Source organism: Aethalodelphis obliquidens, unplaced genomic scaffold (genome assembly GCF_003676395.1).
Source record: "Aethalodelphis obliquidens isolate GAN/ISIS:26980383/991018 unplaced genomic scaffold, ASM367639v1 scaffold1, whole genome shotgun sequence".
Taxonomy (NCBI): Eukaryota; Metazoa; Chordata; class Mammalia; order Artiodactyla; family Delphinidae; genus Aethalodelphis; species Aethalodelphis obliquidens.
The window spans coordinates 82,757,989-82,812,690 of NW_020837945.1; the positions used below are offsets into that span (position 1 = coordinate 82,757,989).

Genomic DNA, 54,702 nt, shown 5'->3' on the forward strand with positions numbered 1-54,702 from the left:
CCAGTTGCATGCACCAGCGGAGGGCCGTAGCAAACGCTTCCAGCTATAGAACAGCCAGTGATGGAACATGGCCACCAGTGAGCGGAGGATGTACTCCACTTGCCAGACTCAATTTCATGCCATTCCTCCATCCTGCCTCTTTGTCTTCTTGGGACTTCAAATTTCAGTCCCCTGTGCCTGGTGCGTGAGTAAATGCGTGCCTATAAGAGTACCTGGCATACAGCAGGTACTCAATAAATACTGGTGGAATGAGTAAATGAAAACAGGACTGAAGGAAGAGACAGGCTGACTGATGCGTGTCTGTTTATTGGCACAGGGTCCTACAGGGCCAAGACCATTCCTTCCCCACCCTCTTTCCTGTAAAAATAAACTCTATCCTTCCCTCTCCCTGCTCTGTCTGCTTTCCTGCTTGGTCCAGGGAGAATCAGTCATCCCCTAAGTCTTGCATGCCGAGACACGGGGACTAGCATCCCCTACATGTACACTCTTCCCCTCTGAGCCTAGGGAACCTGGGAGGCGGCAGGAAGGTTCGTAAAGGCTTCCACTAAGCACTGAGCACAGGTGGTTTGTCAGCGAGGGCTGGCAGCAGTATTAGGAGCAGCAGCAGGAAGAACACGGGGTGGGGGCCACCCCGAGGGTGGGGCTGAAAGGAGCTCTGTCTACTCCCGAGGGAGCACTGAGTGAGCCTTGGGGAGAAGTGTGGGAGGCACACCAGCAGGGCCCTGCGTGGTCAGCATGTGGCAGTCACAGCAGGCCCCGTGGCCACCAAGCCCAGGGAGCTTGGGACCGGAAGAGGTGGACTCCTTCCTGTGGGAACTGGTGCCCTCTGCCCAGGCATCCTCCAGGCAGGGTGACGCGGAAGAATGTCACAGTGAATGGTGGGGACTCTGCTGGAGGCAGGGACACCCCCAAAGCCTTGGCACGATGTGGTGGTCGAGGAGGGACTAGGACTCATGTCATCCGTGGTGTGGAGGGGCCGGACCCAGCCCAGCTGGCATTTGCCTTCTCCAAACCGCAGAGCAGACAGCCTCGCTGGGCAAACTGCCCCAGGCCCTGGCAACAGCTGGCCATTTCTCCCCAACCCAAGTCTACCACACCTCACAAAGCAGCCCTGAGTTCATGGGGGAGCCGACAGGGCAGCCGAAGTGCCGCAGGAAGTCACGGGAGTTGGCGAGCGTGCCCAGCACGCGGAAGCGGGCAGGGCTGTGGGGGTCCGTCACCAGCCCCTCGTGAGAGCTCTCGGGTGTGCGGACCGAGCACCACACCTGCAGGCCAGGACAGACATGGGGACACAGGGTGTCTAGTGCGGGCAAGGCCACTGCCCCAGTTGCAGCAGAGCCATCCTGGGGACACACGGCACCACTGCACCAGGCCCTGGGCTCCGGGAGCCTCAGGGATGTAGGAGAGGCCTTAGCCGGGCTGTCTCAGCCCTGACCCCTTGCCATCGGCACCAAGGGAGGAGAAAGCGCCCTCCCTCCCAAGTTCCTTAAGGGCCTTTCAAAGCTGCCTGGACAATGGGCTGCCTAGATGGATGTGTCCGAGGGGAAGAAACCCAGCCCCCAGAGGCTGCCTGCTGTAGTGCAAAGTACCTGGAGGAGACCCTGCTGAGTCTGCCACTTACTTTATTCCTGGGTCGCCCTGGAGAGCCACTTGGCCCCCCGCTTCCTCCTCCACAGCCACCTCACGGGAGCATCATGGAGATCAGTCCCGCTCCCCACCCCTTGCCCCATCAGGCAGGGCAGCCCTGCCCTTTGAGATCTGCAAAAGCCTCCTGAAGCCTTCTCCCTCCTCAGCCCTCCTCACGTGCTTTTGTGGACCCCGCCAAAAGGCTTCACGAGGCCTTCCCAAACCACTTTCCACACTCCAACTTCGGCCCCATTTCCCAGTCCCTTCTGCGTGCCCCAGACTTCTAATGACGTGCCCAGGAGGTTGTAGGAGAAGGGCAGACCCCCGGCCTCCCAGGAGGGCAATACCTGGGCAAATCCCACAAAGAAGAGCTGGTGGTTGGTGAGCCCCACGGCTGGTAGCTGCTGCTCCTCCCCATGCTTTCTTAGCCATGCTTTGTAAGCCTGGGGTTGGGAACGGATGGCAAGTCTGTTGGGGCCTGCCCACCAGCTCCACCCAGTGCCCTGCCCCCCCAGGGCAGGTGAGCCTCAGCTACCAGGGGGCCACTCACGTTGTAGGCAGCCTTAAGCCCTCCGTTGTCAGCAATGTTCTCCCCCAGCGTCTGGCGGCCGTTGAGCTTCTCCCCGTTGACCTGGTACTGGCTATACTGCTCCTCCATGCAGGCCGTGTGATTCCGGAAGGCTGCCAGCGACTCATTCTGCCACCATGGCCGCAGGTTCCCTTCCTTGTCATACTCGCGCCCTGAGGAGAACTAACCTTTGCACCCCACCGAGAGTAGAACTCAACCCTTGGGGGCACAAGTGCCCCCACCAGCCCTAGTCCACAGACCCCGGGGTCCACGGGGCCTGCTTCCAACATCCCAAGGTTTTGCAGGAGCCACTAGGAATTCTAGGCTGGAGGAGACAACTACATGGACCTCTACCTTGGTCATCAAAGGCATGTGTCAACTCGTGGCCCATCACCACGCCGATGCCACCAAAGTTCAGGGCCCTGGTAGGTGAGGAATGTTGAGTGAGGACATGGTGGGGGGACTTCTAGATCCCACCTCCAGCCCTGCTCCCAGCTCACCCGCAGGCCCAGGCCCCAGCACCCAGCCCCTCCTGCCTCAGACACACTTGGGGTGGTTGCGGGCGTAGAAGGGGGCCTGCAGGATGCCGGCGGGGAAGACGATTTCATTCTTGGTTGGAAGGTAGTAGGCATTCACTGTCTGGGGGGTCATGCTCCACCTGGGGGAGGGAGAAGCTGAGGCGGAGCCTGACTCTCTCGATGCCCAGCAGCCCTGACCTACATTCTAGAAGAACCTCGTGCCTCATTTGGGATCCATCTTGCCATCCCCTTCCCTCAGCCCTGGAAACCTCCCCTACGTCTCCTGCTGCCCCAAGTGTCTGCAGCCCCCATTCTTACTGGTCCCGGCTGGGAGGCTTGCGGAGCTGGTCAGCCATCACCTTAGCAGAGAAGTTGTACAAATTCAACATGTTCTGGAAGAAGGAATCTTCAGACACTTCATACTGTGGGAATGGGAGGAAGTAGAAAGCCAGTGAGAGAACACGTTGGAGAAGATAATAGTCCCAGTTTGGCTACTAATTAGCACCCTTCTGAGCCTCAGTTTCTTCAACTGTAAAATGGGTGTAAAATAGCTAATAAATAATAATTGCCAATATTATGCTGCAGCTGCTTTATTTTTTTTTAATACTATCTCCTTTTATTTTCACAACAATCCTATCAGGTAAGTGCTAATAGGACTCCCTTTTACAGATGAAGAAACTGAGGCCCAGAGAGGTTATACAACTTGTCCAAGGTTACGGTTAGGTAAAAACAGGTTTGACTACAAATCCCTGCTTGTGAACACTGCATTCTACTGCTGTCTGGCCTGCAGCCTGGCACACAGCCAGCACTTGAGCAATGCTGGCTGCCTGCACTTGCCTCTGAAAGGCACCAACAAGTATCTCCTTCCCTCTCAGTGCTTGAGCTCCCATTCCTGAGCCCTGTGCCCCCCACAGGGCTAAGGTTCAGTACTGATGGGCAGGGTACTCACCCCATCATAAACATCATCCAGCTCTTTGGGCTCCAGGATGAAGTCTGGGAAACCAATCATATCATAGATGGCATCTGCCTAAAGAGACCAGGTTAAGGGTTTCCCTCCCCAGGCTCCCCCCAGCACCAAAACTGTATTCTCCATCCTCACCTCAAGATGGCACCCCAACCCTGGCCACTGCTCACTTTCTCCTTGGCTGCCTGGCGGGTCTTCTCATCCATCCAAACCAACTGTCCCAGGGCCTCCTCAAAGGCAGTCCGGATCTCGCTGATCATCCCCTCTGCCTGGGAGGGAGGGTGCACAAGTCTGCCTCCCACTCGCATTAAAGCATCCTTTCTCCCCATCCCCCCCTAGTGCCCCATCCCCCCTAGTGCCCCATCCCTGTCCTTCCAGGGGAGCACATGGGAGTACCCAGACTCTTGAAATAAGGCTGAGCATCTGGGCAGGATGAGAAGGAAACATGATTTGTGAAGGTACTGGGACTGTGGTGGCTTTTTTTCTAATTAATCAAAAAACTGACAATAAGTTAACTGAATTAACATTATAATTTAATGTAGTGCATTGATTTTTATCCAATTATGAAAAGAAGGCACTAATAGCAGAAAATGTGGAAAATTGAGAAGAGCTGAAGAAGAAAATAGACCATTTAAAATCTTATCCCTCACAGATAACTCCTTTCAACATTTTGACTACCTATGTCTAGTGTCTTCCCCTGCTGAGATATTCATATATATATATACATTTTTTTACACACATATACGTATAATATGGAATTATGTTGTACAACATATATACATTTCATAACCTACTTTCTTTTCACTTAACAATCATCAGTTTTAAGGCTGCCTCATAATCCAGCCTAACCACAATTTGTTTTTCCAGTCCCCTATGCTGGACATTTAAGCTGTTGTCATTTTCACCTATTACAAACAACACTGCCATTTACATCCTTATAGGTAATATTTTAAGTACAAACATCATTTCCTAAAAAATAAACATTATTTTTCTAATTATATAGGTAACATAAACTCATTGTAGAAAACCTGGAAAACACAGAAAACTTTAAAAGAAAAAAAAAAACTCATAATCCCAACCACCCAAAGTAATCACTGTTAATTTGTCGATGAATTTCCTCTACATTTTTTCCCTGTAGGTACATACAAATATGAATGGTGAATTTTAACTAAAACAAGGGGCAGTGTTGGAAGGACCTTGAAGACTCACAATTTCCTTACTCTGCCGGTCAAACGTGGCCTTCACAAAGAGGGAACCCAGAGCGAAGCCAAGGGCGTCGTCCGTGTTGGAGATGCAGGTCTGCCACCTTGGTGTGCAGGACTGGAAGGGGTAAAGAGCCAGGCCTCCTGGAGATCGCTCTGCCCTCCAGTCTGAGGGCCTTTCTCTGTCTCTAGGGCCAACCCCTCTCGCTCTGCACATAGGAGGCCTGGGTTTGGGGTGCCATCTCTCCTTCAGACTCCAGGGAAAATGAAGGGCAATATCGCAAAGTATGCCAACCCCAGCAACGTAACCTCAGGAGGGACATGTGTGCTGCCCACTCTATGTGCAGCACTCTCCTCCTCTTATGTTTCTCAGAGGCCCACTGGGGTCCAGATGTTTCTTTGCTCAGCTGCACTTCTCAGTCTTATATCCAGTCAGTCCCCCATGCCAGAAACCTGGGAGTCACCAGCTTCCTCCATCTCCCTACCCTCACGTTCAATCTATCACCAGATTCTAATACTAACTCTGCTTCTTAATCGTCTCCTCCGTCCACGCCGTTGTCACTTCCCTGTCCTGTAACACTGTTATCTCTTGCCTGAAGATTGCAGTGGCCTCCTAACTAGACACTCGACTCCATTCTCATCCCCCTCCCGTCACCCTCTCCATCCATCTTCCATTTAGCTGCAGAAAGATGATCTAATACATAAATCCAACCAGGTTACACCTCTGCTTAAAACCATCCCAGGTTCTCTATCCCTGAATCAAGGCCAGGCTTCCTAGGCACAGCGTTCAGGTCCCTCCAAGGATTGCCCCAGGCCCGCCTCACCACCCTCGGCCTCTCCGGTGCCCTGTCCTCAAAGTCATGCCAGAACACATGCAAAACTACCACGCTCCTTCTGGCCTCTGGGAATTTACACATCGTATTCCTTCAGCCTGGAATCCCTTTTCCCTGGCTTTCTTGATGAACTCATTCTTCAAATGTCACCTCTTCAGAGAAGACTTTCCTAATGCCCCCCATCCCCCAGGTAAAATGTGCTGTCTCCACCTCTGTCCTACAACACAAAGAAGGTTCGTCACTCAGTGTGAGCACTTATCACCCCAAAATATAATGTTTGTTTACACATCTCCTTCCCCCACTTAACAGGGCTTCTTGAAACTAAGAACTGCATTTATTCATTCTCTCCTTCACCCTCATCATCAAAGTTGAGTGCCTACACAAAGCATGCACTGGGTAGGTGCTTCACTTACGTGAACTCAGTCCTCATAACAACCCCACAAGAAATTCCTGTTTTACAGACCAAGAAATGGAGAGTCAGAGAGGTGGGGGGGATATGCTCAAGGTCCCATAGGCCAAGAAATAGAGGAGTTAGGAATGGAACCCAAGTCAGCCTGATTCCTAATCCTATGCTCCATGTGCAAATGGTGCCTGACACACAGTGGGTGTGAAGTGTCAGCCTGACTGGATTGGAAGGTGGGAGCAGAGTCAGAAAGCCCACCTTCTTGGTGCCATAGAGGGTCTCCAGCAGCTTCTCTTGTGCAGACTCAAAGCGGCGGTCCAGGCTTGATGTTGTCTTCTGCACCAGGTTCCAGATCAGGTAATTGTTCAGGACACTGGCATTCAGGTAGCCAGAACATAAGGTAAAGGCAGGTAACATTTCCACCCCAAACCAGCTCTACCAGCATGCAGACAGCAGGAGTCCCGAGAGGCACATGTGGGAGCTGTCCCATAATCCCTCTCTCTTACCCTGGGACCACACACCTGCCTGTAAAAGTCAGGTTGGAGCTAGGTGTGGAAATAGAGACCACAAGTGGGTCCCCCGAAGCCCTGGCCTAGGGGAAGAGCCTGCACAGAGCCCTGAGCCCCACCCCTGACACCTTGGGCTCCACCCCCCACCTTGGCTCTGTGCGGTTGATGAGCTCTGACACCTGCTGCAAATAATCCGTCCCATACACCACCACAGGCTCAGAATCACCCAGCTCCAGCGGCGACAGCAAGAAGGACAGGAACTCCAGCCAGTCCATGGAGGGCGCCAGGGCCTGTGAGCAAAAAAATCGCAAGCGTCCCTGCCCCCTTGGCTTTCAGCAGACCACTCCCCCACTGATACACTCAAGCTGGGAGCCCTTTCCATTGTCATAGCAACAGCTACTAGCTGCTCGGAGGCCCCTTCCTATCATAAGCCCGTTTTCAGGCCTAAGTGCTCTTCAATCAGGTAACCCAATCACATATCGTACAAGGAAAACCACCATGTGTGATATTTAGTTGGACTGCAGATATTCAAATATCTTTCAGACAGTTAACAAACTCCCCAGATACCACCCAGGGTCCCTACATACCTGGCCTCTCCTCCAGAACTCCCCCTTACCCAACTTTTCCATAATCCAACGACTAAGAGGCTGATGCCTGGCACAGTAAGGGCCCTCCAGGAGATGCTTCCATTGCTCTTTTGATTGTTTTGTGGACATCTTGTACAAGTTGTCATGGATTTTTAACATAATCCCTCTATGCATCCCCAGGCAATACAAAAGGGACCAAGGGATGGCCCAGTGGGGGTGCCCTAAAATGGACACCACTTTTCCTTCCAGGATAGCAACAGTTCAGCTGGGAAGCTCAGAGGAAATAAGGAAATGAGGAGAGGCTTGGCTGCTTCAGACAGATGGCATGAAGGGAAGCTGCGTGGCCTGTGCTGGGGCTGGCCCCCACCCCAGCTGTCTCTATTCCCTGCCTGCCCCACCTGCAGCTCTGCGATGCTCATCTTGTGGTAGATCTTCTCCTCATCCCGCCGCTGGTCCTGGGGCACCGTGATGTTGGCCAGTTGTATCTCCAGCTCCAGCACCTGCTGCATCTGCTCCCGCGTGGAGGCTGGATGTCCTCCTAGCAGCATCCCCAGCTCCTCCATGTAGTCCAGGTAGGCGGTAAGCACCTGTCAAGGCCCCAAGTCATCCTCAGAGCCCAGCAACAAGTCCTGCCCAAGGCTAAGACGACTATTCTGGCTGCTACCCCTGCTCACCATCTCTTCTGCAGACCCTCCTCACTGTCTCGTCTGCAGACCCTCCTCGTAGAAGCTTTCCTGGATGACCCTCATCATTTCTGTCATACTGCTTATCACCATCTGCTAGGATCTTTTTTTATTTATTTGTGCAACTGTTCATCATCTGTTTCCCCAAGGAGAAGGTAAGTTCCAGGAGAGCACTGTTCCAAGTTACAGCGGCTTATTCACCACTGTATCCCAAGGGTCTGGAATAGGGCCTAGCACAGGAGCCCTGTAAATATTTGTCCAGTGGATGGATCCGCTTCCCATACTGCTCTGCCTTCTCATTTCCTAAAGCCCTTCTACTTTTCCCAGCCCATCAGTGACCATGTGCCCTCACTTAACAGCTGAGTGGACCCCAGTGGGGAATTTGGTCCACAGTGGCTTCAATTTCCTTCTACCTCCCATCCTGCCAGGCCTCAAACTTGCTGCCTTCCCCTCTGGTCTCCAAGGGGGAGAAAAGCACAGAAAAGAAATATTTAGTGACTACATGTACGTACATGTATCAAATTCTCTGCTCGCGTTCTACATGTAATATATCTGCCCCGACCCCGCGCCCACCACAGCAACTCCATATAGTTCCATCTTACAGATGAAGCTTGCCAAGATTACATGATTTGACTCATACTACAAACTAGCAGATGGCAGAGTTGTGGCCTAGGCCTGATGACTCCAGGGCCACAATCCCAGCACTGCCTGGGCTCAGAACAAACCCATGTCGCCTCAGAGCCTGCTGGCACTTTAGCTGCATGGGGGCAGAGGCTGTTTGTTCTGTTCTGCACTGTAGTCTCAGGCTCTAGCACAGCATCTGGCACATAGTAGGTGCTCAATAAATATTTGTTGACTGATGGATGAAAACCCATGCACAGACCCTCAGCCCTGCTCAGCACTGACTTCCTGTGGCCCTCCTCCCAGGGACCACTGTCACTCTTGCCCTGAAGCCCCACCCGGGGCTCCTTTCATTGCCAAAGGCCATCTCCTCTTCCACTTTACTGAGAAGTTTTAGATCCCTTAATATCCATTCTCTGCAAAATATTCAAATATCAAGATATTCAAAATAACTCCTTTTTCCCACCTCCCCTCTTTCTTGCTGCTGCTGTCAGAAGAAGAGGTTTGCATACCAATTCCAGTCATCCCAGCTCCTAAAGTGGATGGTTGGTTCAACCAGTGATCTTGCCCCACCCCCCAGCTCACTTACCCCTCTCTCCCTACTTCCTTACTTTCAGCTTAAGACTTGCCTTTTTTTTTAATGTGTTTTTTTGTTGTTGTTGTCGTTGTTTTTGGCCGTGACACTCGGCTTGCGGGATCTTAGTTTCCTGACCAGGGATCGAACCCAGGCCCCTGGCATTGGAAGTGCAGAGTCCTAACCACTGGACCGCCAGAGAATTCCCAAGACTTCCTTTGGCACTACAGCTTCCCCTAGATGCTGGCACAGGAGACTTCCTACCCAAGACAACTGGTGACACACTGAGAGGTAAATCGAGGCTTCTCCTGCCCTTTCCTGGGGGTCAGACCCTGTGGTTCTCTCCTGAATTCTCAAAATTCCTCCCCTGACTCAGGTGATATCAAAACCACACATCTGTTCATAACACTCTCCACTTTTGAGTTTCCTATTCCATTTCTTTTGGGATAAATGCTCAACTTGACCCATAGTGTTTATGTATACCATGACTCCACCTACCTGTCCAGAAGGACTTGGCCCACTCTCCCCTCCCACTCCCCTCTCTGATCTGTCAACAAGTCACACCCCTTCCCACCTCAGAGCCTTTGCATCAGCTGTTCCCTTTGCCTAGAACCCTCGCCCTTCCCACAGCCTACCCTCACCCTAGGACCAGGATGGCTCCCTGTTACTGCACTCTCAGAATGCCATGCTCCTCCTCTTACAACAGTCCCAGCAACTGTACAAAGGATAACTGCACTTGGCCATTTCATGCCTTCTCTCCCACTGAGTGGCAGTGACTTGTTCACCACATGGTAGCAGAGGATCTGGCTGAGGGATGCTTGGTAAGTGTTTGGGAGCGAATGGGAGAAGGACAAACCCCCCCTCTTGGTTGTCCTTCCCCACAGAAGTCTCTCTTTCTCCCGCTGCCCTTGAAATACAAGGATCTCCTCCTTCTTTTTTTAAAAAAAGTATTTATTTATTCATTTGGTTGCGCCGGGTCTTACTTGCAGCACACGGGCTCCTTAGTTGTGGCATGCAAACTCTTAGTTGCGGCATGCATGTGGGATCCAGTTCCCGGACCAGGGATCAAACCTGGGCCCCCTGCGTTGGGAGCACAGAGTCTTATCCACTGCGCCACCAGGGAAGTCCCAAGGATCTCCTTGTTTTCCTTCTCTAGTCTTGCCCTTTCTCTCACTTCTCCTAAGCCTTTGTCTAGGCTTTTAAGGAGATGCCCTTCAAGCCTTCAGCTCCCTCCAGGCCCGTGCTCTCTCCAGGATCCCACCCAGCTTTCACAGCTGTCTGCTGACCTCTGTACAGAGATGGTACCCAGTTCCCTCACACTCACACGTCTGAAACGAGCAGCTCCCACTCCCTAAGGGTCTGCCACGTGCAGAAGCGTAAACTTCCATCCTCCTCCTGCCTCCAAGCACTATATGAGGTAGATGCTGTGATCCCCGTTTTTCAGATGAAGAAACAGCCTCAGAGAGCTTAATCAACTTGCACCAAGCTGCCAAGCTGGGATTAAAATCAAGGTCTGACTTCAAAGTCTGCCTTTTTCCTGTGATATCACCACCTCCCCAATGTGCTTGAAGCTGGTTCTCCCTGTAGGCATCCCGAATGCTCTAAGGACCCCTCCACTCCACCATCACTCAGGTGCACAGCCTCAACTATCTTTACCTGTTCCTCCTTCTACTCCTCTCTTCTAACATCCAGGCATCAACAATTCATGATTTGGCCTTGATTATGTCTCTTGCATCCTCCCCTTCCTGACTTTCCTTCTGCCACTTCCGCCATTTGGGTCCTCACAGACTCAGAGCCTGGAGTACTGCAGACACTCTTAACTGATCTCCAGGCTCCCCCTCTTGCATCTACTTTTCACACCCAGCCATACTGCCTTCCCAAACTAGTTCCTACCCACCTTTCCACCCTCTCATCTGCTTTGAGCTCTACACTTTGCCAAACTGGACCCCTTCCTGTGATCCAAACACGCCTTAGCTTTTCCTTCTTCAACACTTTTGTTTAAAATCTGAGCATGCCCTCACCCAGTCCTAGATATTCTACAGGGCCTGGCTCAAATGCAACCTTCTTAGGAAAACTTCTCTGGCTGCCAGGTCTCTCCTGAGTCCCAGAGGCCCTCTTTTGAGCCGTGTTCTCGGCTGTCTAGGTCTGTGAACCCATCTACACTGAAAGCTTCCTATGACAGTGGCTCTGAAATGTACGTCTCACAGCAGGTGCCTGTAAAACGTTTTCCTGGAAGAGTAAGAGAAAGGAAGGAAGGAAAGAAGGGAAGAGGAAGGGAGAAAGGAAAAGGAAGGGAAGAAAGGAGGGAGGGAAGAATGCAGGGAGGGGAGAACGAAGAGAGAAAGAAGGAATGGTAGTCGGCTCACTAGGTGACAGGATAGGCTCACCTTCGCCACTCTGACCCTGGGTAAAGGGAAAAGTAAACAGGGATCAGCCCAGCTCAACAGGGGGGTCAGGGTGGATATTCTGAGGATGCTCCTTACTTTCTCATTGGCAGTCCTGTTTAGGTAGTAATCTCGAGAGGGCAGAAAGAGCCCAGACTGGTCCACCTGCAATAGCAAGGTGAGGGGTGAGTCCTCCCCCCATGAAATCTGGACTCTTGTGCGGGGGGAGCCACCCCAGCCAGCCCAGCACAGGGGAGGGGAGTCTGGTCTCAGCAAATAGTCTGTAAGTCCCTCCCCACCCTTCCCCAGCCCAGTACCTGGATAACATTGCTGTTGGAACTCTTAGAGTCGGCACTGATGTAGACAGTGAAGAAGGGGGTGGCCCTGTAGGTCCCTGCTACTGCCTTCAGCACCTCCATGAAGTTGTCCTGGTCCCAGGGCCCCGTAATGTTCCAACCACCAATCTGAGTAGAGACCATGGTGGCACCTCTGGAACAGGGGCCTCTAAAGCTTTCTGGGGCCACATCCTCTCCCAAGGCCTGTGCTGCTCCCCTACCTGCAGCCCATCCCCGGGGCCTACCTTGTCAATGAGGTCTTGCAGCGGCTGGGCTCCCAGCTCTTCAATGCGCTCCACCTGTAGGCAGGAGAGGTAGAAGCGCTGTGTCTTCCGCTCAGCTTCACTGCTGGAGTTGAAGGTGGTGTTTTCTGTTGAATAGAACAAAGGCCCGGGTGCCAACCATGTTGACTGCTAAGAGGGGTCCTGGACCCTTGCTTGATCCCTCTCCTTGCCTTCTCAAGGGGGTAGTCCTCCTAATGTAGACCCAGGAAGACTGTCTGCCACAGCAAAGAGTAGCTTCCTCTCCCCTGTCCAGGGAGACTCTCAAAGATCTCTAAGCACTACAGACTCCCTGGTGCCTACCACACCTCAACAGTGTTCCAGAGTGCAGAGAGGAGTCCCTTCATTAACCTCAGAGGTCTGCCCCCTCAAACTCATCTCCACCCCTCAGGAGCCCCCTGCTCTCTGTATCCCCTACGCCAGGAGTGGTGGCAGTCATCCACTTATTCATTCGTGGACATTTCTTGAGTACCTACTAAGTGCCGAGCCCTGTGCTGGGAACAAGGCATGTACTTGGCTCAGTGCCTCCCGGACAGGCCCATTTACCGAGCAGGTGCTTCAGTATGGCCTGGTTCTGGTCCCAGAGGCTGTTGAAGGTGTTCCAGCGAGAACGCCCATCAGGCAGAGGGTTTCTCCGAATCCAGCCTCCACAGGAGAACTGGTAAAAGTCTTCACAGGGGCTCACCCCACGGTCCAGGGACTCCAAGATTTTTCCAGCCACTCGAATGCAGGCCTCCGTGAGGCAAGTGCTGTGGGATGGGTCTGTGGCAGGGGACACGGGGGGGGGGGGGAGGGGGGGGGGGGACTGTCTGTCAGTCTGGGAGAGGCAAATGCTTTGGGAGGGGCCGTGAGAGCAGAAAGGCTGGGAGGAGGGAGAACAGCTGGGGGAAGGCTGGCCCCACCCAGGGAGAACCTTAGCAGCCCCTTCTGCCTCCAGAGCCCCCAGGCTAAGAGGGCTGATGACAGGAGTGGGCCCACCTACCTCTGTGGTACTGGACCCACAGGGCCACCAAGCAACCCAGAAGTACTGCAGCCAGCAGTAGAGAGACACCAGCCAAGACCAGCTCCAGCTGGGTGTGCGAGCCCAAGAGGTGTCTTGTCCTCTTCCGGAATCCCACCTGGGGAACAGAGGAGGACCTGGAGCTAGCAAGCTGCAGGTGGGCGACCCAATCACAGAAGTCCTCCCAGAGGGTGAAGGCTCAGGCAGTTTCCAGAGCCATGAAGCAAAGACGCTAACGGGGCTAACTTGGGGCACAGGGGCAATGAAGCAAGCTGAGATGATCCCTCAGCCTGTTTTGTGCAACGTCATGACTTCGAATCGCCTCACCATAGTCCTAGCGCAGAGGCCAGAGATGGATCGGAGGTGGGGGCAGGTGACCCTCCAGGGCAACCCAGAGCTCCCGGGTGTGCCGGCCGTCATGCCAGGGCGGGGGCCTGGTGAGACAGGGATGACCCCCTTGCCCACCTCCACGGCGTCCGGGGAGGCCCCGCCCTCTACGGGGGTCTCGGGTGCGTCTTCATCCCGCAGCGTGGCGCGTTTGTACTCCACCATCTGCCAGACAGTCGGGCGCCAACCCAGGTCAGGCAGAGAGAGCTGCGCGCCCACTGCCCTGCCCCGGCGCCCCTTGCCCGGCCGGGCCCCTCCTGCATGAAGTGCGGGCTCCTTCCCTCCCGCCCACCGAGCTCTCCGGCCTGGGTCCCTCCGACCCCCGCCCGTCAAGTTCGCAGCGCCTTCTCCGCGAGCCGGAGCCCCTTCCCGACGCCGCCTGCCCCTCTGCCTCCCCGCAACCCCGGTCCTTTCCCCCGGGGCCCCCACTCACGTTGCCGCCGCCGCTCATCTCCTGCAGCGCGACGCTCATGGTGGAGTCGGGGCCGGCGGCACCTTAGGGCTCCCGCCGGCTGGCCCTCGCCGGGGCCGTGGCCTCGGCCCCCGGCCCGGCCGCGCCACCGCCCTTCATCGCAGCAGTCGCCGTAGCCACTTGCTCCGCTGCCGCCGCCGCCCCCGCCTGCCTGCGCCCCCCTCCCCCCGCGGCGCCGCGCCAGGGGTGGGGGAGACGTGGGGCAGGGGGAGGAGCGCGCCTGCCGCGCCCCGCCGTCCGCCCGGCGCCCAGTCCTCTTTCCGGGTGCCCGCGGCCCGCCCCGCAGAGCTGCACCCAGCCTGCTGCCCTAGCCGGAGCGAGCCGCCCTGCAGAAACGCCGGAGAGTCCCTCTCCGCTTCGTGGTCAGCACCCATCCCAGCAACACCCTCTTGCAAGACTCCCGGAATTTACATTCCTTTGACCCAGGCCCAAACCCTGCTGATATTTTTTGGCCCAACTCCCCAGATTGCAGGCCCTCCCCATTCCCTTTAACACCTTTGAGAAATTGTGCTCTCATGGAGAACGTCTTCCCCCAGCTGTCCGCACTGCCCCTCTTCAGCCAGCACATACAGAGCAGCACGGAGGAGGTGACCCACATTCAGGATGTCAGCACGATATCTATACAGGGAGCGCATAGACCCAAAGTACACAGGCAGGCACTCAGCCCGACACACGGTCCACACACACACACACACACACTCACCACGCACAGAATGCACACACTGCATATTCACACAAAACATATACATGCACCAGGCACCCAGAGCCAACATATGTTCTATACTGAGGTTCTGGACACACACACACAACACACATACAACACACACAAAGTGTTCGGGCATCATGTACACACAGCCCACACTCTGAGTCCACCCTTACATGTTGTTTCAAGACTGCACTTTTACTCTCCAAGATAATTGTTGTCATTAGATCATCTCACAAAGGAAGGGTTACAGATGGTGACAAATCGGCAGGGAAAAAAACAGCTATGCACAGATATTTAAAGGAAAGACGAGCTAACACTTCTAAATTGAGGAAAGCAAATCACTTTATTTGGGAGGTTTACAAGGAAAAAAAAAAACCCACACACCAAGCAATATTTAACTGAAAGGCAATAGTGTGGCATCTATGCATCTGCCATCTGCCTTCCATATTGTCATTCCTTAATCAAGCCTGGTGGTGTTACAGTCTGCTTCACTGAAGAGTGCCTAGTTTTTTGTTTTGTTTGTTTTTTTACCACAAAATTTTTTAAAGTGCCTCATCCTCGTCCCACCTCTCTTTTGCAAAAGAGTATATGGATTTGACCTGAGAAGGCTTGGAATGGAAGCAAATCCACCACCCATTTCTTGACTCTCACCTCAGTTCTCAAACCTCTTGCTGTGAGCATTTCTAACATGGAATGCTCTTGTGGCTGAGAGAGGGTAGGTGATGAATGGATCAGGCTGAGAAATGTTGGATTGCTGTCTTTTGGCATTTTCCACCCCAAAATTGCATGTTCTCAAACAAGAGACAGTACAGTGTCATAGTTAGGATGAAAGATTCTGGATTCGGACTCAATTTCCTCTCTTGTAAAATGGAAATAAGAATAGTACCTATTTCAAAGGATGGTTGTGAGAATTAAATGGAACAATACTTGTAAAATGCTTAGGACAATGTGTGGCGTGTAATGAGTACTCTAGCTGCTATTATTATTGTTGTTGTTGTTATTAAAATCCTATAGGTAGAAATGAGAATTGTACGGCTGGAGGAAGCCTGTTCTATTTCCCAGATGGTAGAGTAGGCACATGGGTTCTAGGTTAGTCAGGGGTTCCCTGAGCAAGGAACTTGCACATCCAGCCACACTGTGGTCTGCAGCAGCACGACCTTGGGATATCCACATAGGACAAGTCTCTGGAGTTGTTCATGTTCAGTCTGATGGCAATGTGGCATCACATCACTCACCTCTTTCCCCTCTCCCCCAAGCCTGGATGAAGCGAAACATGGCAGCAGGGTCAGTCCTGCCACATGGAAAATTCCACCATGACATGGCCATGTGAGTATAAGCAAAGCCACTTTGTAAGGACTTTCTGGCAACAGGTTCATTAGAATAGTCCCATGGCTGCTGCAATGACGTGCTGTAAGTAGCCAGCTTATGCAGCACTGTACCATGGCCAGCCACTGCACTAGGTGCTTTACCTCGATGTGCTCATTTATCCTCGTGGCACTTATGAAGCCATTTTACAGATGAGGAAACTGAGGCATAGAGAGGCTGAGTCACATAGCTAGTAAGCAGTAGAGCTGGAATTCAAACCCAGGCAATCTAACAGCCCTCTGAAGAGCAGGTTGGCAATATGAATCAAAAGGAGGATATACCTCCTCCCAGCATTAGTTGACAGTCTTCTCCACATCTCTGGAAGAGTAAGGGGAAGCACATAGTTTTCAAGCCAGACAAACCTGGACTCAAATCTGACTCAACTCTTTATCAGGTGTATAATCTGTATTAATTTATTTGAAAGCTCTGACCTTTCACTTTTCTTCATCTGTAAGGCGGGAACAATCATCCCTATCTCAGAGTATTGTTGTAAGAATTAAATGCAACCACATAAGAAAGAGGCCAGTACCTGCTTTTACAGTGTTCCCAGTTTCACTAGGTTTGGCCTAAATGGACATTTTCTTTCCATGCCTCTTTGATGATCCAAATCATTTATTAGGTTCACAGCTATTCCTGAATGCATGTTAAGTACCCTATGTATAAAAAGGCTTGGAGGTTGCTCTATTCTTTTTTTTTCTTTTGGCTGTGCTGGGTCTTTATGGTAGCAGCACGTGGGCTTAGTTGCCCCGAGGCATGTAGGATCTTAATTCCCCCGACCAGGGATCAAACCCACGTCCCCTGCATTGGAAGGCAGATTCTTAACCATTGGACCACCAGGGAAGTCCCTGCTGCATTCTATATTTCTATTTTTTTTTCCTCTGTGTTTATAACCTTTGACTCTGTTTTATTCTCTCACTATTATTTTCTCTCTCTTTTCTGCTCTTCTTTTCATATAAGAGTAAGTTTTGGGGGTCTATTTTTCTCTAAATTGACTGTGAATTGAGAGGGAATGGAAAATGTTTATGTGTTAACTTACAAGAACAGTATAGTTATGAAGATAACAACACACATTAATGTCCAGCGTTGACAAAGTTGGGGAATGTGGGCACTGTCATATACTGCTGATGGCTTATAAAACTGATACAGTCTTTTTGGCAATATGAATCAAAACGTATGTGTACATATTTTCTGACCCAGAAAGTTGAATTCTAGGAAATTGTTCTAGGAAATAATCATTATCTACAGCATGTTTGTATCAATTAGCTTTGGCTGCATAACAAACCTCCCCAAACTTCATGGATTAAAATAGCAAACATTTATTACTTTTCATGTTCAGTAGATTGATTGGGTGGTTCTTCAGGTCTGGGTTAGCTCACCAGGAGCTGAATGGTGTAGCTGAATGACCTCATTTACATGCTTGGGCCTCAGCTGGGATGGCTGGGCCCAGTCTCTATGTGGTCTCTCCTTCCCCAGGAGGCTAGCCCAGGCTTCTTCATATGGTGGTCTCAGGATTCCCAGCAACAAAAAACAAGGCAAGCCCTAGTACATAAACACTTTTCAAGCCTCTGCTTGCATCACATTTGCTAATGTCCCTATTGAGCAAAGCAAGTCAGGTGGTCAAGCCCAGATTCAATGATGGAGAAAAAGATTCTACTTTTTTTTAAAATATTTATTTATTTGGCTTGCAGGGTCTTAGTTGCAGCACGTGGGATCTTCACTGTGGCATGAGGGATCTAGTTCCCTGACCAGGGATTGAACCCAGGCCCCCTACATTGGGAGTGCAGAGTCTTAACCACTGGACCACCAGGGAAGTCCCAGATTCTACTTCTTTTTTTCTTTTTTTTAAATTTTATTTTAACATCTTTATTGGAGTATAATTGCTTTACGATGGTATGTTAGTTTCAGCTTCACAACAAAATGAATCAGTTATATATATACATATGTTCCCATATCTCTTCCCGCTTGCGTCTCCCTTCCCTCCCACCCTCCCTATCCCACCCCTCCAGGCGGTCACAAAGCACCGAGCTGATCTCCCTGTGCTATGTGGCTGCTTCCCACTAGCTATCTACCTTACATTTTGGAGTGTATATGTGTCCATGCCTCTCTCTCACTTTGTCACAGCTTACCCTTCATGCTCCCCATATCCTCAAGTCCATTCTCTAGTAAGTCTGTGTCTTTATTCCTGTTTCACCCCTAGGTTCTTCATGACATTTTTTTTTCTTAAATTCCATATATATGTGTTAGCATACGGTATTTGTCTCTCTCTTTCTGACTTACTTCACTCTGTATGACAGACTCTAGGTCTATCCACCTCATTACAAATAGTTCAATTTCGTTTCTTTTTATGGCTGAGTAATATTCCATTGTATATATGTGCCACATCTTCTTTATCCATTCATCCGATGATGGACACTTAGGTTGTTTCCATCTCCGGGCTATTGTAAATAGAGCTGCAATGAACATTTTGGTACATGACTCTTTTTGAATTATGGTTTTCTCAGGGTATATGCCCAGTAGTGGGATTGCTGGGTCATATGGTAGTTCTATTTGTAGCTTTTTAAGGAACCTCCATACTGTTCTCCACAGTGCCTGTATCAATTTACATTCCCACCAACAGTGTAAGAGGGTTCCCTTTTCTCCACACCCTCTCCAGCATTTATTGTTTCTAGATTTTTTGATGATGGCCATTCTGACTTGTGTGAGATGATATCTCATTGTAGTTTTGATTTGCATTTCTCTAATGATGAGTGATGAGCATTCTTTCATGTGTTTGTTGGCAGTCTGTATATCTTCTTTGGAGAAATGTCTATTTAGGTCTTCTGCCCATTTTTGGATTGGGTTGTTTGTTTTTTTGTTATTAAGCTGCATGAGCTGCTTATAAATTTTGGAGATTAATCCTTTGTCAGCTGCTTCATTTGCAAATATTTTCTCCCATTCTGAGGGTTGTCTTTTGGTCTTGTTTATGGTTTCCTTTGCTGCGCAAAAGCTTTTAAGTTTCATTAGGTCCCATTTGTTTATTTTTGTTTTTATTTCCATTTCTCTGGGAGGTGGGTCAAAAAGGACCTTGCTGTGATTTATGTCATAGAGTGTCCTGCCTATGTTTTCCTCTAAGAGTTTGATAGTTTCTGGCCTTACATTTAGGTCTTTAATCAATTTTGAGCTTATTTTTGTGTATGGTGTTAGGGAGTGATCTAATCTCATACTTTTACATGTAGCTGTCCAGTTTTCCCAGCACCACTTATTGAAGAGGCTGTCCTTTCTCCACTGTACATTCCTGCCTCCTTTATCAAAGATAAGGTGAGCATATGTGCATGGGTTTATCTCTGGGCTTTCTATCCTGTTCCATTCATCTATATTTCTGTTTTTGTGCCAGTACCATACTGTCTTGATTACTGTAGCTTTGTAGTATAGTCTGAAGTCAGGAAGCCTGATTCCTCCAGCTCCGTTTTTCATTCTCAAGATTGCTTTGGCTATTCGGGGTCTTTTGTGTTTCCATACAAAGTGTGAAATTTTTTGTTCTAGTTCTGTGAAAAATGCCAGTGGTAGTTTGATAGGGATTGCATTGAATCTGTAGATTGCTTTGGGTAGTAGAGTCATTTTCACAATGTTGATTCTTCCAATCCAAGAACATGGTATATCTCTCCATCTATTTGTATCATCTTTAATTTCTTTCATCGGTGTCTTATAATTTTCTGCATATAGGTCTTTTGTCTCCTTAGGTAGGTTTATTCCTAGATATTTTATTCTTTTTGTTGCAATGGTAAATGGGACTGTTTCCTTAATTTCTCTTTCAGATTTTTCATCCTTAGTGTATAGGAATGCCAGAGATTTCTGTGCATTAATTTTGTATCCTGCTACTTTACCAAATTCATTGATTAGCTCTAGTAGTTTTCTGGTAGCATCTTTAGGATTCTCTATGTATAGTATCATGTCATCTGCAAATAATGACAGCTTTACTTCTTCTTTTCCGATTTGTATTCCTTTTATTTCCTTTTCTTCTCTGATTGCTGTGGCTAAAACTTCCAAAACTATGTTGAATAAGAGTGGTGAGAGTGGGCAACCTTGTCTTGTTCCTGATCTTAGTGGAAATGCTTTTAGTTTTTCACCATTGAGGATGATGTTGGCTGTGGGTTTGTCATATATGGCCTTTATTATGTTGAGGAAAGTTCCCTCTATGCCTACTTTCTGCAGGGTTTTTATCATAAATTGGTGTTGAATTTTGTCAAAAGCTTTCTCTGCATCTATTGAGATGATCATATGGTTTTTCTCCTTCAATTTGTTAATATGGTGTATCATGTTGATTGATTTGCGTATATTGAAGAATCCTTGCATTCCTGGAATAAACCCCACTTGATCATGGTGTATGATCCGTTTAATGTGCTGTTGGATTCTGTTTGCTAGTATTTTGTTGAGGATTTTTGCATCTATGTTCATCAGTGATATTGGCCTGTAGTTTTCTTTCTTTGTGACATCCTTGTCTGGTTTTGGCATCAGGGTGATAGTGGCCTCGTAGAATGAGTTTGGGAGTGTTCCTCCCTCTGCTATATTTTGGAAGAGTTTGAGAAGGATAGGTGATAGCTCTTCTCTAAATGTTTGATAGAATTTGCCTGTGAAGCCATCTGGTCCTGGGCTTTTGTTTGTTGGAAGATTTTTAATCACAGTTTCAATTTCAGTGCTTGTGATTGGTCTGTCCAGGTTCTACTTCTTGATTGGAAGAGCTATTAAATATTTGGGCCATTTTTCTCCTACAACAAATGTTCATCTCAGCACTGTCTATAATAACAAAAAAAAATGGGAGGGGATTCAATGTCTGAGAGTAGAGGACTTGTTAAATAACTCAAACATCCATACAGTGGGATACAATGCAACATTTACAAATGATAGAAAAGAAGAGTTAATACTATCGGGAAATGTTCTCCATATAGAGTTAAGTGGAGGAGAAAAAGAATTACAAAATCTCATTTTATTGAAGCAAAAACGTAACAAAGCATAGGTTAAAAAAAGAGATTGGAAGGACATGCAACAAAATGTGAATCTGAATGTATCTAATGATGAGGTTACTGTTAACTTCTTCTTTATGCTTTTCTGTATAATAGCTAACAATTCTATTGTCTAGCATTTACCTAAGCACTTTATGTATGTTAACTTATTTAATCCTCACAATGACCCAATGAAATAGAGTCTACCAATATCACTGTCCAGATGAGGAACCTACAACACAGGGAAGCTTAATGACATACCTAAAAGTCACACATCAGCGAGAAGGCAGATCCTTGATTTGAATCTAAACTCCATACTGTTAACTACTAATCTCCTTTCTAAGTCAACTGATTTGTCTAGGGTCAGAGTGTGATGTTTGATAAATGGACTATATCATCGGTTTTAAACCTTTTTTTAAAAAAATCACTAAAACCTTTTTATTGCAAATGTAATATACTCCAGAGGTATATAGAATAAAAGATGAACTTCATTCTGCCAGGATCCCAGTACCGTCCTCAGAGATAAACATTATTAGCAGTTGGGTATGTATCCTTCCTGCTCTTTCTTTTATATTCATTTACATACCTAAATACACTGGTGTGTGTGTGTGTGTAAGTGTGCATACGTATGTATACACACATATGAAATCATACTCTACACTTGTTCTTTGGTGAGATTTTGGTAGGCCTTGGAGATCTTACTATGTCCGTCCACACAGATGTGCTTCATTCTTTTTTGTGATTTATCAGCTTCTGCTAAATAGAAGAGTCCCAGAAATACCCTCATGGTGTAGGCTTCCCTTGAGTGGACAGGGTGGGAGCAACGCGTCCGGGGAGAGCTTAAGAAAGGAGAAACATGATCATGAGAGATGTGAAAAGATGACCCCCAAATACTTGTAACTGATTGTATTTGTTTCCTAGGACTGCTGTAACAAAGTACCATGAACTGGATGGCTTAAAACAGAAACTTAAAATGAATTCCCTGGCGGTCCAGTGGTTAGGGTGATGGACTTCCACTGCAGGGGCCGTGGGTTGGATCCCTGGCTGGGGAACTAATGCCGTGTGGTGCAGCCAAAAAAAAAAACAAAAAAACCCCAGAAACTTATTCTCTTACAGTTCCAGAAGTGAGAAGTCCAAAATCTAGGCAGGGCCATGCTCTCTCAGAAGGCCCTAGGGAAGAATCCTTCCTTGCCTCTTCCATCTTCTTGTGGCTCCCAGCAACACTACGTGTTCCTTGGCTCGCAGCCACATCACTTCTATCTCTGCTTCTTCACGAGGGCTTCTCATGTGTGTATATGTCTTGTTCACTTGTCCTCTTCTTACAAGGACACCAGTGATTAAATATAGGGCCCACCCTAATCCAGTATGACCTTAGCTTAATTTGGCTAATTAACATCTGCAAAGACCCTATTTCCAAATAAGGTCTATTCTGAGGTTCCAGGTAGACATGAATTTTAGGGGGGGACCCTGTTCAACCCACTACACAGGCCTACAGTTCCCACTTGAATAAAAGTGTCATTAATACTCAATTGTCAAAAGGCATATTATTCTTCTGAGAATGTATGGATTAATCTCACTAGGTTTTGAGGGGCTTTTAAAAGAAATTCAATGCATTTTCACAAAAATCCAAGCAAACTTTACTTCATTTTAGCTGTGAAAATGAATTTTCATCTCATGGTCAGGGATGCAGAACATCAGAATTTAAGTAAAGGAGCATAATTTAAAGAACTCCCTCCAGGGCTTCCCTGGTGGTGCAGTGGTTAAGAATATGCCTGCCAATGCAGGGGACACGGGTTCGAGCCCTGCTCCGGGAAGATCCCACATGCTGTGGAGCAACTAAGCCCGTGTTCCACAACTACTGAGCCTGTGCTCTAGAGCCCACGAGCCACAACTACTGAGCCCACGCGCCGCATCTACTGAAACCCGCGCTCGAGAGCCTGTGCTCCGCAATGAGAAGCCCGCTCACCGCAACGAAGAGTAGCCCCTGCTTGCCGCAACTAGAGAAAGCCTGCACACAGCAATGAAGACCCAAGGCAACCAAAAATAATAAATAAATAAAAATAAGTAAATTTATAAAAAAAAAACTCCCTCCAAATTTTCACAACATAGCTGAAACATATATTACTATATCTTTACAATTATGCACTTATGTCTTTTGCTTTAATCACAATCCAGCATGTACCTTACAGGACTAAGATTATTTAAGAAGGATCTCCAAGTTAAATTGTTGTTCCTCCAGTCTCCCTCATTCTGAGGGGAGAAACGAGAAATGTTTCAGTTCCTCACCCAGTGCTCTCATCCTATTCTTGGCAAGAAACTGGATGGCCCCTTTAGCATTTTTGGTAGGGGCGGCTCATTACCTCCTGAGACAAACCACTTCACCTCATGACAAGTTCATCTACAAAACTATCATTATGTAGGTTCTATCATCTCTAGGCTTCACACTAGAACATGCAGGCTCAGAGAGGTATGCATATTACGCAAATGCATGAGAAAAAGATGGGAAGGATATATATGAAAGGTTCTGTGTGATTTTCCAAATTTCCCTAAAAGGTTACAGATACAAATGAACTAATTTTTTAAAACTAATTGTGGGGCCATCAGTTCAAGGCCACACAGAAAGCGGCAGAGGCTGGATTGGAACCCATTGCTGGACAAGCCCCTGCGGGGGTGGAATTTTCTGGACTCTCTCCTAGTGACCCTGAGCTCCAGCTTCTCCTGTCCTTCCAGGTCTGGAGGCTCCTCTCACTCCAGATGGGCCTCCACCTCCAGCTTCAGCCCTCATCCCAGAGACTAGGACACAGCAGAGGAGGGTTTGATAGGGATAGGATTATGGTCTTGAGTGAGGCCTGTTCAGAGGCAACTCTGGCACTTCCCAACCTCGTCCTGAGGGCAGCCACCATGGCATTCGCCTTTGTGTCCCCAGGACTAACACGTGGTGAGGAGTTGCTGGAGGAAGGAGACCCAGCGCCCGGAGCTAAGTGATTTAGAGGGCGGGAGGAAAAGCGCTTCAGGGACAGTGGAGAACTCTCCGCCTCGAGGATGGACTGAACGTCCGGATGATAATTACCCTTATTAGCGCTGTCGTCACTGTCACCGAATGTGAGACGCCCCCCTCCCCCAAGGCCAGAGATTGCGCCAGAGCCCCAGCGCGCTAGCGAGCAGGTGACGAAGCCGCTGACGGCCAGAGGGGGAGGGGGGAGAGAAGAGAGTGCGTTACAGTTCTTGAGGCGAGAGCTGTTACGCGATGCACCGCACCCAGGGCGGAGGCGTCCTCTATCCCTGCCCCTCTACCTCCGGACACAAACTCGCGCGCGCGACGCGTCCTCAGGCGCTCCGGGCTTCCCCGTGTCACCTGCAGCCAGGGCGCCCCCCGCGACGCCTTCATTCATTCCTCCTACACTGCAAGCGCAGCGCGGGCCTCGGGGGCTGGGAGAACCGCAGGGCGCGGCGGGCGCTTTGAGCCTGAGTTTCGGCGGCTGCAACAGCGCTGGGGGTGGAGGGCTGCCCTGGTGAGCGCGCGTCGGCCCAGTTACCGAGAATCCTTCAAGAAGAGACCGAGACCCCCAGCCCTGTTGCTGGCGCCGAAACTCGGGCTCAAAGCGCCCGTCGCGCCCTGCGGTTCTCCCAGACCCTGAGGCCCCCATGTGTCACTACGGCACACAGAGGCCAAGAATGGAGACAGATACAGAAGAGCAGAGACACTTAAGAGATAGACGTAGACAGAGACCATGACACAAAGAGATATGGGGCACTGAGACAGAGACACAGACACATGGAGATAGACTGACATATAAATAGGCACAGACAGAAACAGGACAGTCAGAGAAACACAGGCTCCAGATGAACAGTTTAATACCCGAAGAGCAACCCTGTACAAGACCGCGCCAGCCCCGAAGAGCAACCCTATACAAGAGCGCGCCAACGGCGGGGGCACCACCTATTGGCCTGAGCTATTCCCGCGTCCTGCGGGTTCCAGCACATCTCCGCCGTATCCGACCCCCCCCTCCTCGCAGCGCTTCCGGTGTCCGCCTCCTGCACCCGTTGGCCGGTACCATTCGCCCAGCAGCCAGTCCCGCCAATGGCAGGACCCTCCCATTTTCGCTCCTTTGCCTCCGCAGAGAGCTTGGGCCCGCTCCTGTCCGCACACCACCCCACCCCCGCGGCCGGCCTCCCTCCCTGCCCTGGCCGGTGTCCTCCCCACCTCCACTGCGCCCCGCCCGCCGCGCTCTGCGGCAGTCGGGCGCTCATCGTCATTCCGCTCTCGCCGCCGCCGCCACCCCCGCCTCCCCGCGCACCGCCTCCGCCCGGTCCCCGCCGCCGCCGCCGCCGCCGCCTGCCCAGCGGCCCGGGAGGCGGAGGCGCGGGGGAGGAGGCCCCGCTTGGCTCCGCAGCCCCGGATGCTGTATGACTTCATCTTTCCGCCGGCTCCCCTGCTGAGCTAGGGCCGGTCCGGCAGCTAGCCCGCCGCCCGCGCCCCGCCGCAGTCCCGCGCCCACCCCGCACCCGCCATGTCCGAGATCCTGCCCTACAGTGAGGACAAGATGGGCCGCTTCGGCGCCGACCCCGAGGGCTCTGACCTCTCCTTCAGCTGCCGCCTGCAGGACACCAACTCCTTCTTTGCGGGCAACCAAGCCAAGCGACCCCCCAAGCTGGGCCAGATCGGGCGAGCCAAGAGAGGTACGCGGCCGGGGCCCGGAGTCGTCGCTTGACCCAGAAACCCTCCGCCGGGCGCCCCCCGGCTGCAGTTCCCCGCCAAGCGCCAGCAGCTCTTGCCGCAGACCAGCGCAGCCAGCCGCTCGCCGGCCAGGGTTGGAGGGGGGGTCCCTGCTGCAGTGTTGTGTCCCCCTCTTCCCCTCTCCTGGGAAAGCAGTGCCCCGGATTCGATGCTCGCCACCTCTGGAAGTAGAGTCTTGGCACCCGGGCGAAGGGGAGGGGCCGGCCGGGGCATTTGGGGCTGCCTGAAGTGGGAACATGGGGCGACGGGCCGCTTCTTCGGGAGCAAACGCTGAGTCGGTGTATGCTACGGAAGAACCTTCGGGTGGGGAGGGATGTCTGACTGGAGAATGGGCAGGGGGCCGGGGGTTCGCTTGTCCTGGTTGTTTGCATGGGGAAGGGGCTCTGTTAGTGCCAGGATCGGAAGAGGGGTTCTAGCCGCAAGAAGGTTAGGTTGGGTAGAGGGCTGGAATAGATGGAGATTAGGTTTGAGGAGGGAATTCTGTTGAAGTGAGGGTGGAAGAGGGGGATCCCATGAGCAAAAGCTTTCCGATCAGCTCGGATGGAGGAGAGCTCAGGCGGCGGGAGGGTTTGGACCGGAAGGTTGAACGGCTGGAGTCTTTGGAAGAGGGGCGTTCCTCCACAAGGAGAGGAGTGGGTCTGTGGGAGCTGGGGTCAGCAGTGGGTTGAGTCGGCAGGAGAGTTCGGACGGGGAGGTCACTGTAGCACGGAGGTCCGAGGGGCGTCTCTGGGCCACGGGCAGTAGCTGAGCGGGGCGCGGGGACCAGGGCCCCATTCTCGCCGCCGCCCCCCGAGACCGCGCGGCTGACGCGCTTTCTCCCTGCGCAGTGGTGATCGAGGATGACCGGATAGACGACGTGCTGAAGGGGATGGGGGAGAAGCCGCCGTCCGGAGTGTAGACGCGCCGGCTCAGGCGGCGGGCTCCGGGCCCAGCCCCGCGGCGGCCAGGACCGCGGGCCGGCGATGCGGCTGCCGGCCCCCCCCGCCCCGGCCCAGGCGCTCGCGGGCGGGGGCTGCAGGGCCGCGCCGCTTTCGGGTCATAGTCGCTGCCGCCGCCGCCAGGCACTCCGGAGCTGTCCGCTTCAGCACCACGGCGGCGGCGGTAGCGGCGGCGCGGACCGGCCCGGAGCCCGCCGCCGCGCTCATGCACTTTAGAACCTCGGGCCGCAGCCCCACCCCGCACACCGGAACGGACAGAGACCCGCGGCCCTCAGCCCCGGCCCGTCCCCTCCCGCACGGCTCCCCTGCCCCGCCCCTCTCAGGCAGGTCTGGTCCGCAGACCGGCTGCCTGCCGGTGTCGGACCTCGCACGCGGCCAGGGATGTTTGGCTGCACATTTGCATGAGCTTCCCACCCACCTGAGTCCAGCCCTCCAGGCGCTCCTCACCCTCCACCCCTGTCTGGCGTGACCCCAGCCTCAGCCTCTTTCTAAGGGACTTCCTCAGCACATTTGTATTTTTATATCCGACTCTTTGTTTACTGATTCCCCTCGTGGTTCATGCCCCCCCCCCCACGGTCTCGGCCACGCTCTTCTGCGCCTGGCAGATAGGATGGGTGTTGAGGCTGGGATGGGACAAGCCCCTAACATGGTAACCAACCATATGACCAGTCTGCCCATGGCTGACCCCAGGCGGCTCTCTGGCAGACCCCTCCCCTCAAGGTATCACCTTCCAAGGGCCCAGGTCTAATTTTACCTTGGACCCCTGCGTCCTGCCCCTGGGAATCCAAATGTGGGCTGCATTGCATCTTTGGATGACACCTGTAGCCCTAGCCCTGGAGATATTCTCAACCCCAGGGATGTCCTTTGTAAATGTTCCTCCATCCTCACTGTACCAGGAGTGTGTGAATAAACACAGACCCCCCTGTGTGTGCGTGTGTGTGTAGCTGCTGCTTTGGTTTGCTATAGGAGCCAGCCCAAAATGGCTCCAATTCTTTTTGGGGAGGGGAGCAGATACTTGGGAATCTCAGGTGCATGTAACTGACAGAGAAGCGTTGCCAAGTAAACACAGGCAGGTCAGCCTGGCCTGGGAACATCATTACAGCGTGGCCTCCTTGGGTAAATAATACAACCTGAGCAGGATAGGTCACCGGAGTTGGGGCTGGAGCTGGGGTCAGAAGCAATCTAGATTCAAAGTCTGCAGCCTCCTATGAATAAATCCAGGTTGAATGGGGGTCAGTAACAGGCCCCAGGGATACAAGTCTCCAAGTCTGGCTGGCATGCACAGGGGTTGTGCTGAGATTTGCCCCTGGGGATGAATCACTGATGGTTCAGTATGGTGGGGGAGGAAGTTGGGGAATCCAGGAGAGATCTGAGGAGCCTAAGAAGGAAGTCAGAAACCTGAGATTTGGGATCTAGTTTGACCTAGCCTGTATTTTTTTCATGTGGGGTTGCTCCCATCAGCTCTGTCTTAGTTAGGCATGAGGCCCCTGGGATGTGGGCACTTTGGACCTGACCTTAAGCCCTGAGTCAGGAATTCCGAATACTTGAGCCTGGGGCAGAAAGGCAGGAGAACCATGCTTCTGGCCTCACAGCTGAATGGCACTGAGGAAGTCCTCATGATCTGAGTCCTGGAGGAAGCAGGGTGGGGTGGGAGGTCTAGGAGGTGAGAGGATCTGGGCCCCAAGGGCCAGCTGGGCCACACTGAGCTCTTTGCCCTTCTGCATAAGGTAGAAATGGAAGTGGAAACCATTGCCATAGGTTGCATGCCTCAAGGACCAGCCGTAACGAGCTTGGGCGTAGTGTCTTGTCCGAAAGTGGGGGGCAGCAGGGGTCATTGAGATGAACTGGCCCCCAGGGACCAGTACTCGGCTCACCTGAAAGGCAGATAGAGAAGCCATTGGTGAGAAGCCCATCTCCAGGTTCTCAAAGGTCAGTATGGCCCCAGATGCCCTCCCAGTGAAATCTCAGGTACTACCCTCCATCCAGTAGCTCAGGGCTTTCCATGGCAAAAGAGTGAGGCTTCCTCTCTGCCCCTGGTTGTTCCGTGGGGGTAGGGCTATATTTTAAACAGGTAGGAGCATAGGAGTGATGTCAGGTGCAGGGGGCACTGCCTTCCTGTCAGCTGCTTACCTTCCCTACCTGGAACCTGGCCGCTACCTCATCTCTATGGCAACACAGTATTCAATCCTCAGCCTCTGTGAGCCTGGCCACTCCAGCCCCCTACAATCTCGATCCAGCTTAACACCCGCTTCCTTCAGGTAACCATAGTCCCGAAGGGACCCACTACTTGTTCCAAACCATGCCTCCTTCTGCCTTCTGAGTTCTTCTAGTCTCCTAGAATCTTAACCCCTCATCCCCACCTCTTGATCAGCCATCTTTCCCTTGGTGCTCCCTCACCTCACTCAGCACCTGGTCCACAGTGTGGATACCTTCAGAGGACACATTCCAGGGATCCTGTTCTCCAGTCAACAGGGCATCCAGCGTGCCCTTCTCGAGCACCACGTCAAAGGAGCCACTGGGGAAGCCCAGTGCCCGCACGTCCATGGTCTCCCAGCGCAGCTCGGGCACGTGGGCATATCGAGCCCGCATGGCAGCCACCACTACTGATGAGTAGTCCACACTGGTCACATCAGGGAAGCCCCCAAGGAATAGTTCGTAGCTCAGGGCACTGTTTCCACAGCCTGGGGTGAGAAGGGGTGGATGACAAAAGGTCTAGGTTAGCTTTGGTTCTCACCTCCCCAATTATCCATCCACTCTTGGCCTGTTTTCTCTCAGCTCAAACCCTCCCGTACCGAGAGAGAAGTAGCACGGTACAAGAGCATGAGCCTTAGAGTCATACAGATCTGGGCACATATCCTGGCTCTATCATTCCTGGCTGTGTGGACTAAAGCAAGTCATTTACATACTAGGAACTTGGATTTCCTGGTCACAAAAAGGAAGATAACAATACCTAGCCTACATGTAGGATGTGATGTTCTAAATTTAAAAACTAAACAGCTGAAGAGTAGGAGCTTTGAACTTAGGAGTTCAAAGATTTGGGTTCTGATATCTCTAGTCATACAGTCATGGCAGGTCATTCAACTCAGCCTCAGTTTCCTCAGACTCAGAATGGGGATAATATTGGCATCATAATATTATTAATAGGATAATGCTAGTAGTATCCTAATTCCTAACCTCTCAGAGATCCTCTGATGATATCAGCCCTGGGAAGACTTCATGTTAGGGGTTTTTATCTTACTTTGCTTTCCAAGGCAGAATTAACAAGTGAAGGGGAAACTAAGTGGGGACACACAGTGGAGATGATTCCTTGTAATTTCTTCATGTATGACTGAGCGCCACATATTGGGTTCTGCTGATGAATAAAGAGCTTCTGCCCTCAAGGAGCTGATGCTCTGGTGAGAGGAACAGATGTGCAGTCAGAAAACTGCCACATAATGCAATGAGAGTTTCAACAGGGACAGGCTGCAGGAGCACATAGGACAGTCCCTGTCCCCACCTTAGATGGGTGGGCCAACAGGATCGGGGGAACTGACAACCAGTCAGAGTCTTGAAGAATCATAACACTCTGGTGGGAAGTGCCCAGAAAGCAGTCCCAAAGTGGTGGAGGGTGGAGGTTAGAGGAGTGGATGTGGACCTACTGCCCAGTGGGCATGGCTTCCTTCAAAGATCTGTTGGCCTCTTCCAGGCCCTCTTGTGGTCAGTATCAGCCCAAGAACAGGCCTGGATGACAGTTCTTGGTGGCCTCACATGGGGATCCCCAGCTCTTGGGATTAGATTGCCTTTAATCCCCATTTGCCTCCCTAAGAGGATCACAGAATCAGCTGTTGGGATAGCCCTAATCCAGCAGGCAGAGTTTGGCACCTGGACAGGTGCCAGAGACTGCTGGCTGGTCCCCGGCTGCCCCTTCTTGTGTTCCTCCTCAGGCTCTGGGGCTCAGGAAGAGTACAATCTTACCTGGGAAAACCCAATGTGTGCGTCCCAACACTGGAACCACAACAGGCTCTGGCACGGGAGGTGAGGGTGGCTGAATAGGAGACTCTAACCCAGTTCAGCCTGAAATCCCACTGGGTTCTCTGACCACAATGCCTTCATCACCCAACACCTGACCTCATATGCCTGCAGAGCTCTGCCTAACTGTGGACAAACACAAATTTCCTTCCTTCGTTTCCTTTGGTACAGGAATGGTATCTCCCAAAACAACTTTATTAAAGATGAATGGAAAATAAAACTTGACCACAGGACCAGTTATGCCTACAAAGCAGTGACTTGGGGCTAACAACTAAGATGAGGCTTGGAACCGCCACCGCTTCCCTAGGTGGGGCCTTAGGGAAGCAGAGCTCTGGAGAACTGAGCCAGATCCAAGAACCCATCATATGGGAGCCCAGAGCTATGTGGATGCTATCCCAACACCAAGAGACTGAAGTGTAAACCAGAATATCAATTCGCTTATTTATAATAGGAAAAAATACCCATCATGGGGTCTGGACAGTCAATCCTCTGGTCAGTCCCTTGTGTCTCTATAGGAAATGCAAATTGAAGCCAAATTATAATCAGAAGATTCTACAGAGCATGGAGTCAAGCAAGAAGAGAGAATCAGAGAAGTATAATGACAGCAAAACTGGGACGGCCACATGAACTCATCTGTAATGAGGAATCTAGCCATAGGGACCAGACACACAAGTCTTCAGGCAAGGTACTCTTTCTCCGAGCAGTCCTGGAGAATGTGCCTCTCTGACTCCCATTTTCAATAATAATAATGATAGCTAACAGTTTTTGAACACTAGGTCCCATGCTGAGTACTTTATAAGGATTATCTCAGTTTATTTTCCCAGTAGCTCCATACTGAAGATTCTATTATAAAAACCATCGCCATTTTCTAGTTGTGACACCAACTGTATAGCCTGAAAGACCTAAAATATTTACTATTTGGCCATTTTTCAGAAAAAGTTTACTGAACCCTAACCTAAAGTAGTTCTCATTATATTTATCACTAACCTCTAGGGGTTGCCATGAGGATTAAATAAGTTAGAAAGGGCTCACCACATTCCCTAGCACCTACCAGGTGTTCAATTTGTTTGTTTAGGTGGAATGTAACATAGGGTAGCCCCCAAGCTGTGGGTCCTGTTCTTAGATCTTGGGAATCCTGTCTGGAAAGTTTTTCTTTTTGATTTTTAGACTTTTCCCTCCTCTATCCAGAAAAGGATATCTCCCAATCGGGCAGGACTTAAGGCAGTGTTACTCTGCCAATTACCAGCATGAGAATCAGTCTGTGGGCTTGTTGAAAATACAGACCCCGGGACCCGCCTTAGACCATCCCTGGAATTATATACTCAGAGTGGGGTCCAGTTTTCCAGGTTATTACACTAAAGCTTGAAAAACATAGATCTACGGTAAATCTATAAATAAATGCAATTGTTTAAAACCACAAAACTCAAGAGAGGTTTTACCTCTGAGGGGAAGAGGTTTGGGGGACCACACAGAAAACCTTGGATATACAAGGCTTTTTATTTTGTCAGGCTTTTTTCTAGTTATCTTTCATACTCACTCAATCATCTTAAAAACCTGATAAATAAGTATGTACTCTTACTTTTTTTTTTTTAAGGCTGAGAAAATGGAGGCACAGAAATTTAAGTATTTTGCCCATGATTCCACAGCTAAGATGTCATGTGCTGAGATCCCTACATAATTAGCTGCCTCCAGGGTTCAAGTTCTTAAGCACTTTCTAGTCCTAGGAATGCTGTATTTCTCAAACCGAGTATACACACACATTCAAGTTATTATATATACCTTACATATATACTGTATTATAAATGTCTCATATATGTGAAATATTTCACTTAATACATGGTTTTAAAAATAGCAAAATAAAAACTATAATTGGAAGGAAATCCGTTGTTTAATCAAACTTCACTGGAGCCCCCAAGGCTGGCAGTGGAAGGAGAACCCCAAGGGGGGCAGGTGGACCTCTCAGAGCCCCACCTGAAACCCCAGTACTTATTCCTTTTGGGGAGTCACACCAATCTCGGCTGCAATCTCCCCTCAGAGGGAGCTGTCCTCATCCTCACTGCACACGGTGGGATGGGGGTGGGGACGACGACGACATAGGACCAAGTTTCAGTTAGAGCTTGGAGAGTCAAGAGATAACTCTCTAGGCGACAATGGCTCATGGTGCCCAGTGGCGCACACAGAAAAGCGCTAGGCATTGCGCTCAAGGTGCCTGCACGTGCCTTATCCGACTTGATTTCGCAGTCCCATTTCTAGAAGTGAATCCGGGGCTCAGAACAGGCTCATGATTTGTCCTAAGTCCTACAGTCAACTAGCGCTGGGACTTGAACTAGTTACTGTGAACTCTCCAGTGCTCGAGGCTGCCTCCCCAGGGTCCGGAAAGGGGTCATGGGTCACCTACCACACTCAGACTCAGAGAGACTGTCTTTCTCCTGGAGGGTCCCCGGACTAAGAATCTCTTGGCTCCTGTTTGCCCTGCCTAAATACTGCCGAGATTCTAAAGGTACTGGATCCTGACTTCTGACTGGGGAGTCCTCTGAGAGGGGCAGGCAGGAGCGAGGGGCGGGGCCAGTCCAACCAGCTCCACCTGGGCTGGGCAGCCCCGGGACTACCCACCTAGCACGAGGATACGGTCCTCCGGCCTCAGCTCCGGCTCTAGGAGGTCACGGAAGGAAGAGAAGTCCCCGAACCACTCGTAGGGAGCAGAGTCGGCAGCGTTCCGGTAGCGCTGGTCCCAGTACTGGACCTCGCGGTACCCACAGTTCTTCTCTGGTAACTCCGGCAGCGGCGCCCAGACCCCAGGACAGGCCATGATTGCGGCTGCCGGGCCTTGAAGACAACTGGCCCCCACGTCTGGGCGGGGCTTGGTCCCTCATGTAGCCAATTGGAATGGCTGCATATAGGAGGCGGGACCCTTGTGTCTCCGCCCAGCACCAGCAGTTGCTCAACATAAACACGTGGAACTTCCGTCCTCTGCTAAGCGCTCTTGGAAGAATCCTCCGGGTGGGAAAATAATATCGTCCAGACCCTGAATCCTCTGGATGCGCTGCTCACTAACTTCTGAGAGCCACACTCATGGTGTCAGACTCACTCCGGCTCGTCATTGCCCCTCTCATATCTTCAGTTTGGCTCCTTCCATTAAGAAGTCTGAAAATTAATGAAACATTCATTTCTTCCTAGTTTTGAGCACCCGAAAGGCTCTGGGGGGTGGCGGGAGTAGCGCGGACAGAGTTCTTGCTCTCCAGGAAAGACTGGCATGAACGCAGATATTACCAACATAGGCGAAGTGTTATGCTAGGCGGGGGAGGTGCGGAGGAGGGGGGGAGACATGGCGTGGGCAGGAATGTTACTTTTCTGGACAAACGTTCGATCCACATTACCTCTTGTGTGCCCAGGGCTAAGTGTGTACTGAGGAGTAAGACTATTCCTGCTCGTATGGAGCACGCAGTCCATCAAGGGAGACATGTGGAAGAAGTAGATTTTAGTGGAGTAAATAAGGACTCCGGCAACTCCAGTCAGCCCTCGGTCCGTTGGGGCACGCGGCGCGGGAAGCGGAACCTAAGTACCAAAGAGTCGGGCTTCCGGGGTAGCGGGCCCGCAAGTGCGGCGCACCTTCAAGATGGCGGCAGGCCTGAGGAAACGCGGCCGGGCAGGTCCCGCAGCTCGGGCGGTGGGACTGTGCGGGCAGTGGCTGCGGCGCGCCTGGCAAGAGCGGCGCCTACTGCTGCTGGAACCGCGCTACACGCTGAAGGTGGCCGCCTGCCTCTGCCTGGCGGAGGTGGGCATCACCTTCTGGGTCATTCACAGGGTGGCATGTGAGTGCGCCGAGGGGGAGAGGAGGGTGGGAAGGGGGACCGAACCCCCGACCAAAACTGGGACCCACATTCGGAGCTCAAACTTAGACCCCTGATCCACTCAGTCATCAGTTGCAGACTCGTATCTTTTACCCAAATCCTGCTCCGCGGAGAGCCAAACCCGATCTTAATCCCTCCCAGAAAACCTGGGTCCCAGTTAATGGCTGCTGCTGCTGTTTGTCTCTGTGGCTTTGGACACGTCACTTCCCTTGCTGGGTCTCAGTCTTCTCATCTGTTCAATTCTGAGGTCTGGAAGTCTCTTCTCAGTGATGGCATTTTCTGACGGTTTGAGTCTGTTTGGCATTATTGGTGACTCCTCTCCAGGCTGAAAACACTGGACTTAAGGCTTACTTGCTAAAGACATATTTCAATACATATTTATTGAGTGCTTATTATATGGCTTACACTATGCTAGGTACCAAGGGTACAGTGGTGAAAAAGATAGACACATTTCCTACTTACGTGTGTGGGCCTGGACAAAGATAACAGAAAATTACAACACATCATATTCATCATGATGGTAGTAGACAGGGTGCTTTAAAGGACATAGGAGGGCATTTAATGCAGACTTGAGGAGTCAGAGAAGGCTTCCGAGAGAGTGCTCCTCGAAAGATAAGAGCTAGTTCCTTGAGGAAAGAGACAAAAGGGGTGTGTGTGTGGGGGAAGAGTACTCTAGGCAGAGAGAATCCTGTATCAAAGAGCTCCTGTCAAAAGAGAAAGTCTGTTTCCTTTGAGGAACTGAAAGAATTTTTTCAGAGCTGGAACACAGAAATCAAGTGAGGGTAGTACTAAGAGATGAGATTGCAGAAGTCAAGACAAGATCATGAAGGAATCTGTACGCTGTGTTAAGGAGATAGTTAGCATGGTGTTTAAGAATTTAGAGCTCCATGTGTTCCAATCTCAACTCTACCCTTCCTAGCTCAGTGTTCTTGAGCTAGTCACTTAACCTTATTAATTCATAATTTCATCTTCTAAAAATGGGAAGAATAGAATTTGGTCTTTATCTTAAGAGCCTTGGGGAATCATTGAAGAGTTTTAAGCAGAGAAATGTGATATGATTTCTATTATAGGATGAGCTCTCCGGTTGCAGGGTGGAAAATATATTGTAGTGGGGTGAAAGTGGAAGCTGGGAGCCTCGTTAGGGAGTTCTTGCACCATTGTGGCTAGAGATTATGTTAGGCCCAAATTTGAGTGCATGATAGCAGAGAAGGATGAGATAGTAGAGATATTTAGGATAAAGAATAGGCAGGGGGCTTCCCTGATGGCACAGTGGTTGAGAGTCCACCTGCCGATGCAGGGGACACGGGTTCATGCCCCAGTCCGGGAAGATCCCACATGCTGCAGAGAGGCTAGGCCCGTGAGCCATGGCCACTGAGCCTGCGCGTCCGGAGCCTGTGCTCCACAACGGGAGAGGCCACAACAGTGAGAGGCCCGCGTACTGCAAAAAAAAAAAAAAAAAAAAAAAAAAAAGAATAGGCAGGACTTGGTGACTGGGGGTTGGAAATGAAAGAGAAGGAAGTATCAAAGGTGTTTCCCAGGTTTGTGACTTGAGCAGCTGAGGGGTTAATGGTACCATTCATGGAACCCAGGAAGGGGAGCAGATTTGGAGTGGAAGGTTATGAATTCCATTACAGACATGTTTGAGTTTGAGATACCTGGGTTCACCCAGAGAATGTCAGATAGGCCTTTAGAGAAGGGGTTATGTTAGAAGTCCCGAGGATGAGCTGGAACTCTGTGCTTTGATGGGCTGAGGCAGAGAAATTCTGAACCTGGAAGTAACCACACCATCCTGTCGTTTTCCAGATACAGAGATTGATTGGAAAGCCTACATGGCTGAGGTGGAGGGCGTCATCAATGGCACCTATGACTATACTCAACTGCGGGGTGACACTGGACCTCTTGTGTGAGTGGGGATCGGCTGTTCAGTGAGGATGGGAGGGGCTGACTGGATGCCAGGCTGGATAGCTTGACCCAGACTCACGTTCTTTCTCCTCTTCCAGGTACCCAGCCGGCTTTGTGTACATCTTTATGGGGCTATACTATGCCACTGGCCGGGGCACTGACATCCGCATGGCCCAGCACATCTTCGCTGTGCTCTACCTGGCCACTTTGCTGCTTGTCTTCTTGATTTACCACCAGACCTGCAAGGTGAGTCCTCACTACCAGGAACAGGGGGCCCCAAACTGGGAGGGCTGGGGAGTGGGGATGGTTCAGGGTTGGTGAGCTGACCTTTTTCCCCACTGTGCCCACCTCTCAGGTACCTCCCTTCGTCTTTTTCTTCATGTGCTGTGCCTCTTACCGTGTCCACTCCATCTTTGTGCTGCGGCTCTTCAACGATCCAGTGGCCATGGTGCTGCTCTTCCTCAGTATCAACCTCCTGCTGGCCCAGCGCTGGAGCTGGGGCTGCTGCTGTTTCAGGTCAACACCCCTCCCTTCTGGCCCCCTCTTTCATTTTCTGTATTCCATCGCTTTCTCCCCAATTTTCTGCAGCAGAGGAAGTAAGGGAGTGGCCAGACAGTGTAGGTCAGTTAGGGCCATACTAGGTGAGTCCAGGATGTGTAGAAAGTCTTCACCCCCAGGCCCCCTACACACACACCCTCTTCCCATCCTCTGTTTCCTCCAGACAGCATCTGCTGTTGGCGTTGGTCATTGCACTTTCTAAATACTCAATATATGTTTGCTCACTTAGTCTGAGTGTAGAGACAAGGTATGAGCACCCTACTCCCAGCCTCTTCCCAGGCTTCCTTATCCTCCCTCCAGCAGTTCTGAGTATGAGTGCCCACCCTCTGCCTGGAGCTTGCTGGCAGGGGAGAGGAGGAGTTGCTGTGGTGATGGTGGGCTGTACATCTTTGGGTGGGGTGCATGGCCCTGGAGCTGATCTCCGCTCTCCTCTCCCCTATCCACTGCAGCCTGGCAGTCTCTGTGAAGATGAATGTGCTGCTCTTCGCCCCTGGGTTACTATTCCTTCTCCTCAGGCAATTTGGCCTCCGTGGGGCCCTCCCCAAGCTGGGCATCTGTGCTGTCCTTCAGGTATTCCCTCCTTACCCTTTCCCCTTTCTAATGAAGTGGAGGCCACTCTGTCTGGCCTCCTTTCATCCTTGAGACTTCCTCAAAGACAAGAGACAGAGTTTTGGAGTTGATTCTGATCTGGGCAGCCACCACCTCTAGGCTTTGGTTTCTTTAGCTGTCAAACAAGGGTGTTGAACTACATGGTCTCTGAGAGCCTTTCTAACTCTGCGCATTTATGACTTGGTGAATCCAAACTTAAAGCACTGTTATTACCTGCTTCTTTGGCCCAAGGCTCTTGTCTGGGTGGGTGGGCTGGCTTTCTTGCTATTCCTAGTGGGAGTTAGGGATCCTCTGAGACCTATACCCTGTTCCCCCTCCTCTCAGTGATTAGCATGAGGCTGAGGGTGAGCCTGGGCAGCTCTGTTGACATCACACCCATCCTCAGGTGGTGCTGGGTCTACCCTTCCTGCTGGAGAACCCCGTCGGCTATGTATCCCGCTCCTTTGACCTTGGCCGCCAGTTTCTCTTCCGCTGGACAGTGAACTGGCGCTTCCTCCCCGAGGCCCTCTTCCTGCATCGTGCCTTCCACCTGGCACTTTTGACTGCCCACCTCACCCTGCTCTTGCTCTTTGCCCTCTGCAGGTGGCACAGGTGAGAAAGGGGAGCAATTTCATGAGCAGACATGGGGGAAGGAGTGAAAGGCGTAGGCCTTAGGGGCTGCATGGGGAGATGTTGAGCTCCGCTTGGCCCACATTGGGGGCTTGATAAATGTCTCAGTGGCTTCTCCCCAGGACAGGGGAAAGTATCCTGTCACTGCTGAAGGATCCCTCCAAAAGGAAGTTTCCACTCCAGCCCCTCACACCCAACCATATCCTTTAAATCATGGGAAGGTAAGTTTTGCCCTCTCCAGCTGAAGTTGGGGTCCTTGTCAACTAGCCCTGCATGGCTGGTGACCTGGGAGAGGGAAAAGGAGATAGCAGTAATAGCTACAGGGCCCATTCATAGAGCTCTTACCAATACTGTGCTGAGCACTTTACATATTTAAGCATTTTTTATTCTTTATTCTAAATATTATTGAGTTACCATTATGAGTGCTCACTCTCTGCCTGGTGCTGCCCTAAGAGGTTTACATACATTCTAACATTTAAAGCTCACAAGAGACTCTGTTTTATCCTCACTTTACAGATTTTAAAGATGGGAAAATTAGGGCTTTAAGAAGTTAAGTAATTTGCCAAGGTCACATAGCTAGTAAGTGATGACTCGTTAGGCGTTAGGGCTCTAGATATTACTGCCTCCACATCAGACTGAGGAATAGGTCCAGAGAGGTTAAGAAACTTGCCCAAAGGTATGCATCTAGGAACAGCAGAGCCAAGGGGCTATCTGACCCCAAAACTTTTGTCCCTCTGCTTTGAAACCTCCCTACCCCTTCTGCTCCTGCCCTTGGCCTTGACCACTGTATACAGATTGTTTCTGCCCTCTTCACCTCCAACTTCATTGGCATCTGCTTCAGCCGCTCCCTTCACTACCAGTTCTACGTCTGGTATTTCCACACACTGCCCTACCTCCTGTGGGCCACGCCTGCACGCTGGCTCACACACCTGCTCAGGTACCAGCTGGGACAACCTGGGGGCGTGGGAAGGGGTAGGGAGCTCCTCATCCCAAGACTGTGACCATGGAGGGGCAGGGGGTGAGCTGAAGTGCTGCAGGCCTAGAACCTGGACGGACCTGGAGCTTATTTCTCATCTCCAGGTTGCTGGTGCTGGGGCTCATTGAGCTCTCCTGGAACACATACCCATCCACGTCCTGCAGCTCTGGTGCCCTGCACATGTGCCATGCTGTCATCCTGCTGCAGCTCTGGCTGGGCCCCCAGCCTTTCCCCAAGATCATCCAGCACAGCAAGAAAGCCCACTGAGATCCATCTCTTCCCCTCCAGTCTATTCTCAGGACCCTGGATGGGGATGGACTGTGTGCCCTTCCCAATAAACTTTCTGAAGTCCACTTCTGTGCAGCCTACATGGAGGTACCTGGACCAAGCTGTGAGGGACAGGCACGCAGCAGATAAAGAACTCATTCAGACAGTCCTAAGAGGCACTTTATTGCGTAGGATTTAGGGACTGTGGCTCTCTCCCCTTCTACTGCACTGCACAGAGCTCAGAGGGGAAGGGGCATGGGGCGGAAGGAGCAGGAGAGAGCACAGGCAGGCACTTTTTGTGGGGCAAGAGGATTTTGTGAAGGGAATGAGAAGCAGTAGGGGCGGACTGTCACCAGCCCACCCCTTCCCAGCACCAAGAGGCCGGCTCTGGGTGGCAGTGACTTGAGTTTGTTGGGGGGTGCCAGCCAGAGCAACCAGTGACCCTCACATGTTTGCTGGGCTGTAGCACAGCAGGTGCAGCTGCAGGTTCTGGTCCCAGTGGCGCAGCAGCAGGAAGAGACCCCGGGCTGCGGCCTTGAGGTTGGCCAGGTCGAGGCCGTCGGGCAGGTGCTGGGCCTGCAGCCAACAGTCAGCCTTAGCTGCCGCCAGTTCCCACTCGCCGAAGGCCGCGGCACAGCGGTGCTCCAACCACGCAAGCGCCACAGCAGTGGCCCAAGTCCGGCCCCGCAGGTCGGCACCACCAGGCCCTTCCGCCCCCTCCGAGGCCTCGGTGTCTGAGCCCCGGCCACTGTCCACCTGGCCTGGACCCTCAGAGCCTGAACTGGGGGATGGGCTGCAAGAGGCTGTGGCACTGTCACCCTGGCCAGCACCATGGCCTAGAAGTGCCCAGGGAGAGGAGGCCGAGGTGGGGCTGAGGCTGGTGCGATGCGCAGCGAAGGGCGAGGCGCGGCACAGGCGCTCCCGCGAGATGCGCACCGCTGTGCAAAACGGCGCGTCTAGGCGGAAGGAGCCAGGTGCCTCCTGCAAGCGCACCTGAGGAGAGAGGAGGTGGGGGGAGAATCGAGCTGAGACAGCGCCCTGGCCCTGGCAGTGCCACCCTCCACCTCCCGAGTCCTCACCAAGGGCAGGTAGTCATGGTTGCTGCCTTCACTGTTGCTGTCACTGGCTTGGCCCGTGTTGGGGCTGCAGAGTCTATGGCTGTCTGGGCCTCTGGCCTTCTGACGGCCCAGGCTGAGCCGAGAGGGAGGCTCAGGGGGCAGACGATGAGGACCTCCGATGGGGGCTGCGCGGTCCCCCAAAGCAGAACTGGAGTTGCCAATTTGGTCCGGCTCCCAGCCGCCTGCCAGAGAGCCTCCCTTAAGTCCTGAACTGGAGCCATTCAGTGGTGGTCCCTAAGCCTTGGTTGGTCCCTACCATTTACCCAAACTTGAGTGTTACCTTTAGAGTGGACGGCTGTGGGCAGAGGAGCTGCATCTAGATGACCTTGAGAGGCAGGAGGGGTGCCTGGGGGTTCGGCTAGCTCTGCAGGGGCACAGAAGACAGGGGTGAGGTATGTCTCAGAGGGTGGCCAGTGAGATGAGAACCCGCACCTGGGAGGTCACCTGGAAGGGACCTTACCTACCTGAGCTGTGCACCTGCAGGGCTGAAGGTAGGACCTCTCTGGTGGTAGCATCCACAGCTACAGGGCAGGTGAAGCAGGAAGGGGCAGAGCTGACCTTGCTTGTCTGAAGGGCTCGGAGCCAGGGCCTCCGGGCATGACCTGCAAAACCAAGGGGCCGGGCTTCCCTGGTGGCGCAGTGGTTTAAAATCTGCCTGCCAATGCAGGGGACACGGGTTCGAGCCCTGGTCCGGGAAGATCCCACATGCCACAGAACAACTAGGCCCGTGAGCCACAATTACTGAGCCTGCGCATCTGGAGCCTGTGCTCTGCAGCAAGAGAGGCTGTGATAGTGAGAGGCCCGCGCACTGCGATGAAGAGTGGCCCCCACTTGCCGCAACTAGGGAAAGCCCTCGCACAGAAACGAAGACCCAACACAGCCATAAATAAATAAAATTAAAAACAAAACAAAACAAAAAAAAACCCAAGGGGCCACATGTTGACTGGGAGGGGGGTGTGCTCCCAGCACCCACTCTCTACAAAGGGCTTCACAGAAAAAATCTCAGTGCTCCCATAGCTTCTCCCTCTGTACATATTTTTGGGTTTTTTTGGCTGTGCCTCCAGGCTTGCGGGATCTTAGTAGTTCCCCGACCAAGGATTGGACCTGGGCCCCAGCAGTGAAAGCACTGAGTCCTAACCACTGGACCACCAGGGAATTCCCAGCCTTCTGTCCACTTTTGAACAGAGTGGAGTTCCTTCTTGGGGTCAGCTCAGACTCCTCAGCTTTGACAAGAAGTGGTTAGGCTGAACACTCAACCACATTGTACCAGGACTAGGCCCCTGGCCACCCACAAAGTCAACATTCTGGATACAGCCCAGGGGAGGCATTGACTGGTACCTTTTCCATCCACTCATTTCAGCACTGCCCAACAGAACTTCCTGCAATGATGGAAATGTTCTACATCTGCATGATCCAGTATAGTAGCCACTAGTCCCATGTGACTATTAAGCATTTGAAGTGTGGCTAGTGCAACTGAAGAACTGACATTTTAACTTTATTTAATTTTAATAATCTTCCTAAATGACAGATTTGTTTTTATGTTATGGGCACTGTGAATCATTACAAGATGAAATTCCCTCTCTGTTGGCTGCTAGGAAGCTTGCCAGTTTGGGGTCCCATGCTTGCAAGGGCACAAAACCTCATGGTGTGCATCTTTGATATAATCTCATTCTCTGCTTCCTTTTATTATCCCTTTTTTCCCCATTGCCCTGCTTAATTTTTTTTTCTTAACAATGTGGGTGAGCCGCCTCAAATCACTTGTGAGCAAGGTGAGGTATGGCGAGTGATCCCACAGACCTATGCCTCTGCCACTCTCTGTCCCATACAGGCTCCTTGAGCCCTGACTGGGGCCACCAGCAACTCACCCCGGTCAGCCCTGGTCTCGCCCCGTCCTCGGAGAGCCAGCTGCTCGTTGTCCCGGACCACGGAAGCCGCTGTCAGTCGATGGAGTGCTTGGTCCCAAGCATTTCCGCTTTCAGGGGGTGACGGAGGCAGTGAGCCAGCATCCCTAGGCCCCCACAGCATCTCCAGCCCAACGCCCACCTCCCAGCTCATAGGCTGCTCCCCGCACAGGGCCCGGATCACCACATGGCAGCGCGGAGGCTGGGGAGGCAGTGGTATTGCTGGAGGGGCCAACTCCCCACTGGGGGGAACAGCCGTGAACAAGAAGGGTGGTTCCATCAACATGTCCCAGTCCATGGGGGCTGGGGAGAGCAGGTTTCCTGGGGAGAGACGATGGTAGGAGCAGGGGCAGTGGAGTGCCCTGGGCTCCACCTCCCCAAAGTCTACGTGGTGTCAGAACCCAGCTCCCCATAACCCTTACCTGAGTCATCCAGGCCCTGTCCCAGCAGCTGCCCTGGCTCAGGGCCTGGCCCATCTGGTGCTACACCCAGAGAGGGGTGCCGGAGATGGCCAGGGACTGAGTTCACCCGGCCGGGGGGCGATGAGAGGCTTTGGCCAGTTAGAGCTGCTCTGTGTCGACGGCCCAGCACCTCAGCACTCAAGGCCCCAGTCTGCATGTGTGAAGGTGGGGGGGGGGGTCCAATGGTCAAGGAATGCAGAGCTCCTGGACATCAGACATACATACACAGCTGGCCACATGCCCCTTTGTCTGGAACCCTGGATGGCTGCTCACCACCCTTAGGGGTGAGGCCAGACTCCTTCTGGTGCCTGACCCCCTTCCCATCGTCATCTCACTCCATGCCTATGTCTCAGTTGAGGTTATTGCTTGTCTGTTTTTATTCATGTCTTCTCCCGTTTTGCCTAGCTAACTTCTTATTCTTCCAGAGGTGCCTCTTGCTTTCCTGACTTCCTCAGACAGGGTTAGTCACCTTGACTCTGAACCCCCATAAAGCCACATCCCTGTGCTCATCAATGTATGTTGCATGGATTCATCACTATACATTATACCATCATTACCCATCTATTTCTTCAGGTAGACTTCATAGTAACCACTGCACAATTTATGGCATACAGCCAATGGTCAATAAATATTTGCTGGATACATGGTAGATGGATGTGGATTGAATCTCACCTTGACTGGAGCCAGTGGGGGTGGAGGCAGGGGGCAGGAGTGGGAGCCAGCAGATTCTCCCCAGGCCAGGCTGCGGCAGCCCTGCTGAGAAGGGGGATCCAGGGGAGCACTGCCTTCGGGGGACCCAGGGCCCTGCGAGACGGGGGACTCGCTGCTGCCTGTGGAGCCTGGGCCTGGCTCTGGGCTGGCAGAGCAGTGGGTAAGCACATACTGCTCCCGGATGTACGAGGACTGGAAGATGCGGCGCCATATGGCTGTGTCAGAAGAGGGGTTAGGTCCAGGGTCCGTGACTGGGTCTGTCAGAGCATCAGTACCTATTGGGAGGCAGGAGAATAGATTCCAGCCCTGGCCCCTCCCACTGCCCACTCCTCCTCCAACACACATACACTCAGGCACTCACTCCGATCTGAGTCCCCAGCAGCCCACGGGCTGGACAGCTCTGCTGACACAGTGCCTGTTCCCAGTGGCTCTGAGGTGCCAGTGGGCTCGGTGCCAGGGCTGGTGGCAGATGGTGCTTCCTCTGGGGATGGGAACACGGAGCTGCCCAAGCTCTGCCAGCCAGGCTCTTGGCCCTGGAGAGGGATAGACGTTGGGGGAAAAACAACAACAACTGATTATAGTTATACACTACCTCTTTCCAAACAGGATTTAAGATGACTCACTGCAAGAGGCGATAAAGATAATAAACCAGAAGTGAAAGCCCAGTACTAAGGAAAGAGGAAGCATACATGCTGACCATAGGGTTACTAGAGATGCTGTGGCTGAGCTGCAGGTTTGGCCCTGAGCTTCCTGGCAGCCAGGGAAAAAGACCAGCAGTCCATTATACAGCTCTCCTGATCAAAAAGTAGGAAGCATGCTTGGTTCTTCTAGAGAGATAAAGCTTTTCATAATAAAAATAACAGTCATTTATCCAACTCCTCCTATGTGTCAAGTATCCTACCAAGAGCACACATGTTATGACTTCTAATTACAACCTTATGAAAAAAATCAGTACAAGGAAATGGGCTCAGAGAGGTTAAGTGACTTGTCCAAAATCAAATGGTTAGTACATGGCAGAGTTGGGATTTGAGATTTCACTTAGACAATGCTCTGTCTGTCCCTGAATGTTACAGGAAATAATCCAGATGGTGCTTTTTGCAGGCACTGTGTGAAGTAATGAGCAAGTTTCAACAAAAACCTTGAAACTAATGCTGGCGCTGTTCCCTGTAACTGTGTGCTTTAGTGACCAAGGGTAGCACTTTACAGGACAGCTCAGTGGAAGACCTTATGAGGGAGGCAGGCTGCAGCCACCTTGAGGGACCCAGTATCGTCTCTAAGGAGGTCTAGTGGGTAGCAGTAGGAGCGTTTGGCAGAGAGAGGCACAGGGAATAGGAAATGGGTTTTGCAGAGATGCAGGGGCTTCAGCCATCCCAGGCCCACCTCCCACACCCCAGCCCAGGCTTACCCCTAGGGGGCGGGACCGGAAGCTGTCCACCCTGAAGAGTGAGCAGTAACCGAGCAGCTGGTCCCCAGGATAGAGCGCTGGGATCTCCCGGGGCGTCAGCAGTGCCTCCACCGCATCGGGCACAAACCAGTCCACAGAGATGTCGCTCAACGCAGGCTCCAGTGCCTTCCGCAGGGCCTGCACCAGCTGTGAGGAGTGACCAGAGGGAGGCCATGGGAGAGAAAGAGGTGCCACACAGCCAACAGACTGGGAAGGCTGCCCTTCTGCTGATGCCATCTACCCAGCCTCTGGCTGAGGGGAGCAGGGTCCGGCTGGGGTTGGGGGAAGGAATGGGGGTAGGAACAAGCAAGGGGACTGAGTGTTCAGTGCTCAGGGCTCGGTGCTTCTCCTGGCCTGAACTGTGCCACGTGGATAAGGCAAGACTTTTCAAAGATATGGCTTAGTACCCGGACAAAACTGAGAGCAAGATTTGGGAAGCAGTCAGAGGCCATGTCCCCCACACTTCCAGCCTCCTGCAGCACCCCACAGCAGGGTGCCTGGAGACCCCACGACCTGACCAGGTTCTGTTTCAGACTCAGTGCAACTTGGGAGGAGGACTTAGACGCATAGGGAACAGGGCCCAGGCTCAAGCTCACCATGGGCTGCAGCCTTTCCCCAGGCCTCAGGAAGTAGGCCTGGCCCCTGCTGAGGGCAGACAGACCCTGCAGCAGCTGGCGGCAGGCAGGCCCCAGCCCAAAGGAGAAGCACCTGACAAGAGAAGGGGAGCAGCCGTGACCTTCCGGAGCCTCTTTGGGAGGCCAACTTCAGGATCCTGGCTCTGCCCACTCCATCCTACCTGGCTGCCCCCCGGTGCCACCTCATGAGCTCCAGGGTGTGGTGGGTCACAGCAGCCATGGGCGAGGCAGCGGTGAGCAGGAACAGCTGCCGAGGGTGGGCCCTGTGCTGGGGCTGCCCAAGGGCCCAGTCCAGTGCAGACCTCACATCCGGCGGGCCGCCCGCAGCCTGCAGCATCTCAACGCTCTCGCAGATCAGCTTCACAGCTTCCTGGAGGAAAAGGACATGGGCTGGGCCACACTGGCTGAGACGCCTCTGGCTAGGCCACCAAAGCCCCGGGCCACACTCACATCATTGCAAGGCCGGCTCTCTGGGAAGAGGGGCTGCACCAATGTGCCAAACGTGGCCAGGTTGATGAGTGTCTGGGGCGGGAGTGACTTCACGGCCAAAACGATGGCATCCTGGGGAGAGCCAGGGAGGGCAGGGTGAGGCAGGCCCCACTGGCACCGGTAGAGAACAAGGGATGCCAGATTGCTTGCTTTCTCCAGGCCGTGTGTAGAATGAGGGGTAATCTGGGTGAGGCCCTGTATGTGTGAGGCTGTGAGTGAGACCCTGGCATGTGAGGGAGACTCTGTATGAGAGATGATTGTGCATGTGACCCTGGAGGTGTATGTGAATCCTTGGGTTTGAGATTCGGTGTGACTGAATGTAACTTTACATATGAAAGAGGCTCTTGGAATCTGGGAGAAATGCATGTATGTATGAGCATGAGAAGGAGAGAGAGGGGTGTGTGTGTGTGTGTGTGTGTGTGTGTGTGTGTGTGTGTGTGTGTGTCTTCAGGAGGCTGCCCCCCAGCCCACCTCAGACCCACTGCTGCACCTAACCCCAGGCCTGCCCACACCATGCTCCCACAGGCCTTGTGTGCCATGCTGCTGCCATCCAACAGGAAGAGGAGCTCCCGAGTAGCTGTGCCCAGGTGTCCAGGCTTGGAGCTCAGGTCCGGGCAGAAGCTAAGCACCAGCACGGGGTTCAGCAGGATGTCCTTGTGGAAGCGTCGCTGCAGGAACCACACCTGAGCAGGGGAGCCCCAAGTCATCCTGGGCCAGGCTGAGTGCAGCTCCGACCTAGGCTGGCAGCAGGACCTAGCCCCGGAGACTTTTTCAATCCAGTCCACCCAGAGGGGGCACCCTTTTGTAGTCATCTGAATAAAAGCGAGGGCAGAGACAAGTGGCTGTCCTCTGCCTAGGTCAGTCCTACCCCCAATCCTCCGAGACACATTCCAGGGACACTTGAGTGGGCCCTCCTGTGAAAATACTCATCAGTCCTCCGGGAGGGTAGTGGCAGCTACTGAGAGCTCCTGCTGAGAGCAGAAGCCCCCTGCCCATCCCAACGTAAGCCTGCTCGCCTTCTCCTCCTGCACTAACACAGCCAGAAGTGGGACCAGGGGCCAGGCCAGGACCCCAGGCAGCCATACCTGCCGGTCCCCCTCACTGTCCCTTCGCTGCAGCCTCTGGAAATCCCGGCGGGCCCTCACCTGGGCCTCATATTCTGCTGAGCTCAGGCTGCCGGCCTCCAGCATCAGGTGTGGCTGGTGGGGCTCTGGGGAGAAGGGGACACAGCTCTGTCAGGGAAGTCCCTGTCTCTAGACCCCAACTGCTCAGGCCCACTGTCCTGGGAGAACTTTGCCGATCCAGCCTCCCTGTACCACCAGGCCCACCCTCACAAATGAGGTGGTCCTGAAGCAGGTCAGAGCTGGCCTACTGTGTGTCCCAGTCTCTCACCACTGGGGTGCAGCAGGATCTCCAAGGCCCGGTCGCAGTGGTGGCCCTCTGCCAGAGTGACACAGATGGTGGCTGCAGAGCTGGCATGAGGGGGGGCATCTGCCCGCAGAGCATGAGAGGGGCTCTCCAGGCCTGAGGGATGTAGAGGCAGGGAGAGGTGATGATTGCCCCACCCCAAGCCAGTACTAAGAGCACAACTATCACCTTCCCAGGCAATAGTGCTGGGGGCCGGGATCATGACTGCTTGAGCTCAGCTCTCAGAGTCCAAGCTATGGAGTGGGCAAGCGGGGATTTACCTGCTTTCATGGACTGGGAGCAGAATTCCCAGGTACATCCTGCCTGGCCAAACAGTTCTATATCAACCAACTGCTGATTTAACGTCCTGGTCCACCTCGTGCACAAGAAAACTCAAATTCATCACTTGGACCGGTCTCATTGTAAGCATCTCTCTTCTCATTGGTGAGTGGAGTGGGATATAAATAAATGACACTGACAAACCTAGGGGTGTGTTTGTTGTGTGGAAGTGGCCAGGGGGTGATCCCACCGTGAGACTAGAGGTTCCTAAGGCTTAGGTCCCTGTCTTCTTTTTGTCCTGTGTTCCTCCCATCCCTGAACCTTCAGTTATTTCCCAGTCAGCTATGCTGAGAGGGGCACCCACCTGCGAGCAGGCATGGCCCAGTCACCAGCATCTCGAAGGAGAAGGTGTACGGGGCCGGGCAACGGGCAGGGCCTGAGAACACGTCCAGAGGGGCAGCTGGCTCCTCCCAGGCCGGCCCCTCCCCCTCAGGGCTGCCCATTCCGAAGCAGCTGGTGGGACTGGAAAGGAACACAAGGAGGGTCACTACCAGGGCCCCTAGCCCCTCTGGCTGACTGGCCTCAGCCCTTCCCCACCCTGCCCATCCCCCGGGGCACCCTGCCAAAGCCCCCTCACCCGCACTAGACCCAGAGAAGTCGAGGGAGGGACGAAGAGAATCACCATAGGCCCAACCTGTCGTCACAGAGCCCCGGAGGCCTGGGGGGCCCCAGCGGGCCTGGCGGGGCCAGAGGGGTGAGCACGGAGGGCAGGGCCACGCACAGCACCCCGTCAGGCCTGGAGGGCAGCTCCCGGCTGCTGCGCAGGGTCACTGTCATGGTGCCGGCTGCGGCGATGAGGCCTGTGGGCAGCACCAGTGTGGACCGGGCCTGGGCCAGATCCAAGACAAGATGACCTATGATGAGTGAGGAAAGGGGTCAGAGAGGGCTGGAAGCAGACGAGATGGGGGAATCTGCAGGTAGGAGCAGGCACTGAATCAGGGGAGCTTGGGCAAGGAGGATTTTGTGAGGTTGGAGGGATGCTGGGCTAATGCACTGGTGATGCAGGATGGAGGCATGAGATGAACGATGGTTGAAGGAGAGGCAGGTTGATGGTAGAAGGAGCTGGCTGTCATTAGGAAAGGCAGCAGTGACATCACTGCTAATAGAGGGCTGAGGAGAAGGGGGCATGTCCACACCACCCCTAAGGTCCTGGGGGACCCATACCCTCCACCTCTCTTTCTTTACCTGCTCCAGCCTGTTCAACCCTTGGGCCTCATCTTCCTAAAGAACCCTCGCTGACATCTCCCATAGCCTGGTACCCACCTGCTCACAAATTCCCTGCTCATGAACAGTCACGGACTCCCCACTGCCCACTAGGTGTGGCTCCAGAATTTTCTACCCAAGAGGAATTCAGGAACTGTAATCTATTTGGAAGCTAGCTAGAGGACATTTACATACCAAGCACATCATTTTACTTAGATCTCGGTTTGTTTGCGGACGGGTGGAGTCATGGGCATCACCACTGCTGCTAAAGGGAAAATGGCCAGGGGTATACAGTGATGGTCAAGGCCCTACATGGTCTGGCCCCAGCCTACCTTTACAGCCCTACTTCACCTCATTTCCCCACAATAATCATTGACCCATTCTTTTGAAAAATACTTGCTGAATAAATGAAGGGAAGAAAAAAATGGAAGGAAAAAAAGGAAGGTAAGAAGGAAGAAAGGGGCTTCCATCCCAGGCAGCTGAGGCTTGGGACAGTCTGATACAGTGAAGAGAGCACAGTGTCAGGTTTTGAGTCTCCACTCTGTGATTTCTAATTCTATCCTTTGGTAACTCTCTTGTTTAGAGGAGCCTTGGTTTCCCCATTTATAAAATGGGGGTCATAATTATATGTCAAGGACTGCGGTGAGGAATGAATGAGATGATATACATGAAGCATCCAACGTTTAAGAGACTGCTGCTGTTACTTTTGTCACCTATAGAAGGGGGAAGGAGAACAACACTTGCGTTACATACCTCTCTGGATTCATATGAGGTGACATCAGTGACTGGGCTTTGTCAACTGTGAATCACTATAAACATGAGGTATTTTATTACCATCACCCAGTATAACTTACTTCGAAACCTTTGCTTACACGATTGCCCCTGCCTGGGGTGCCTTTCCTCTCCTCTCCATATCACTACATCCAACCCTTCCTTTCAGTCAAATGCTGGCTCCACTTCCTTCTGGAATTTTCCTGAGGCCTCAGCCTAGAGCTCACTCTGGCCTCTACGTGCTGGGCTTGTGCCAACTCTCAACACCACTGAATTCTGTTCCTCTTCTCACCCAGATGGTAAATCCCATGTGCAGGAATCAAGTGAATGTACAAATAAATAAAGGAATGAAGTGCAAGCCAGAAAACCTAGCAGAGGGGTGGGCTTCCATCCCCTCACCCAGCACTCACTGATTCTCTTTGTGCTACATTTTGTGCCAGGTGCTGGGATTCTGGGACTCCGAGATGACCAAAACCCCATCCCAGGCTCAGGAGCTAAAGCTCCAGAGGGAGAGAGAGACGTGTGGACTGCCTGCCTTGTCTATCTACCTGGCTGCAAACCTCGGGTCAGGCCTGGTTCACATTCCCCCAGCACCTGGCCCACGTCAGGGGCCCAGTCCTCGACTGTGGAATAAAGGGATGAATCAATGAATGAAAAAAACAGTGGCTGGAGGGGGAACAGAGAGGGGCGGGATGCAGAGCGGTGCAGGAACTAAAGTGCGGCTGCTTTCAGGGAGATGGGGCGGGAAGCGCCCTGGACTCACCCTGCGCACAGCGGCGGGGTGTTGAGGCCCCCAGCGCGGGGCCCACCGCGCGGCAGCAGGCGTCCTGCGAGCGGCGCCGGCTCTGCAGCTGGAAGGAGACGCGCCGTCCGGCGGCCTCCGCCTCGAAGCCCGAAACCACTTCGGCCTCGGCCAGCGGGTACACAAACACGCCTGGGGCGGGAGGGGGGCACCGGCGATGTCGGACCTTGCTAGGCTTGCGCTGGCCACCACCCTGTGCCCCCGCCCGGGCCTCACCGTCCACAGGCTGCGGCTGTGGGTTGTGGTAGGTGAGCCGGGCCCGCAGGCTGAGGCAGGGTCCATTGGCGCAGGCCCGAACCCAGGAGTCCGTGAGCGGCAGCGGCGTCCAGCTGGAGGGGCAGTACAGACCGGGCATGGTGCCTCTGGTGGAGGGGGTGCTCGATGAGGGGTGCGCGGCGTGAGTTCAGGGCGTTCCGCCCCACCCTCCTGAAAGCAGGCGGGGAGGCTCTAACTCCGGCGCTGGGACGCGGACCTGCAGGGGGCGCGAGGCTGAGCCCGGCCCGGCGGACAGGTGGCGAGGGGAGGGAGGCAGCGGGGGTGGCGGGATGGGCATCTTCGCCGGTTACCTGGGAATCCGGGGCGGAGCGCAGCTCCAGGCAGCACGGGGACCCGGGGAGCGGAGGGTTAATGTTTAACTGGAGCTACGGGCGCCCAGCAGTCCCGCCGCCGGCTCCTCTAGGGGCGGGGGGGGGGGGTAGTGTCGCAGCTGTTCCATCACACCCTCCCGGGCCTCACCGCCACCCCAGTACCTGCCGGCCCCCCGGGGCTCCCCGCGGCTGCCAGCTGTTGGAAGTGGCGCGGGTGGAGAGATGGAAGATGCTCTGGGTGGGGAGCAAGGGTTTAAAGGGCCAGCATCCTTCTGGGTCTCCCTAGCCCAGCAAGGGATAGCAGGGGCGGGGTGGGACGGGGAGCCGAAGGGCCGCAGTCCCTCTCTCTCTCTCTCTCTCTCTCTCTCTCTCTCTCTCTCTCTCTCTCTCTCTCTCTCTCTCTCTCTCTCTCTCTCTCTCTCTCTCTCTCTCTCTCTCTCTCTCTCTCTCTCTCTCTCTCTCTCTCTCGGGCTCCTCAACTGACAAGGGCGCTGAGACGGGCTGCAGGCCGGAGTGGAGGGGATTGGGTTGGGAAGAACGAGATGGGAAGCGAAAGGAGGGGGTCTTACGGAGGCAAGACCCGGAGAGGTGTTGGGCAGAGGGATTAGTTGGCATCCGTCCAGGGCACCTCTCCCCATCCTGGCAGAAGTGACCTGGGATTGGGAAGGGGGGCTGCAGTCGCCGCCGCCCGCACAGCCGAACTGTCTATGGATGCTGCGGGCTGGGTCTGGGGATCGTCCCCCTCCCCTCAGGCAGCCCCAGCCTCACCGTCGCGTCCTCTGCGGAGTTCTGGGCGCCACGACGGGACCAGGATAGGTGGTACCGCCTCTGCGACCCGGTCCACATTCAGCCTGGACACCTGCCGGGCGCCCGCCGCGACCGCTCTGAGTCCGCCCAGGGGCGTCGGCCGGGTGGGTGCTGGTCCCGCCCCCGCTCGGAAGGCGGCCCCTCCAGCTGGCCTTGGCCCCGCCTGTCGCTGCGGCGGGGCTGCTGCTCCCCGCCCCCTTCGGGCGCGGTACCGCCTCCGCGCCAGCGCCGGCCGCTCCAGCCAGACCAGGCGCCGCAGTGCAGGAACCGCGTCCTCGCCCCGCGCAGCCCCCCATCAGTGCGGGGCGGAGGCCTTCGAGGCCCCACCCTTTCCATCCTTCAGGAAGTGAGGGGCTCTGCAAGTGCAGCAGAGGGGCTCAATTTTCAGTCCCCCCATCCCCGCACTGCAGCAACCCCAGCTATCCCGATATTACCCCACCCCTGCCCCCTCACCCCTCACCCCCACAATGGCTCAGCTTTTCATCACTGCAGTGACCCTCATCACTGCAGCGAACCCCAGGGCCCCATCACCGTAGGAACCCCGAGCCCCCAAGAAGCCCGACCCTTTCCTGTGCAAAGCGCTACTTCACTGCAGAAACCTCCCCCTCCCCCATCCCTGCAGGTGTCTTCAGCTAGTGTGATCACTTCCGTGACCACTCACTCCAAGCAGGGAATCCCCATCACTGCAGGAGTTCTTCCCCCTCCAACAGCCAACCTTCCCACCACTGCTGTGCCATCTCCCCACTTTTTCTGGGGATGGGGAGGGTAGGCAGGATTGCCCTCTCAAGCTATAACTTCTGGGTACCTTCAGTTGCCCACCACCTTGGAGTGAGGCCTTTCGGCCTGCAGAGCCTTCTGGCGGCTGCAGACTGCCCCCATTGTAGCAGTGACCCCTCACCCCATCACTGAAGCACCTGTAGCAGAAAACATCCCTGCCTGTTACCAGGTTCCTTTGTTACTGGCTGAAATTTCGTGCACTTGACAGTGTTATGCTGCAAAAGACTAGGGAAGTCTGTAAAATCTTCCCCAGGATCCCTGAGGGAGAGAGTCTGGGAGCCCTGGGAAAGTGACCGTGTTGGGGGTCACCCATGCAAGCTTTCTTGGAGAGGCCACACTCAGATTCTGCCAAGAGAGCTTGAGGAGAGCTGGGAGTGGGGGGCAGCCAGTAGGGAGTGGGCTTCAAGTCAGGCTCAGGGTTCTCACCCCTCCCCATTTACTGTATCCTGATTCCAGTCACTAGCTCCATGCTGGTCCCAGGGGGGATCCCCTGCCTCCTTGAGCACCTGAACCCTCCACTCCAGCCCTTTCCCTTGCTTGAACCACTTAGCGTGGTGGAGATAGCTTGGCCTTTTCCCAGGGAACTTCATGGGTGGAAATGCACAGGGATGATACAGGAGGCATAGCCACCATCACAATGATCCAGCTCACGGGGAGCTCCAGCTAAGTCCTAGCCTGTTCTTTTCTTTTTCCTAATTAAAAAAATTTTTTTTTAAATTTTTTTGGCTGTGTTGGGTCTTCACTGCTGCATGTGGGCATTCTCTAGTTGTGGCGACCAGGGTCTACTCCGTTATGGTGCACCGGCTTCTCATTGCGATGGCTCCTCTTGTTGTGGAGTTCAGGCTCTAAGCTCACGGGCTTCAGTAGTTGTGGCTCACGGGCTTAGTTGCTCTGCGGCATGTGGGATCTTCCTGGAGCAGGGATCAAATCCCGTGTTCCCTGCATTGGCAGGCAGATTCTTAACCACTGCGCCACCAGGGAAATCCCCAGCCCTGTTCTTTTCACACTATCTGAGCCCTGATTCCATTGACCCCCTCTCCTCCCTTCTCTGCTGAGCCCTCCCCCAGCCTCGTTCAGAGTGAACATTCCTCTAACAGGCTTGGGGAGAAAGAGTAGATGGTGGGTGGGTGGATGGGCCCTCCAGGTGCTCCAGGTCTCCGGACAGGACCAGCCCTGGCCCACGAAAGTCCAGGCAGCGACCACCTCCCTATGGGTGTTTTGTGCTCTGCCCCTTCTGCAAATGAGCCAAGAGCTACCTGTACAAATACGAAGCTGCAAGGAGCAGTCATTAAAGAGCCTCAAACACACAGAAATGGAAAAAGAGGTCCTTGTCTTGGGTCCTGAGGAGGGCTTGGATGTAAAACAGTGTCCCAGGAAGATGGTTTCTTGGTCAGAGACTAGACAACACATTGGTAGAAGCCAAGCTTTCCTGGGAAGCTGGACCAGCCCTGAGATCCTGCTGGGAAGGCTGTCTAAGATAGGTCAGCAGCTTGGCCGGAGGTGTAAAGCATTCTGCAGGATGGGGCAGGGCAGTGCAGGCTGCCTGGCTCTGGGGAGGAGGGGGGTTCTGTGGAGGGGCTCTGAGGCCCAGCTGGGAGGCACTTTGGTGGTGGGGCTGCAGCATGGCAGGCAGCTGAGGGCTGGAAGGGGCAGCACAGACCCAGGGGGTCCCAGAACCACATTTCAGGAGGTAGCGGCGATCCTAGGCAGGGCTAAGGAATGGCCTGGGGGCTGAATGCTCTGCTATGTGCCAGGCATAGGGGAGGGCATGAGGAATATAGAGCTACAAAGGCATAG

The 54,702-nt window shown here is 53.0% G+C and overlaps 4 protein-coding genes across 12 annotated transcripts; 2 read left to right on the top strand and 2 right to left on the bottom strand.

Moving 5' to 3' along the window:
- Nucleotides 1–286: 286 nt before the first annotated feature.
- On the bottom strand, nucleotides 287–33,540 carry ECE2 (endothelin converting enzyme 2). Of its 3 annotated transcripts, XM_027110282.1 has the most exons (20): nucleotides 33,295–33,540; nucleotides 29,071–29,354; nucleotides 13,416–13,640; nucleotides 13,071–13,206; nucleotides 12,635–12,850; nucleotides 12,053–12,177; nucleotides 11,790–11,936; nucleotides 11,572–11,637; nucleotides 7,609–7,797; nucleotides 6,771–6,913; nucleotides 6,373–6,487; nucleotides 4,886–4,996; nucleotides 3,847–3,945; nucleotides 3,662–3,739; nucleotides 3,031–3,134; nucleotides 2,742–2,852; nucleotides 2,549–2,616; nucleotides 2,177–2,367; nucleotides 1,974–2,069; nucleotides 287–1,265 (listed from the first exon to the last, which is right to left on the bottom strand). In XM_027110282.1, the coding sequence occupies exons 1-20, from the start codon at nucleotides 33,488–33,490 to the stop codon at nucleotides 1,089–1,091; spliced, it is 2,877 nt and encodes a 958-aa protein (XP_026966083.1). In that variant the 5' UTR covers nucleotides 33,491–33,540; the 3' UTR covers nucleotides 287–1,088. The 3 variants fall into 3 exon arrangements, with proteins under 3 accessions (XP_026966083.1, XP_026966063.1, XP_026966072.1); XM_027110262.1 differs by lacking the exons at nucleotides 29,071–29,354; nucleotides 33,295–33,540 and adding an exon at nucleotides 13,909–16,736; XM_027110271.1 differs by lacking the exons at nucleotides 287–1,265; nucleotides 1,974–2,069; nucleotides 2,177–2,367; ... (13 more) ...; nucleotides 13,071–13,206; nucleotides 13,416–13,640 and adding an exon at nucleotides 28,085–28,547 and having other exon boundaries at nucleotides 33,295–33,516.
- On the top strand, nucleotides 24,872–27,602 carry CAMK2N2 (calcium/calmodulin dependent protein kinase II inhibitor 2). Its single transcript, XM_027110351.1, has 2 exons — nucleotides 24,872–25,677; nucleotides 26,563–27,602. Exons 1-2 carry the CDS (start codon nucleotides 25,509–25,511, stop codon nucleotides 26,631–26,633), a joined length of 240 nt encoding a protein of 79 aa, XP_026966152.1. The 5' UTR covers nucleotides 24,872–25,508; the 3' UTR covers nucleotides 26,634–27,602.
- Nucleotides 33,541–34,098: 558 nt separating the features above from the next.
- Nucleotides 34,099–39,622, top strand: ALG3 (ALG3 alpha-1,3- mannosyltransferase). 7 transcript variants are annotated; one of them, XM_027110293.1, is made up of 9 exons: nucleotides 34,099–34,456; nucleotides 36,336–36,435; nucleotides 36,533–36,680; nucleotides 36,790–36,950; nucleotides 37,442–37,562; nucleotides 37,987–38,192; nucleotides 38,333–38,409; nucleotides 39,003–39,147; nucleotides 39,291–39,621. In XM_027110293.1, the coding sequence occupies exons 1-9, from the start codon at nucleotides 34,114–34,116 to the stop codon at nucleotides 39,451–39,453; spliced, it is 1,464 nt and encodes a 487-aa protein (XP_026966094.1). In that variant the 5' UTR covers nucleotides 34,099–34,113; the 3' UTR covers nucleotides 39,454–39,621. The 7 variants fall into 7 exon arrangements, 6 of the variants coding, with proteins under 6 accessions (XP_026966094.1, XP_026966120.1, XP_026966136.1 ...); XM_027110309.1 differs by having other exon boundaries at nucleotides 34,275–34,493; nucleotides 39,291–39,622; XR_003433465.1 differs by lacking the exon at nucleotides 39,291–39,621 and having other exon boundaries at nucleotides 38,319–38,431; nucleotides 39,005–39,116.
- A 25-nt stretch (nucleotides 39,623–39,647) lies between these two features.
- On the bottom strand, nucleotides 39,648–51,298 carry VWA5B2 (von Willebrand factor A domain containing 5B2). Its single transcript, XM_027110365.1, has 18 exons — nucleotides 50,696–51,298; nucleotides 48,593–48,812; nucleotides 48,263–48,474; nucleotides 47,605–47,736; nucleotides 47,298–47,422; nucleotides 46,740–46,895; nucleotides 46,174–46,284; nucleotides 45,885–46,093; nucleotides 45,685–45,796; nucleotides 45,050–45,235; nucleotides 44,006–44,177; nucleotides 43,606–43,919; nucleotides 42,895–43,084; nucleotides 42,437–42,793; nucleotides 41,036–41,173; nucleotides 40,852–40,935; nucleotides 40,533–40,777; nucleotides 39,648–40,446 (listed from the first exon to the last, which is right to left on the bottom strand). The coding sequence occupies exons 1-18, from the start codon at nucleotides 51,087–51,089 to the stop codon at nucleotides 39,898–39,900; spliced, it is 3,906 nt and encodes a 1,301-aa protein (XP_026966166.1). The 5' UTR covers nucleotides 51,090–51,298; the 3' UTR covers nucleotides 39,648–39,897.
- Nucleotides 51,299–54,702: the final 3,404 nt, after the last annotated feature.

Coding starts and splice junctions, on each gene's coding strand:
- ECE2 (XM_027110282.1), bottom strand. CDS start 33,490: ATGGCCTGTCCTGGGGTCTGGGCGCCGCTGCCGGAGTTACCAGAGAAG. Junction 29,355..33,294: donor GGACCGTATCCTCGTGCTAG/GTGGGTAGTCCC, acceptor TTCTCACCCCAG/GCTGTGGAAACAGTGCCCTG. Junction 3,946..4,885: donor ACCGGCAGAGTAAGGAAATT/GTGAGTCTTCAA, acceptor CCTCCCTCCCAG/GCAGAGGGGATGATCAGCGA.
- ALG3 (XM_027110293.1), top strand. CDS start 34,114: ATGGAGCACGCAGTCCATCAAGGGAGACATGTGGAAGAAGTAGATTTT. Junction 38,193..38,332: donor GCCCTCTGCAGGTGGCACAG/GTGAGAAAGGGG, acceptor GCTTCTCCCCAG/GACAGGGGAAAGTATCCTGT. Junction 38,410..39,002: donor CCAGCCCCTCACACCCAACC/ATATCCTTTAAA, acceptor ACCACTGTATAC/AGATTGTTTCTGCCCTCTTC.
- VWA5B2 (XM_027110365.1), bottom strand. CDS start 51,089: ATGCCCGGTCTGTACTGCCCCTCCAGCTGGACGCCGCTGCCGCTCACG. Junction 46,896..47,297: donor ACAGTGAGGGGGACCGGCAG/GTATGGCTGCCT, acceptor TCCCCTGCTCAG/GTGTGGTTCCTGCAGCGACG. Junction 45,797..45,884: donor TGGCACCGGGGGGCAGCCAG/GTAGGATGGAGT, acceptor TTCTCTTGTCAG/GTGCTTCTCCTTTGGGCTGG.
- CAMK2N2 (XM_027110351.1), top strand. CDS start 25,509: ATGTCCGAGATCCTGCCCTACAGTGAGGACAAGATGGGCCGCTTCGGC. Junction 25,678..26,562: donor GATCGGGCGAGCCAAGAGAG/GTACGCGGCCGG, acceptor CTCCCTGCGCAG/TGGTGATCGAGGATGACCGG.